We start from the raw sequence: 72089 nt of genomic DNA, 5'->3' as shown, positions 1-72089 counted from the left end.
ACATATTGTAGATAGGAAAGGTGCTGATAATCCTGTTGCTGATAATTTGTCTAGATTGGAAAATATTGCTTATGATCCTGTTCCTGTTAATGATAGTTTTCCAAATGAACAATTGGCTGTAATAAAGGTGAGCTCGCGAGATAGTCCTTGGTATGCTGATTATGCTAACTTTATTGTTTCCAAGTACTTGCCTCCGACCTTTTCAGCTCAGCAAAGGAGGAAATTCTTTTATGATTTGAGGCATTATTTCTGGGATGACCCACACTTATATAAAGAAGGAGTGGATGGTATTATGCGAAGATGTGCCCCCGAATATGAACAACAGGAGATATTGAGTAAATGTCATGGTAGTGCTTATGGAGGACATCACGCCGGAGAAAGAACCGCGCAAAAGGTTCTACAATCAGGTTTTTATTGGCCAACTCTCTTCAAGGATGCGAGAAAGTTTATTTTATCTTGTGATGAATGCCAAAGGGTTGGTAATATCTCCAGACGCAATGAAATGCCCATGAATTATACTCTTGTTATTGAACCGTTTGATTGTTGGGGATTTGACTTCATGGGACCTTTTCCGTCTTCGGAAGGTAACACTCATATACTTGTTGCTGTTGAGTATGTTACTAAATGGGTGGAAGCTATACCTACAAAAAGTGCTGATGGTGAGACCTCTTTAAGAATGCTTTTAGATATTATTTTTCCTAGATTTGGAGTACCTAGATATATTATGACTGATGGAGGTTCTCATTTTATTCATGGAGGTTTTAGAAAAACTCTTGCTAAGTATGGTATTAATCATAGGATTGCTTCCGCTTATCATCCTCAAACTAGTGGTCAAGTAGAATTATCAAATAGAGAGATTAAATCTATTTTGGGAAAGACTGTTAATAAAACTAGAAAGAATTGAGCTAGTAAATTGAAGGATGCACTTTGGGCTTATAGAACTGCTTATAAAAATCCCATGGGAATGTCACCTTATAAAATGGTTTATGGGAAAGCTTGTCATTTACCTTTAGAACTAGAGCACAAAGCTTATTGGGCTGTTAGAGAATTAAATAAAGATCCTAAACTTGCCGGTGATAAGAGGTTGTTGCAATTGAGTTCTCTAGATGAATGGAGAAGTGAAGCTTATGAAAATGCTAAACTCTTTAAAGAGAAAGTTAAAAAATGGCATGATAGGAGGATTATCAAAAGAGAATTTAATATTGGGGATAAAGTCCTATTGTATCGGTCTCGTCTCAGATTCTTTGCAGGGAAATTACTCTCGAAATGGGAAGGACCATATGTTGTCGAGGAGGTGTATCGTTCAGGAGCAATCAAAATTAGCTCTCTCCAAGGCAATGCTACGCAAGTGGTGAATGGACAAAGACTCAAGCATTATATCTCAGGTGATTCCTATAATGTTGATGTTGATATTATTCAAGTGGAAACACCGGAAGCTTTCATCAAAGGGCAAATTGACAGTCCGCCAGAACTCGACTTTGAATAGGTAACAGTACTGGTAATGAAAAGTACGCAATTTACTTTCCGAACAATATTTTTGCTGTTTTTGGAAAATATGAAAAATTACGAGTTCGAAACGGAGTGGAAAGGACGCACGAGGGGGCGCCACCATAGGCCGGCGCGGCCTGACCTGGGCCCGCGCCGACCTATGGTCTGGCCGCCTCGTCGCCCCTTTCCGACTCTGGTTCGATCTGGTGCTTTCCTTTTGTCGAGAAAATTTTTGCTATATAATCCCCCAGACCCCTGGAGGTCCGTATATCGTGTTCTCGACGTGTTTTGTTTCGAGCTGTTTCTGCCAGGATCTGTTTTCGGTCTAGAAGCACCATGGCCTCCAACAACAAGGGCAAGGGGCTTTCGGAGGAAGAAGTGAAGGAGGTGCCATCAAGACAAGAGCAGCAAGCCGGAGGGAGCAAGCAAATCTTGGTGGGATCTGTTGACACTCGACGTTCTTTTTCTCATAACCTGCAGGGACCTTTACCACCCGCTCTTAGCCTCGACTCCTTCCCCATGATGGAAGAAGTTCTACGGATTACCGATGAGTTTTGTGATCAATATCGGGCTCTAAGAAGAGAAGTGGAGATACTCCAGGAGGAGAATTGCCGTCTCCGAAGAATGATTGAATACCACTCGATTCGCATCACAAGGTCGTCATCGCCAACTTCAGATAACAATGAATCTCTTCGAATCTTAGTGCAGAATTGTCAAGCTGAGAAACTGAAGACGAAGGAGCTTATTAAGAAGCTCGGGAGGAGTTCATCACCACCATCGCCGCAGGAGTAATTCATCATCGGTATTGGCATCCCCTTGGTTTGTTCCAAGCTTGGGGGAGTGCCGCGGTATCACATTATCACTACCTTTTATTTTTATTATCGAGTAGTGTCATATCATGAGTAGGGAAGTTATCATATAAGATGGGTTGCATTTGGAAGTATCTCTCCTTTAGTTGGTTATCTATGTATCCCTTGGTGTGAGTTATCGTTATGGAATATTAATGAGAAGTCTTATCATTTACATATTGCACATCTTATTCTAGTTTGCAATCTCTATTATATGATTCACCTTGTTGTTAGTATTGGTATCACTTTGGGAGCATTGAATAAATCTATTTGGTTTTGGCAAACTTAGCATTGGTCAGTAGCAACAACACTTTGAGGTTTAAATAGAAAAGAGAAATACATGTAGTTGTTTCATTGTCTTTCTTTCTTGTTAGCTCATAGCGTATTATTCTGAAGTTAAAATTGTTTGTGCTTACAAGGAAGATGCATGATTGTTTCTATCACATGTATATTTGTTTGTTTCCCTCGACTCTTATGCTTTCTAATTAACCTTGCTAGCCAAAGACCTGTACTGAGAGGGAATACTTCTCGTGCATCCAAACCTTAACCCAAACCTATGCCATTTGTGTCCACCATACCTACCTACTACATGGTATTTTCTGCCATTCCAAGTAAATACTTCATGTGCTACCTTTAAACAATTCAAAACTTAGTATCTCTTATTTGTGTTAATGTTTCATAGCTCATGAGGAAGTAGGTGGTGTTTTATCTTTCAATCTTGTTGGGCAACTTCCACCAATGGACTAGTGGCTTCATCCGCTTATCCAATAATTTTGCAAAAAGAGATGGCAATGGGATTCCCAGTCCCAAATTAATTAAACTAAATAGACACTCCTCCATGGTATGTGATTGATGGACGGCACCCGAAGGATTCGGTTAGCCATGGCTTGTGTAAGCAAAGGTTGGGGGGAGTGTCATCATCATAATAAAACTAAAATAAAAAGGCACTCCTTCATGGTATGAGATTGTTGGCAGGCACCCGAGGATTCGGTTAGCCATGGTTTGTGAAAGAAAGGTTGGAAGGAGTGCCACACAAAATGAAAATAATATGGGAGCCGCTCTTAGGAGGTTGTCTGGCAAGGGGGTTAGAGTACCCGCTACCAGTCGTTGACAACAACAAACACCTCTCAAAATGTCACTTTTATTCTCTTTATATGATTGCAAAACTGAAAAAGCTCTAGCACATGATTTAATCCCTGCTTCCCTCTGCGAAGGGCCTGTCTTTTACTTTATGCTGAGTCAGTAAACCTATTTCCCTCCATCTCAAGCAAGCATTTGAGTAGTTGTGATCAAACCATTATATTGTGATTTGCTACATCATGTCTTTTATTCTTCCTTGTTTAGTACAAGTTTTATCTGAATGAATATAGCTTTGCAAGTTATCAATGATCATGAGAAGACCATTATGATTGAGTATGCAAGTTGTGCCTTATAAACTTTAACATAAGAGCGCTGCTCAATGAGATAAATATAATCTGTTAATTGTTCTCTGACCAAGAACGAAGTTTGCCATCACCAATTATGATTCCTTATGCACCTTTACTTGTGATTACCTTATACTTGTTTCAAGATGAGTTATAAGAGGTTGTTTACTATAATGTCCTGTGTGAATGAATATGATGCTTCTTGTCCGTATTTTATTTATCGACTCTTCACTCCATAAACATGTGGTCCTATCTATCGAGTTCAGTTTCGCTTGGGGACAAGCGAAGTCTAAGCTTGGGGGGAGTTGATACGTCCAATTTGCATCACTATTTTATATCATAATTTGCTGTTATTCATTGATATATTTCATATTGGGACACAATACTTATGTTATTTCATCTATTTTGCATGTTTCATCATTATTGGAGGATCAAGCACCGGAGCCAGGATTCTGCTGGAAAAAGCACCGTCAGAATGCAATATTTCGGAAGATCAACTATGGGAGGAAATTATACCAAAAATCCTATTTTTCAAGATGACGAAGGAAGCCAGAAGGAGGGGCCAGGAGGACCCAGGGTGGGCCCACACCCTAGGGCGGCGCGGCCCATGCCTTGGCCGCGCCGCCATGTGGTTTGGGGGGCCCACGACCCCTTTCGCCTCCTTTTCTTCGCGAAATCCTTCGTCCCGAAAACCTAAGCCACAGAGGGTACCTCGCGAAGAGTTACAGCCGCCTCTGCGGGGCGGAGAACACCAGAGAGAAAAGAGCTCTCCGGCGGGCAGGAATCCACCGGGGAAATTCCCTCCGGGAGGGGGAAATCGACGCCATCGTCACCGTCATCGAGCTGGACATCATCGCCATCACCATCATCATCATCTCCACCATCATCACCGCCGTCATCACCGCTGGACACCGTCACCGCCGTAGCAATTTGGGTTTGATCTTGATTGTTTGATAGGGGAAACTTTCCCGGTATCGATATCTACTTGTTGTTGATGCTATTGAGTGAAACCATTGAACCAAGTTTATGTTCAGATTGTTATTCATCATCATATCACCTCTGATCATGTTCCATATGATGTCTCGTGAGTAGTTCGTTTAGTTCTTGAGGACATGGGTGAAGTCTAAATGTTAGTAGTGAACTATGGTTGAGTAATATTCAATGGTGTGATATTTAAGTTGTGGTGTTATTCTTCTAGTGGTGTCATGTGAACGTCGACTACATGACACTTCACCATTTATGGGCCTAGGGGAATGCATCTTGTATTCGTTTGCTAATTGCGGGGTTGCCGGAGTGACAGAAACCTAAACCCCCGTTGGTATATCGATGCAGGAGGGATCGCAGGATCTCAGAGTTTAAGGCTGTGGTTAGATTTATTCTTAATTACTTTCTTGTAGTTGCGGATGCTTGCAAGGGGTATAATCACAAGTATGTATTAGTTCTAGGAAGGGCTGTACATTAGCATAGGTTCACCCACACAACACTTATCGTAACAATGAAGATTATTTAGCCGTATGTAGCGAAAGCACTAGACTAAAATCCCGTGTGTCCTCGAGAACGTTTGGTAATTATAAGTAAACAACCCGGCTTGTCCTTTGTGCTAAAAAGGATTGGGCCACTCGCTGCAATTGTTACTCTCGCACTTTACATACTCGTACTTTATTCAACTGTTACATCAAAACCCCCTGAATACTTGTCTGTGAGCATTTACAGTGAATCCTTCATCGAAACTGCTTGTCAACACCTTCTGCTCCTCGTTGGGATCGACATTCTTACTTATCGAAAATACTACGATACACCCCCTATACTTGTGGGTCATCACTCATGAAGTATTTACTTGGAATGGTAGAAAAATATCACTTAGTAGGTAGTTATGGTGGACAAAAATGGCATAGATTTTGGCTCAAGGTTTCGGATGCACGAGAAGCATTCCCTCTCAGTACAAGGCTTTGGCTAGCAAGGTTGTTTGAAGCAGACACAAGTATAAACCGGTACAACAAAACTTACATAAGAACATATCGCAAGCATTATAAGACTCTACACTGTCTTCCTTGTTGTTCAAACACTTTTACCAGAAAATATCTAGACCTTAAAGAGATCAATCATGCAAACCAAATTTCAACAAGCTCTTTGGTAGTTCTTCACAATAGGTTTAAACTACATGATGCAAGAGCTTAAACATGGTCTACTTGAGAGCTCAAAACAATTGCTAAGCATCAAATTATTCAAGACAATATACCAACTACCACATGAAGAATTTTCTATTTCCAACCAAAAAACAATAAGTGCAGCGGCTTTCAGCTTTTGCCATGAACATTAAAAATAAAACGAAGAACACCAGTATTCAAATGAAAAAGCGGAGTGTCTCTCTCTCCCATACAAGTATGTTAGGATCCGATTTATTCAGAGAATGAAAATAACAAAACAAAAATAAAAACACACAGACGCTCCAAATAAAGCACATAAGATGTGACCGAATAAAAATATAGTTTCACTAGAGGTGACCTGATAAGTTGTTGATGAAGAAGGGGATGCCCAAGGCATCCCCAAGCTTAGACGCTTGAGTCTTCTTGAAATATGCAGGGATGAACCACGGGGGCATCCCCAAGCTTAGACTTTTCACTCTTCTTGATCATATTATATCATCCTCCTCTCTTGATCCTTGAAAACTTCCTTCACACCAAACTCAAAGCAATCTCATTAGAGGGTTAGTGCAAATAATAAAAAAATTCACATGTTCAGCAAGGACACAATCATTACCAACACTTCTGGACATTACCCAAGGTTACTGAAATTTAATGGAGCAAAGAAATCCACTCAAACACAGTAAAAGAGGCAATCTGAAATAAAGGCAGAATCTGTCAAAACAGAACAGTCCGTAAAGACGAATTTTTTAGAGGCACTTAACATGCTCAGATGGAAAAGCTCCAGTTGAATGAAAGTTGCGTACATATCTGAGGATTACTCATGAATTTTTTCAAGATTTTTAGATGTTTCTACAGAGAGAAAAAACGCAAAACCGTGACAGCTAGAAATCTGTTTCTGCGCAGAAATCCAAATCAAGTATCAACTTTCTATCAAAGACTTTACTTGGCACAACAATGCAATAAAATAAAGATACAAATGTATTGCTACTGTAGTAACAAGCACCTTGACTCAAATATAAAACAAAAATTGCAGAAATAAAATAATGGGTTGTCTCCCATAAACGCTTTTCTTTAAAGCCTTTCAGCTAGACGCAGAAAGTGAAAATCAAGTAACATCAAGAGAAAAAGCATCAATATCATAATTTGTTCTAATAATAGAATCAAAAGTCATCTTCATTCTCTTTCTAGGGAAGTGTTCCATATCTTTCTTAAGAGGGAACTGATATTTAATATTTCCTTCTTTCATATCAATAATAGCACCAACGGTTCGAAGAAAGGGTCTTCCCAAAAAAATTGGACAAGATGCATTGCATTCAATATCAAAAACAAGAAAATCAACGGGGATAAGGTTATTGTTAACCATAATGTGAAAATTGTCAATTCTCCCCATAGGTTTCTTTATAGAATTATCAGCAAGATTAACATCCAAATAACAACATTCTAAAGGTGGCAAGTCAAGCATATCATAAAGTTTCTTAGGCATAACAGAAATACTTGCACCAAGATCACATAAAGCATTACAATCAAGATCATTGACCTTCATTTTAATGATGGGCTCCCAACCATCTTCCAACTTCTCCGGGATAGAAGCTTTAAGTTTTAATTCCTCTTCTCTAGCTTTAATGAGAGCATTTGTAATATGTTTTGTAAAGGCCAAGTTTACAGCACTAGCATTAGGACTTCTAGAAAGTTTTTGCAAGAACTTAATAACTTCAAAGATATGACAATTATCAAAATCAAAACCATTATGATCTAAAGCAATGGGACCATTGTCCCCAACACTTTGAAAAATTTCAGCACTTTTATCACAAATAGTTTCAACAGTTTTAGGCAATTTTGCACGCTTTGTAGTAGAAGTAGAAACATTGCCAACACCAATTATTTTACCATTGATAGTAGGAGGTTTAGCAACATGTGAATCATCAATATTACTAGTGGTGGTAATAGTCCAAACTCTAGCTATATTATTCTCTTTAGCAAGTTTTTCTTCTCTTTCCCACCTAGCATGCAATTCAGCCATCAATCTAATATTGTCATTAATTAGAACTTGGATAGCATTTGTTGTAGAAAATGACTTAGTATCTTTAACTTCATTAGGCATAACTTTCAGTTTTAAAAGATCAACATCAAGAGCAAGACTATCAACCTTAGAAGCAAGAACATCAATTTTACCAAACTTTTCCTTAACAGATTTGTTAAAAGCAGTTTGTGTACTAATAAATTCTTTAAGCATGACTTCAAGATCAGAGGGTACACTCCTACTATTGTTGTAAGAATTACCATAACTATTACCATTAGAAGTATATGGCCTATAGTTGTTGTTACCAAAATTATTCCTATAAGCATTGTTGTTGAAATTATTATTTTTAATGAAGTTCACATCAACACGCTCTTCTTGAGCAACCAATGAATGGAAAATTATTAGGATCAACATGAGATTTACCATTAACAAGAATAGACATAATAATATCGATCTTATCACTCAAGGAAGAAGTTTCTTCAACAGAATTTACCTTCTTACCTTGAGGAGTCCTTTCAGTGTGCCATTCAGAGTAGTTGATCATCATATCATCAAGAAGCTTTGTTGCAGCACCCAAAGTGATGGACATAAAAGTACCTCCAGCAGCTGAATCCAATAGGTTCGTTGAAGAAAAATTTAATCCTGCATAAAAGGTTTGGATGATCATCCAAGTGGTTAGTCCATGGGTAGGGCAATTATTTACCAAAGATTTCATTCTCTCCCATGCTTGGGCAACATGTTCATTATCCAATTGCTTAAAATTGATAATGCTACTTCTCAAAGATATAATTTTAGCAGGAGGATAATATCTTCCAATGAAAGCATCTTTACATTTATTCCATGAATTAATACTATTTTTAGGCAAAGATAGCAACCAATCTTTAGCTCTTCCTCTCAAGGAGAAAGGAAACAATTTCAGTTTTATAATATCCCCATCGCCATCTACATCCTTATACTTTTGCATTTCACAAAGTTCAACAAAATTATTAAGATGGGCAGCAGCATCATCAGTACTAACACCAGAAAATTGCTCTCTCATAACAAGATTTAGTAAAACAGGTTTAATTTCATAAAATTCTGGTGTAGAAGCAGGTGGAGCAATATGAGTGCATATGAAATCATCATTATTTGTGCTAGTGAAGTCACACAACTTAGTGTTCTCAGAAGTACTCATTTTAGCAATAATAAAAATAAATAAAGCTAGACCGAATTAAATAAAGTAAAACAAGTAACTAATTTTTGTGTGTTTTTGATATAAAGAAAGCAAACAAGACAGAAAATGAAATAAAGCAAGACAATAAACAAAGTAAAGAGATTGGGTGTGAGAGACTCCCCTTGCAGCGTGTCTTGATCTCCCCGGCAACGGCGCCAGAAAAGTAGCTGCTTGTGACGGTAAAGCACACGTCCGTTGGGAACCCCAAGAGGAAGGTATGATGAGTACAACAGCGAGTTTTCCCTTAGTAAGAAACCAAGGTTATCGAACCAGCAGGAGATGAAGACCACGTGAAGGTTGTTGGTGAAGGAGTGTAGTGCGGCGCAACACCAAGGATTCCGGTGCCAACGTGGAACCTGCACAACACAATCAAACTACTTTGCCCCAACTTAACAGTGAGGTTGTCAATCTCACCTGCTTGCTGAAAACAAAGGATAAAACGTATGATGTGGAAAATGATATTTGCTTGCAGAGAACAAAAGAGAACAATGATTGCAGTAGGTTATATTTCAGATGTAAAAGAATGGACCAGGGTCCACAGTTCACTAGTGGTGTCTCTCCAATAAGATAGATAACATGTTGGGTAAACAAATTACAGTTGGTCAATTGACAAATAGAGAGGGCATAACAATGCACATACATATCATGATGAGTACTATGAGATTTACTTAGGGCATTACGACAAAGAACATAAACCGCCATCCAACATGCATCTATGCCTAAAAAGTCCACCTTCGGGTTAGCATCCGCACCCCTTCTAGTATTAAGTTGCAAACAACAGACAATTGCATTAGGTACTGTGCGTAATGTAAACAATACAAATATCCTTAGACAAAGCATTGATGTTTTATCCCTAGTGGCAACAGCACATCCACAACCTTATAACTTTATGTCACTGTCCCAGATTCAATGGAGGCATGAACCCACTATCTAGCATAAATACCCCCTCTTGGAGTTACAAGTATCAACTTGGCCAGAGCCTCTACTAGCAACGGAGAGCATACAAGATCATAAACAACACATATATGATAGATCGATAATCAACTTGACATAGTATTCCATATTCATAGGATCCCAACAAAACTAACATGTAGCATTACAAATAGATGATCTTGATCATGATAGACAGCTCACAAGATCTAAACATGATGGCACAATAGGAGAAGACAACCATCTAGATACTGCTATGGACCCATAGTCCAAGGATGAACTACTCACGCATCAGTCCGGAGGCGGGCATGGTGATGTAGAGCCCTCCGGTGATGATTCCCCTCTCCGGAAGGGTGCCGGAGGAGGTCTTCTGAATCCCCCGAGATGGGATTGACGGCGGCGGCGTCTCAGGAACTTTTCTCGTATTTTGGCTCTCGGTCAAAGGAATAAATAGGCGGAGAGGCAGCGTCGGGGGAGCCAGGGGGCTCCCCCCCACATGTCAGCGCGGGGGGGGGGGGGGACTACCGCGCCGCCCTATGGTGTGCCCCCCTGCTGTCCTTCCTCGACTCTTCTTCGGATTTCTAGAAGACTCCGTGGAAAACATGGCCATGGGCTTTTGTTTCGTCCAATTCCGAGAATATTTGTAAACTAGCTTTTCTGAAATCAAAAACAGCAGAAAACAGGAACTGACACTGTGGCATCTTGTTAATAGGTTAGTCCCAGAAAATGCATAAAAACATTATAAAGTGTGAACAAAACATGTAGGTATTGTCATAAAACTAGCATGGAACATAAGAAATTATAGATACGTTGGAGACGTATCAACATGTTGCGCGTTTGCCTGCCTTTCTTCGTCGTGCCTCAGCGCGGCGGCTCATAGCCAGGCAAGAGGAGGAACATCAACCGACATCATCAAGCCGGTGCAGTGCTGCTTGATGCTGACTACTTCTACGACGACGTGACTCATTCGCCTAAGGAATTTCGGCGTCGGTTTAGGATGAACAAGGCGCTGTTTGTGAGGTGTTGACGGTGGTTCTTCACTTTGATTGTCGGTCGAGAATGGGGGGTGCACACCCCCCAGGCGGGTCGTTGGGCCGACCCAACATTCTCACTTCTTATTTTTTTGCTTGTTCGTTTTTTCTTTTTCGTTTCTTTTTGTTTTCTGTTGTTTGTTTTTTTAAAAAAACATTTTTTTCAATCTGAATATTTGTTAATTTTTTTTAAAATCAAATTAAAAGAAATCACTTTTTAAAAATCTAAACATTTTTTCAGATTTGAATATTTTTAAATTTGAACAAAAATGTATTTTTTTCTATGAACAATTTCCAAATTTGATTAATTTTTGAATCTGAACGATTTTCATATTTAGAAAATTTTTCAAATTTGAACAAATTTGATATTTGAACGGTTTTCAAATTTAAATATTTTTTTAATTTATTTTTTTTCTTAATTTGAACAATTTTTAAAAATTAAAATTTTCGAATCTGAAAAAATATAAATAAAACCGAAAACAAAAAAAGAAAAGAAAACAGAAAAAAAACCCAGAAAAGAATAAAAAGAAAAAACAAACTGCTACATCTAAACAGCCACAAATGGGCCTGGCCCATACCCGATCAGGGGGTGTGCGGTGGCCGGTAGCCACCGACCTGGTCGGTGTATAGGTTTTGCCATCGGGAATGGCAAGAAGTTTTGTTTTCCTTTTGTTTCGTCTCCTTCCAAGTTCCAAGTCCTCGTGCGTCTAGGCTCCATTTTCCTCTTCCTCCCCGTATCCAACTCAAATTGGTCTGCGGGTGATGATAATCCCCAGGAGGACAATCTCGGTTGGGAGCCCAGAGACCAAGCAGCGACCTCGCGGCGGCGCCGCCTTCCCGCCCCTCACTTTCTCCTCCGCCTCGGCCCTTCGGCTCCATGGTAAACCTCCACCGAGAAGAGGACATGGGCGACCTCCACCCTTTCCTCCGGCGTCCCATGCAGGTAGGGCGCCGCCCTTCCTCTCCCATGTCCTACCGCCCTGCTGGCCTCCCCTCTATCATGTCCCCCCATCTATGTGCTCTGTCTGCTCCATCTCGGTCTCACTTCCCTCAATCTTGTTGTTTGGAAAGGGTGGATGAAGTATAGATAGGTGTAGTTGCCGAGTTGGAGTTTCGTCCAGCGCTTCAACGGAATCCCGAGTTTTCTCCTCAACTCCGGCCACCACCACCACCCAGCCGTGAGGTGCGTCGCATACCTTCATAAACAGTCAACCTGCATAGTATTCAGATGCCTTTTACATTTAAAAATGAATAAATGAAATGTTGTGCTTCTGTAAATATACTTTTCTAAGATGAGTTTATCAGTATGAAGGTACTGGAGCCTGATAACTAGCCTTTGACACCATGATTAGGGCTTATTTTGCATCTCTAGTGATTATTTTGGGGTTAAATACCTGAGATATGGGGCGATATTTCTTCTATTACTCTGATCGAATTAGCAGTTTAAGTCATGTAGTTGAGTCAGTATTATATTCCTACATTCATAATTTGCCTATGACTTGTGTGACTGAATCCTAATAATCCATGCTTCACTGTGCTATATTTCTTCGACTAAATTTTAGATTGCCTCAATTTATTTGGTGAAAATTAGGCTTCATAGTCAATCTGTTTTGTGCGAAAGCAGTGTTATCTGATTATTGCACGGTTCTCTTCTGGTGTATATATAGATACTCATATGATTGTAAGTGCATAAGCGAGAAAGTTCATCCAACTTATGTTTTGTGTAAAATGTTATAGTTAGTTCGCCCTTCCTAACTACAAGTTCAGTACATACGTGCTCTTTGTGTCATCAACGGGAATGAAGCCGAGGTGGTCTCGGAGGGCACAACCCATCGTCGGTCTGTACCAGGGCCAAGGTCGTTGGCAGCCTCAATCCCGAGTTCCGACCACCCTCCCCCAGCGGCTGCAACAGACAAATGCCTCCTTACTGTCCAGAGTAGGTAAAGTTTGCTCCTTCTCTGTGATCTTTCCTCTCGTGTGAATCTTCTTCTGCAGAAGTACGTCATGAGGTTGTTCTGTCAAGAATTTGGGAGATATATTTGAGTTCTTAGGTGTTATGTGGTCCGAATCGTCGGATTAGCTAGTTGTATTCTTGCTGGTGTATTAGGAAGTTAAATTTCTGCGAATGTTCATATCCCAAGTCTAGTACTGGTGTATATTTGACTCCTTGCTGTTGTCGCACTGTCTGGGTTATTTTGTATTTGTACCATAAAATTAGTCCTTTAGTTCAATTAGTGTGGTGATTCATTGATTTTCAAACAAAGATTCTTTTCCAGGGACTGTTTGCTGTTTGCTGTCTGAAATTGTTGGCAATTGTTGAACAACTCAAATGAGAATAATACCGCAGAAACTTTCTGGTAGTTACTTCCAGCGAAAATGGAGGGTGATGTGCGCTTCACCACATCGTAAGTCCTTTACCTTCTAATAATTTTTGCCCATATATTTTGTTCATTGTGTTTTTTACATGTTGTCCTATGGTGTAAATACAGATTTTGTCGTTTGGTGTTGTGTTTGAGGACCAGTGCTCAGTGAAAGAATACTATGGCATAAGGTTTAGTTTTTGGTTGGAGGAGCGTGTTCAGCAGCATAGAGAGGTATTAATTTTCACATAAGCATTGGGTACGTTAATAGGGCATGCTTAATAGGTTTGTCCCAGAAAATGCATAAAAACATTATAAAATGTGAACAAAACATGTAGGTATTGTCATAAAATTAGCATGGAACATAAGAAATTATAGATACGTTGGAGACGTATCAAGCATCCCCAAGCTTAGTTCCTACTCGCCCTCGAGTAGGTAAACGATAAAAACAATAATTTCTGAAGTGACATGCTACCAACATAATCTTGATCAATACTATTGTAAAGCATATAAGATGAATGAAGTGACTCAAAGAAATGGTCAATAGTTTGCTAACAAAAAGATAATGACTAAACAACTGAATCATATAGCAAAAACTTTTCATGGATAGTACTTTCAAGACAAGCATCAAAAAGTCTTGCATAAGAGTTAACTCATAAAGCAATAGATTCTTAATAAAAGGTCCTGAAGCAACACAAAGGAAAATTTAAGTTTCAGCAATTGCTTTCAACTTTCAACATGTATATCTCATGGATAATTATCAACACAAAGTAATATGATGAGTGCAATAAGCAAGCATGTAAGAATCAATGCACACAGTTGACACAAGTGTTTGCTTCTAAGATAGAAAGAAGTAGGTAAACTGACTCAACATAAAGTAAGAGAAAGGCCCTTCGCAGAGGGAAGCAGGGATTAAATCATGTTCTAGAGCTTTTCAAGTTTTGAAATCATATAGAGAGCATAAAAATAAAGTTTGAGAGGTGTTTGTTGTTGTCAACGAATGGTAGTGGGCACTCTAATCCCCTTGTCAAACAAACTTTCAAAGATCGGCTCCCATGAAGGATGTTATCTCTACCAGCAAGGTAGATCATCCCTCTTCTCTTTTTGTTTACACATGCTTTTTAGTTTTATTTATAGATGACACTCCTCCCAACCTTTTGCTTTCACAATCCATGGCTAACCGAATCCTCGGGTGCCTTCCAACATTTCACATACCATGGAGGAGTGTCTATTACAAAATTAATTTGCTTACTGATAAATCAGGGCAAAACATGTGAAGAGAATTATTAATGAAAGTTAATTAATTGGGGCTGGGCATCCCGTTGCCAGCTCTTTTTGCAAAATTATTGGATAAGTGGATGATGCCACTAGTCCATTGGTGAAAGTCTGCCCAACAAGATTGAAAGATAAAACACCACATACTTCCTCATGAGCCATAAAACATTGACGCAAATAAGGAATAATAAAGTTTGAATTGTTTAAAGGTAGCTCATGAAGTATTTACTTGGAATGGTAGAAAAATACCACTTAGTAGGTAGTTATGGTGGACAAAAATGGCATAGGTTTTGGCTCAAGGTTTTGGATGCACGAGAAGCATTCCCTCTTAGTACAAGGCTTTGGCTAGCAAGGTTGTTTGAAGCAGACACAAGTATAAACCGGTACAACAAAACTTACATAAGAACATATTGCAAGCATTATAAGACTCTACACTGTCTTCCTTGTTGTTCAAACACTTTTACCAGAAAATATCTAGACCTTAAAGAGATCAATCATGCAAACCAAATTTCAACAAGCTCTTTGGTAGTTCTTCACTAAGAGGTCGTTTGGTATCCATCATTTGGGCCTGGAATTCTGGAATTCATTTTGGAATTCCATAGGTGGGCTGTTTGGTTGTCACAGAATTGGGTCATCATTTCATTTAGGAAATCCAGCAAAATGACACCATGGGTAAACCCAATTCCAAGCTGAGACCTGTCATTTGCAATTCTTGTGGAAGCCATTTACAAATTCAATATTGAATTATGTTGTCATTTACAATTCCTGTGACAACCAAACAAGTGTCCATTTCTGGAATTACAATGTAAATGAAATGAATGCATGTATTCATTTCAAAATGCTACAAATGAAATGAAAGCCTGGCTTCCAAACGACTCCTAATAGGTTTAAACTACATGATGCAAGAGCTTAAACATGATCTACTTGAGAGCTCAAAACAATTGCTAAGCATCAAATTATTCAATACAATATACCAACTACCACATGAAGAATTTTCTATTTCCAACCAAAAAACAATAAGTGCAGCGGCTTTCAGCTTTTGCCATGAACATTAAAAATAAAACGAAGAACACCAGTATTCAAATGAAAAAGCGGAGTGTCTCTCTCTCCCATACAAGTATGTTAGGATCCGATTTATTCAGAGAATGAAAATAACAAAACAAAAATAAAAACACACAGACGCTCCAAATAAAGCACATAAGATGTGACCGAATAAAAATATAGTTTCACTAGAGGTGACCTGATAAGTTGTTGATGAAGAAGGGGATGCCCAAGGCATCCCCAAGCTTAGACGCTTGAGTCTTCTTGAAATATGCAGGGATGAACCACGGGGGCATCCCCGAGCTTAGACTTTTCACTCTTCTTGATCATATTATATCATCCTCCTCTCTTGATCCTTGAAAACTTCCTTCACACCAAACTCAAAGCAATCTCATTAGAGGGTTAGTGCAAATAATAAAAAATTCACATGTTCAGCAAGGACACAATCATTCCCAACACTTCTGGACATTACCCAAGGTTACTGAAATTTAATGGAGCAAAGAAATCCACTCAAACACAGTAAAAGAGGCAATCTGAAATAAAGGCAGAATCTGTCAAAACAGAACAGTTCGTAAAGACGAATTTTTTAGAGGCACTTAACATGCTCAGATGGAAAAGCTCCAGTTGAATGAAAGTTGCGTACATATCTGAGGATTACTCATGAATTTTTTCAAGATTTTTAGATTTTTTTACAGAGAGAAAAAACGCAAAACCGTGACAGCTAGAAATCTGTTTCTGCGCAGAAATCCAAATCAAGTATCAACTTTCTATCAAAGACTTTACTTGGCACAACAATGCAATAAAATAAAGATACAAATGTATTGCTACTGTAGTAACAAGCACCTTGACTCAAATATAAAACAAAAATTGCAGAAATAAAATAATGGGTTGTCTCCCATAAACGCTTTTCTTTAAAGCCTTTCAGCTAGACGCAGAAAGTGAAAATCAAGTAACATCAAGAGAAGAAGCATCAATATCATAATTTGTTCTAATAATAGAATCAAAAGGCATCTTCATTCTCTTTCTAGGGAAGTGTTCCATATCTTTCTTAAGAGGGAACTGATATTTAATATTTCCTTCTTTCATATCAATAATAGCACCAACGGTTCGAAGAAAGGGTCTTCCCAAAAAAATTGGACAAGATGCATTGCATTCAATATCAAAAACAAGAAAATCAACGGGGATAAGGTTATTGTTAACCATAATGTGAAAATTGTCAATTCTCCCCATAGGTTTCTTTATAGAATTATCAGCAAGATTAACATCCAAATAACAACATTCTAAAGGTGGCAAGTCAAGCATATCATAAAGTTTCTTAGGCATAACAGAAATACTTGCACCAAGATCACATAAAGCATTACAATCAAGATCATTGACCTTCATTTTAATGATGGGCTCCCAACCATCTTCCAACTTCCCCGGGATAGAAGCTTTAAGTTTTAATTCCTCTTCTCTAGCTTTAATGAGAGCATTTGTAATATGTTTTGTAAAGGCCAAGTTTACAGCACTAGCATTAGGACTTCTAGAAAGTTTTTGCAAGAACTTAATAACTTCAAAGATATGACAATTATCAAAATCAAAACCATTATGATCTAAAGCAATGGGACCATTGTCCCCAACACTTTGAAAAATTTCAGCACTTTTATCACAAATAGTTTCAACAGTTTTAGGCAATTTTGCACGCTTTGTAGTAGAAGTAGAAACATTGCCAACACCAATTATTTTACCATTGATAGTAGGAGGTTTCGCAACATGTGAATCATCAACATTACTAGTGGTGGTAATAGTCCAAACTCTAGCTATATTATTCTCTTTAGCAAGTTTTTCTTCTCTTTCCCACCTAGCATGCAATTCAGCCATCAATCTAATATTGTCATTAATTAGAACTTGGATAGCATTTGTTGTAGAAAATGACTTAGTATCTTTAACTTCATTAGGCATAACTTTCAGTTTTAAAAGATCAACATCAAGAGCAAGACTATCAACCTTAGAAGCAAGAACATCAATTTTACCAAACTTTTCCTTAACAGATTTGTTAAAAGCAGTTTGTGTACTAATAAATTCTTTAAGCATGACTTCAAGATCAGAGGGTACACTCCTACTATTGTTGTAAGAATTACCATAACTATTACCATTAGAAGTATATGGCCTATAGTTGTTGTTACCAAAATTATTCCTATAAGCATTGTTGTTGAAATTATTATTTTTAATGAAGTTCACATCAACATGCTCTTCTTGAGCAACCAATGAATGGAAAATTATTAGGATCAACATGAGATTTACCATTAACAAGAATAGACATAATAATATCGATCTTATCACTCAAGGAAGAAGTTTCTTCAACAGAATTTACCTTCTTACCATGAGGAGTCCTTTCAGTGTGCCATTCAGAGTAGTTGATCATCATATCATCAAGAAGCTTTGTTGCAGCACCCAAAGTGATGGACATAAAAGTACCTCCAGCAGCTGAATCCAATAGGTTCGTTGAAGAAAAATTTAATCCTGCATAAAAGGTTTGGATGATCATCCAAGTGGTTAGTCCATGGGTAGGGCAATTATTTACCAAAGATTTCATTCTCTCCCATGCTTGGGCAACATGTTCATTATCCAATTGCTTAAAATTGATAATGCTACTTCTCAAAGATATAATTTTAGCAGGAGGATAATATCTTCCAATGAAAGCATCTTTACATTTAGTCCATGAATTAATACTATTTTTAGGCAAAGATAGCAACCAATCTTTAGCTCTTCCTCTCAAGGAGAAAGGAAACAATTTCAGTTTTATAATATCCCCATCCCCATCTACATCCTTATACTTTTGCATTTCACAAAGTTCAACAAAATTATTAAGATGGGCAGCAGCATCATCAGTACTAACACCAGAAAATTGCTCTCTCATAACAAGATTTAGTAAAATAGGTTTAATTTCATAAAATTCTGGTGTAGAAGCAGGTGGAGCAATATGAGTGCATATGAAATCATCATTATTTGTGCTAGTGAAGTCACACAACTTAGTGTTCTCAGAAGTACTCATTTTAGCAATAATAAAAATAAATAAAGCTAGATCGAATTAAATAAAGTAAAACAAGTAACTAATTTTTGTGTGTTTTTGATATAAAGAAAGCAAACAAGACAGAAAATGAAATAAAGCAAGACAATAAACAAAGTAAAGAGATTGGGTGTGAGAGACTCCCCTTGCAGCGTGTCTTGATCTCCCCGGCAACGGCGCCAGAAAAGTAGCTGCTTGTGACGGTAAAGCACACGTCCGTTGGGAACCCCAAGAGGAAGGTATGATGAGTACAACATTGAGTTTTCCCTTAGTAAGAAACCAAGGTTATCGAACCAGCAGGAGATGAAGACCACGTGAAGGTTGTTGGTGAAGGAGTGTAGTGCGGCGCAACACCAAGGATTCCGGTGCCAACGTGGAACCTGCACAACACAATCAAACTACTTTGCCCCAACTTAACAGTGAGGTTGTCAATCTCACCTGCTTGCTGAAAACAAAGGATAAAACGTATGATGTGGAAAATGATATTTGCTTGCAGAGAACAAAAGAGAATAATGATTGCAGTAGGTTGTATTTCAGATGTAAAAGAATGGACCGGGGTCCACAGTTCACTAGTGGTGTCTCTCCAATAAGATAGATAACATGTTGGGTAAACAAATTACAGTTGGTCAATTGACAAATAGAGAGGGCATAACAATGCACATACATATCATGATGAGTACTATGAGATTTACTTAGGGCATTACGACAAAGAACATAAACCGCCATCCAACATGCATCTATGCCTAAAAAGTCCACCTTCGGGTTAGCATCCGCACCCCTTCCAGTATTAAGTTGCAAACAACAGACAATTGCATTAAGTACTGTGCGTAATGTAAACAATACAAATATCCTTAGACAAAGCATTGATGTTTTATCCCTAGTGGCAACAGCACATCCACAACCTTATAACTTTATGTCACTGTCCCAGATTCAATGGAGGCATGAACCCACTATCTAGCATAAATACTCCCTCTTGGAGTTACAAGTATCAACTTGGCCAGAGCCTCTACTAGCAACGGAGAGCATACAAGATCATAAACAACACATATATGATAGATCGATAATCAACTTGACATAGTATTCCATATTCATAGGATCCCAACAAAACTAACATGTAGCATTACAAATAGATGATCTTGATCATGATAGACAGCTCACAAGATCTAAACATGATGGCACAATAGGAGAAGACAACCATCTAGATACTGCTATGGACCCATAGTCCAAGGATTAACTACTCACGCATCAGTCCGGAGGCGGGCATGATGATGTAGAGCCCTCCGGTGATGATTCCCCTCTCCGGAAGGGTGCCGGAGGAGGTCTTCTGAATCCCCCGAGATGGGATTGACGGCGGCGGCGTCTCAGGAACTTTTCTCGTATTTTGGCTCTCGGTCAAAGGAATAAATAGGCGGAGAGGCAGCGTCGGGGGAGCCAGGGGGCTCCCCCCCACATGTCGGCGCGGGGGGGGGGGGGGGGCACTACCGCGCCGCCCTATGGTGTGCCCCCCTGCTGTCCTTCCTCGACTCTTCTTCGGATTTCTAGAAGACTCCGTGGAAAACAGGGCCATGGGCTTTTGTTTCGTCCAATTCCGAGAATATTTGTAAACTAGCTTTTCTGAAAACAAAAACAGCAGAAAAAAGGAACTGACACTGTGGCATCTTGTTAATAGGTTAGTCCCAGAAAATGCATAAAAACATTATAAAGTGTGAATAAAACATGTAGGTATTGTCATAAAACTAGCATGGAACATAAGAAATTATAGATACGTTGGAGACGTATCAACATGTTGCGCGTTTGCCTGCCTTTCTTCGTCGTGCCTCAGCGCGGCGGCTCATAGCCAGGCAAGAGGAGGAACATCAACCGACATCATCAAGCCGGTGCAATGCTGCTTGATGCTGACTACTTCTACGACGACGTGACTCATTCGCCTAAGGAATTTCGGCGTCGGTTTAGGATGAACAAGGCGCTGTTTTTGAAGATTGTCTATGGCGTCAGGGAGTACGACAATTACTTCATGGCCAAGCAAGATTGCACGGGTTTGTGGGGCTTTACCTCAATTCAGAAGTGCACTTCTGCAATGCGCTGTCTTGCATACGAAGCTCCTCCAGATACAACCAATGACTACCTACGGATGGTATAGTCGACATGTACAGAGACTCTCTACAGTATTTGCCGAGCCGTCATAGCGTTGTTTGATAAAGACTATTTGAAATCACCAAGAGAAAATGATACAGCTCGGATCCTGCAAAAGAATGCAGCACGAGGGTTTCCTGGGATGCTCGGAAGCATTGACTGTATGCATTGGGGCTAGAAGAATTGCTATTTTGCTTGGAAGGGGATCTACAAGGGGCATACTGGTTAGTGCAGTGTTATTGTTGAGGCGGTGGCAGACCATGAGCTTTGGATTTGACATGCATTTTTTGGCATGGCAGGAACAAACAATGATATTAACGTGCTGCAGCGCTCTCCGGTGTTTGCCAGGCTAGCTGATGGACAAACTCATGCTATAAACTTTGAGGTAAACGGCCACACATACAACAATGGGTACTATCTAGCTGATGGTATCTATCCGAAGTATGCTACATTTATGAAGACAATTGCCTGTCCATCAAACGAGATGGAAGTCTATTTTGCAACATGCCAGGAAGCAGCACACACGGATGTTGAGCGTGCTTTTCGGGTGCTTCAGCAGCGTTTCGCCATTGTCATGTACCATGCTCTCACTTGGTCTGAGGCTCAGATGTGGGAGGTGATGAACGTCTGTGTGATCATGCACAACATGATCATTGAGAACAAGCGCGAGGCACCTATGAGGATGATCAACCATTTGATTATCAAGGGCCACTCGCTGAGGTAGAGCATGTACCCCAAGAATTTGCCGCTTTTCTTCATATGCACAATAAAATTCGAGATGCAGATGTCCATGCACAACTGAAGGCGGATCTAGCTGCGCATTTGTGGGCGAGGAGAGGAGCCACCAACAATGCATGATTTTATTTCTATTCGTTTGCATGTATGAATAATTTAAGTACTATTTGTTTGTTAGGTTGTATGAATAATGTAAGTACTATTTGTTTGATTGATTGTTTGAATAATTTAAGCACTATTTATTTGATTGATTGTATGAATAATTTAATTCTATTTGTGTGATTGTATGAATAAAATGTGATTGATATGTTGTTTCAAAATATTATTAAAAAATTGGGGGCCGCCATTTGGGAGGCGCCGGTGTGAGAACAACGTCCCCAAATGGAGGATGTACTGCCGGCGCCCCCCATACAACAGTGCCGACGCTCATGCCGGCGACTATTTGAGGGCCGCCGGTGGAGATGCTCTTAGTGGGTCATAAGATGTTTGAGGGAATCTCCCTTAAGATATGGGTGTGTGAGTATGCATGCTCTGCATATATATATATATATATATATATATATATGCATATATATATATATGATGATTTTAATGAGTCACAGGATGTTTAGAAAAATTGCAATATGATTTTCGAATGCAAGTATGCAACTAATTTTGTCATACTTCCGAATAATTAATTTTGCTCTCATGATTCAATCACTGTAAAAACTTAGGATTATACAGCAACATTTAACTCGATGAACACACATATATTATCTTAGAAGAGCTCTAAGGTCCCAGGGTCCCCAGGCCTTGTGGTTGCGCGCGGGCCCACCTACAGGGGTATTTGTGAGGTGTTGACGGTGGTTCTTCACTTTGATTGTCGGTCGGGAATGGGGGGTGCACACCCCCCAGGCGGGTCGTTGGGCCGGCCCAACATTCTCACTTCTTATTTTTTTGCTTGTTCGTTTTTTCTTTTTCGTTTCTTTTTGTTTTCTGTTGTTTGTTTTTTTTAAAACATTTTTTTCAATCTGAATATTTGTTAATTTTTTTTAAAATCAAATTAAAAGAAATCACTTTTTAAAAATCTAAACATTTTTTTAGATTTGAATATTTTTAAATTTGAACAAAAATGTATTTTTTTTCTATGAACAATTTCCAAATTTGAATAATTTTTGAATCTGAACGATTTTCATATTTAGAAATTTTTTCAAATTTGAACAAATTTGATATTTGAACAGTTTTCAAATTTAAATATTTTTTAATTTAATTTTTTTCTTAATTTGAACAATTTTTAAAAATTAAAATTTTCGAATCTGAAAAAATATAAATAAAACCGAAAACAAAAAAAGAAAAGAAAACAGAAAAAAAACCCAGAAAAGAATAAAAAGAAAAAACAAACTGCTACATCTAAACAGCCACAAATGGGCCTAGCCCATACCCGATCAGGGGGTGTGCGGTGGCCGGTAGCCACCGATCTGGTCGGTGTATAGGTTTTGCCATCGGGAATGGCAAGAAGTTTTGTTTTCCTTTTGTTTCGTCTCCTTCCAAGTTCCAAGTCCTCGTGCGTCTAGGCTCCATTTTCCTCTTCCTCCCCGTATCCAACTCAAATTGGTCTGCGGGTGATGATAATCCCCTGGAGGACAATCTCGGTTGGGAGCCCAGAGACCAAGCAGCGACCTCGCGGCGGCGCCGCCTTCCCGCCCCTCTCTTTCTCCTCCGCCTCGGCTCTTCGGCTCCACGGTAAACCTCCACCGAGAAGAGGACATGGGCGACCTCCACCCTTGCCTCCGGCGTCCCATGCAGGTAGGGCGCCGCCCTTCCTCTCCCATGTCCTACCGCCCTGCTGGCCTCCCCTCTATCATGTCCCCCCATCTATGTGCTCTGTCTGCTCCATCTCGGTCTCACTTCCCTCAATCTTGTTGTTTGAAAAGGGTGGATGAAGTATAGATAGGTGTAGTTGCCGAGTTGGAGTTTCGTCCAGCGCTTCAACGGAATCCCGAGTTTTCTCCTCAACTCCGGCCACCACCACCACCCAGCCGTGAGGTGCGTCGCATACCTTCATAAACAGTCAACCTGCATAGTATTCAGATGCCTTTTACATTTAAAAAATGAATAAATGAAATGTTGTGCTTCTGTAAATATACTTTTCTAAGATGAGTTTATCAGTATGAAGGTACTGGAGCCTGTTAACTAGCCTTTGACACCATGATTAGGGCTTATTTTGCATCTCTAGTGATTATTTTGGGGTTAAATACCTGAGATATGGGGCGATATTTCTTCTATTACTGTGATCGAATTAGCAGTTTAAGTCATGCAGTTGAGTCAGTATTATATTCCTACATTAATAATTTGCCTATGACTTGTGTGACTGAATCCTAATAATCCATGCTTCACTGTGCTATATTTCTTCGACTAAATGTTAGATTGCCTCAATTTATTTGGTGAAAATTAGGCTTCATAGTCAAGCTGTTTTGTGCGAAAGCAGTGTTATCTGATTATTGCACGGTTCTCTTCTGGTGTATATATAGATACTCATATGATTGTAAGTGCATAAACGAGAAAGTTCATCCAACTTATGTTTTGTGTAAAATGTTATAGTTAGTTCGCCCTTCCTGACTACAAGTTCAGTACATACGTGCTCTTTGTGTCATCAACGGGAATGAAGCCGAGGTGGTCTCGGAGGGCACAACCCATCGTCGGTCTGTACCAGGGCCAAGGTCGTTGGCAGCCTCAATCCCGAGTTCCGACCACCCTCCCCCAGCGGCTGCAACAGACAAATGCCTCCTTACTGTCCAGAGTAGGTAAAGTTTGCTCCTTCTCTGTGATCTTTTCTCTCGTGTGAATCTTCTTCTGCAGAAGTACGTCATGATGTTGTTCTGTCAAGAATTTGGGAGATATATTTGAGTTCTTAGGTGTTATGTGGTCCGAATCGTCGGATTAGCTAGTTGTATTCTTGCTGGTGTATTAGGAAGTTAAATTTCTGCGAATGTTCATATCCCAAGTCTAGTACTGGTGTATATTTGACTCCTTGCTGTTGTGGCACTGTCTGGGTTATTTTGTATTTGTACCATAAAATTAGTCCTTTAGTTCAATTAGTGTGGTGATTCATTGATTTTCAAACAAAGATTCTTTTCCAGGGACTGTTTGCTGTTTGCTGTCTGAAATTGTTGGCAATTGTTGAACAACTCAAATGAGAATAATACCGCAGAAACTTTCTGGTAGTTACTTCCAGCGAAAATGGAGGGTGATGTGAGCTTCACCACATCGTAAGTCCTTTACCTTCTAATAATTTTTGCCCATATATTTTGTTCATTGTGTTTTTTACATGTTGTCCTATGGTGTAAATACAGATTTTGTCGTTTGGTGTTGTGTTTGAGGACCAGTGCTCAGTGAAAGAATACTATGGCATAAGGTTTAGTTTTTGGTTGGAGGAGCGTGTTCAGCAGCATAGAGAGGTATTAATTTTCACATAAGCATTGGGTACGTTAATAGGGCATGCTTGTTTGCCATTATACTAGATGGTCCATGCGCGTCTTGTCGCGCCGATTTCCAATGCTTCGGTTAGATTATCGGGCCTGCGTTTTCCTCCATCGTTTTTTGTGCTTCGGTTTTAGTATTTGATCTTAACCGGATCCAACCAGCTCGTCCATAATTCGCGGGCATTCGCTTTTCTGGGTAAGTTGATTCTCGTTTTTTCTTTATGATGGATGCTTTTCTTATATATGGGCCTAAGTCAAAGAGTTCTTGACGTTTCCTCTCGAGAGTGATCTGCCCATGCATTTCAGAGGATCTCTAGTAGATACAGACCAATGCGAAACTTCAAAAAATGGATGCAATTAACAGAATCGAAATTTTACAGGGTGAAAATAGCAGCGATAGGAATTTTTTTTGAGTCCTATCCATTTCCTTCTTTTTCCCAAATCCATTCTTCCCTACACACCCCAAACGCAAGCAGAGCTACCAGCCACCCGCGTTCCATCTTCCACTCAGACCACCTCCCACACCGGGCGCCCACCCGGCATCCACTGCGCTGCCACCCCCCGCACCGGTTGACCGCTCGCCTGCCGCTCAGGCGTCCGGCCGCCTCCCGCCCGTCGCTCGTCCGCAGCTGACGGCCTCCCGCTCACCACTCGGCCATGCCATGAGCCACCCACCGCTCCCCGCGTGCCGCTTGGCCCTCCGCCTCTCCGCCACCTCCCGCACGAGCCAATACCGGCCGCCGCTCGGCAGTCCGCCTCCCGTCCTGAGCGGAGGTTGCCCGGCTTGGTCCGAGCTCGACCACGAGTGGATCCATTGCCCCATGCTCCACGCGTGGCCTCATCGTACTCTTGCTATGCAAGATTCTCCGGAGATTGGCCGAGGTTCACTAGGAACTTGCCGGCTTCAGCCACGGAAGGGAACCAACTACCTGAATTTTTTTCATGGCGCCAACAATGCACCAAGCTGAATAGCTTGGCCCAAAATTCGTGTGTAAGCAGCATTTGACAAATCGATGGGGTTTGCTGAAAGAAGAAAATAGGCTCCCACATTTTTGCCATATATTTACGGGACGTTATTTCGGCTCGGTACCGCACGCTGACGGTTATTTTCCAAGTTTCGACCAAATGTAGTATTTGCTATAAATGCTCTAAACCAGTTGATAGCCTGCAAAAGTGAGATATTATTAGGATCACGTAATCGTTGAAATTCAAATGGTGTGTTCGTGAGAGAGAGAATTTCAACATTCTTATCATTTCCATCAATTGCATCTAATTGTCAAGCAAAAGTGATAAGGCATAATATCTGCTCGCTGCAAATCAGATGTTATTGGGCGCGCAGAGCTACTTTCATTATTTAGTCTCTCTATTATGAGTTTTATATTATGCATCACTATAGATCTCATAAAAAAATATTATATGCATCATTACGGAAGATAAAATGGTACTCATTGTAAAGTGGTGTGTTTAGTATCTATCGTTTGCACTAATTCCTGAATACCTAGACGCATTGTCTGCAAATCTAAGGATCTACATTATCTTGCATGTGATTTGCCGAGTATAGTACTATATCAGTTGTTGCGTGAAAGAAAACACAGCAGGGAATGTTCACCCCTGTGTTCTGCAGTATCATTATTTACTGAAGAGCAAGTTACACTTATAACCTGCATTACTTAGTCCCTAGGAAGATGGGACCTGAGACTAAACTTATCCGACGAAACCTAGAACAATGTAGTACACAATTAACACGGGCAACGACGCCAATCTCTCAAATATGACCCTGCAAGATTCAGCAAAACGTACAGTTTCAGTCAGTGGAGCAAAACATATTCAGTAATCAAACCTACCCAACCAGACTTAGCTAAGCTACTTACACGGTGCTGAGAACATCGACATGCAGGTTGTACTCCTGGGCCAACACGAACGTGGTGATGGACTGAGGAAGCGCGGCATGTCGACGTACATCACCAGGTGAAGCAGAACATTATTAGTGCACTGAACATGTCACTGTGGTACATATCAGAGATAAAACCTGTAGAATCTGACATGTATGATGGCAAGACGCGGGACGTCTCTGCGGAGCCCAAAAGCGACAGCTCCGGCCGTGGTGGCTGCCCGTCCGGCGATGAACCTCAGCGCCACCGCCATGCCCAGCGCGTTCAGGCCGGCACCACAGACGATGATCTTCTCGTGCAGCGCCAACAGTCCTGCATATGCGACCAACCAATTCATAAATTGATTTACATGCCTCTTTGTTAACTCCTTTCTACCACACGGATTCTAGATCAGGATCCACAGCAGTTCTATATAATCCACGCCAGATTCATTACAGATTCGATTACAAGCTTTTCTCTCTACTCGGCCGAAGCCGCTACTCTCAAGCCAACCTCTCCCTGACGACCGCCGTCGCTATTTGAACCCCCTGGTTGCGTAGACCAGTCGTCAGTCTCTGAGCCGGGCTGGTACTCGTTTGGTCCTGGTGCTCTTGGGCCTTCCTCCTGGGCCGTTGACTGGGCCGACCAATGGTTCGCTAACAATCCCCTCCCCCTGAGAAACCGCTTGTCCCCAAGCGGGAGCCGCCGGAAAATGTTGTCGCAGAGCTTCAGAGTCTTCCCATGTCGCTAGCTCTTCCGACATACCGGACCATTGTACCAACACTTGTGATACTGTCGAGGCTCCTCTGCGACAGATTCTCCTCTGCAGCACCTTGAAGGGAACCTGCAAACAGGGATCAGCATCGGGGAGGTTTTGGTGTACCTGGACATGAGGGCCAATCACTTTCTTCAGCTGCGACACATGTATAACGGGGTGGATTTTGCTGTGTTCAGGAAGTTCCAGCCGATAAGCAACCTTGCCAACTCGAGCTAGCACCCGGAAGGGGCCATAATACTTGTATGCCAATTTCTGGTTAGAACGGAGCACCACAGAATTCTGAATGTATGGTTGCAGTTTCAGAAACACCATATCATCCACTGCAAATTCTCGGAAAATGCGCTGCTTGTCGGCTGATGCTTTCATCTTCTGTTGTACTCGCAAGAGTTGTTGTCGCAGTACTGCAGTAACCGCAGAACGCTCGTCAAGCCACTGCTGTAACTCTGTAACTTGACAAGCATCATCAGGCACAATCCCAAAGTGGCGTGGTGGGTGGTTATACAGAACCTCAAATGGCGTTTTGTTCAACGCCGAATGCCAATTAGTGTTATACCAGTACTCTGCCAATGATAGCCATTCGACCCATTTCTTAGGGCATACCTGGGCAAAGCAACGCAAGAAGGCCTCCAAGGACTGATTAACCCGTTCAGTTGCTCCGTCAGTCTGGGGATGGTAAGATGAACTGAGTCGCAGCTGGGTGCCCGTCAAACGAAATAATTCCTTCCAGAATTGACTAGTGAAAATAGGGTCGCGATCCGAAATAATGGACGCAGGCATACTGTGCAATTTGTAGATGTTGTCGAGAAATAGACGAGCAATACTAGCTGCAGAGTAAGGATGCGCAATTGGGATGAAATGAGCAAACCTTGAGAACTTGTCCACTACGACCATCACACCATCGTAACGTCCAGATTTAGGGAAACCACTGACAAAGTCCATGGATACCACTTCCCAGGCATGATTGGGTACAGGCAATGGTTGAAGCAAACCTGGATAACGAACTCGCTCTGGCTTGGCACGCTGGCAGGTTAAGCATTCTTGAACTAAGCGCTTAACAAATTGCTTCATCAAAGGCCATGTGAACAACTGCTTGATACGCCTGTATGTAACAGGGAAACCTGAATGACCTCCTGACGCGCTGGCATGCAATGCCAATGTGACACTAGTTTGTAAGGCTGGATTGAAACCTAGCCATATGCGCCCTTTCTTGCGAATGACTCCCTCCTTGAGTGTGTAACCATCTACACCTTCAGGTTTTAGTGCTAGTCGTTCCAGAAGCGCCTTTGCCATAGCATCCTTCTGATAACCCTCAACCAACTCTTCAATCCAGACTGGTCGAACAGATGAGATAGCTGCAAGGTGAGCGTGTTGATGTGGCCGGCGAGATAAAGCATCTGCCGCAGTATTATCACTCCCTTTCCTGTAAACAATAGTGTACTGCAGACCCAGCATCTTGGTCAACGCTTTATGCTGCCAAGGTGTGTGCAAGTGTTGATCATTGAGGTGAGCAAGACTTCTCTGATCAGTAACTATTTTGAATTCCCCACACTGAAGATATGGGCGCCATTGATCTATTGCCATCAGAATAGCTAAGTATTCCTTTTCATATGTCGAGAGTCCTTTTGTTCGTGGACCCAATGCTCTGCTCACAAAAGCAATGGGATGGCCTGCTTGCAAGAGGACAGCACCAATACCATTATCAGAGGCATCTGTTTCAACCACGAATTGCTTAGCAAAGTCAGGTAAGCTCAACACTGGAGCATTGATGAGAGCATGCTTAAGTGCTTGAAAGGATTGGTCTGTCTCGTTGGTCCAAACATACAAAACTCCTTTGCGCAACAAGTTGGTCAAAGGCTTGGCAATAACTCCATAGTTCTTCACAAATTTCCTATAATATCCTGATAAACCCAAAAAACTGCGAAGTTCCTTGACAGAGGTTGGGACAGGCCAATCTCTCACTGTTGCTATCTTGGATTGATCTGTAGAAACACCTGCCGCAGAAATAACATGCCCAAGATAAGCAATACTAGCCTGTGCAAACTCACATTTAGACATCTTCACTTGCCAACTATGCTCTTGGAGTCGCTGCAGTACCAATGCAATATGCTTCAAGTGATCGTCATAGCTTGAACTGTAAATCAGAATATCATCGAAAAAGACCAACACAAATTTGCGTAGGTAATCCTTCAATGTGTCATTCATCGCACTAAGGAAAGTAGCAGGCGCCCCTGTCAACCCAAAGGCCATGACAGTGAATTCAAATTGTCCATGATGAGTGGCAAATGCTGTTTTAAACTCTTCTCCTGGTGCCAGACGGATCTGATGATAACCAGCTCGCAAGTCTAACTTAGAAAACCAACATGCTCCAGCTAACTCATCCAGTAGCTCATCGATGATCGGTACTGGATATTTGCTCTTAATTGTTAGCGCATTGAGATGCCTGTAATCCACGACAATGCGCCATGAATTATCCTTCTTGCGCACAAGTATAATGGGAGAAGAGAAAGCACTTGTGCTGATCCGGATTACACCACTGGCTAGCATCTCCTGTATCTGTTTCTCGATTTCATCCTTGAGTTGAGGTGTGTATCGGTAAGCTCTCTTGTTGACTGGTTGAGCTCCTGGCACAAGAGGAATAGAATGATCACACAGGCGCCTGGGAGGTAAGCCGACAGGTTCAGCAAAGACTGTCTGGAATTTCTGTAGAATGGACTGTACTTCCTCTGGTAGCTGTACAGTACTCTCGGGAGAATCATGTAATAAGAACAACTCCACAATGGTGCAAGCAAACTGCCCCGGCTGCTGACTCTGTAAGGTCACATGTTCCCCATTGTGATCAAAGGACATCCAACGCTCATCCCAATCCACATTCATAGGGCTGTGTGTGGCTAGCCAATCAAGACCTAATATTCCATCATACGTGCCAAGCTTCAGGAATTTGAAATTAGCATGGAATTCATGTCCATCACAGATCCACGGACAGTTCATGATCCCTTGTGCACTCTGCATCTGGGCTCCATCAGCTACTTTAACCCTCAGTACATTCTTCAGAGGAGTAACATCAGACATCTGCGCTGCAAATTTGTCGTTGATGAAGGAGTGGGTACTGCCAGAATCCACCAATAATGTCACCGTCTGCCCTTGTATGACACCAGATAACTGGAATGTGAGGGCGCCTGGGTCCTTGATTACTGTCACCGGCTGAATCAAATGGAATTCAGCAGAAGAATTGGTAGATGACTCTTGTTCTTCATCAGACGAGTCAGGTTGAAAGAGGTCAATGACTTCTTGTAGCACATGCAATTGAACCGTGCCGCTGCAGCGATGATCCCTGCTCCAGCGTTCTCCACAGGTATAGCAAAGCCCTCGAGCACGCCTATAATTGCGCAGTGCTGACCATTTACTGTCAGTGGAATTACCCTGTGACTGCTGCCCTTGCTTCTGTTTAGTGTCAGATGCTGAACTGGACGACAATTCATTGGAGAAAGGACCTGTTGGAGGAGCAGGTAATGGTAATGGTCGCCTTGACGAAGGTAACGACAGTGGAGGCGGTGGAGCCTGGAGCATCATTTGTTGTCGATGAGGATGCTGGTACTGCCTCGGTTGATCACCCACCTCTTCCTGCAACAGAGCGAGAGAATAGGCAGTATCGAGATCTTTGGGCCGCTGAATAGCTACAGCAGCTCGCACAGTATGCTTTAAACCATCAACGAATCTAGTAACATAGTGCATGGAGTCTAAATTTGGTTCATAAGCTGTCAATTGGTCTATGAGTTCAGAAAAACTTTCTATATAAGCTGACACTGTACTGATTTGGTGTATATGGTATAACTGTCGTAACATGGACTGATGTTGATCTCGACCAAAACGAACCACCAGCCATGAACAAAACTCTTCCCAACTAGCTGTTGCTATTTTGCGTTGCACTGACTGCAGCCAACGCGCAGCAGCTCCCTCAAACTTCATGGTAGCCACGGGAATCCACATCGATCGATGCGTCCCGTACATAGCAAAATAATCCTCGCAGCGTTGCTGCCACAATTTGGGACACTCGCCATCGAATTTTGGGAAATCAACCTTGGGTAGAGAACGGTGTTGTGTGTGCGACTCGGTGTCTCGGTGATGGGAGGAGGAACTATCGGTACGACGGAAACCATGGAATGCAGCATCAGGAGAGAAAGTAGGATGGCGACTGCCTTGCGCACCTCTGACCGGAGGAGGCACATAAACACCGCTGGTGTCATGGGCCTTCCCCCGGAGTAGTTTGTCGTCGCCGAGCCCATCCGGGCAAGCTTCGCCGTCTCGCGGCGTGAGAGGTGGCGTGGAAGCGGAAGCCGACGCCGCCATGGGCTTGGGGTCGCCGCCTTCCATGCGCGCGTGGATCGCACCGATCTCGTCACGGATCTCGCTCAGCGCCGCCATGGTGATGCCATGGAGATCTAGCGCCTCCCGCTTGTGATCCGCAAGCGCTGCCGCCGCCTCGGCCTTCTGCTCGTTGACGAGCTTGACCATGGTGTCGAAGATCTGCTGCTTGGTGAAGCTCTCCACCTCCATGGCGATTTGTCTGGTGTACTGGCGGGTGCGGTGGTGGGTGGGTGGGGGAAAAATTTGCTCCAGATCGGAACGGCTCTGATACCAGATTGTTAACTCCTTTCTACCACACGGATTCTAGATCAGGATCCACAGCAGTTCTATATAATCCACGCCAGATTCATTACAGATTCGATTACAAGCTTTTCTCTCTACTCGGCCGAAGCCGCTACTCTCAAGCCAACCTCTCCCTGACGACCGCCGTCGCTATTTGAACCCCCTGGTTGCGTAGACCAGTCGTCATTCTCTGAGCCGGGCTGGTACTCGTTTGGTCCTGGTGCTCTTGGGCCTTCCTCCTGGGCCGTTGACTGGGCCGACCAATGGTTCGCTAACACTCTTGTCAATTTCCCAAGACTGTTCTACGTAGCTAAATCTAAGCTCAGCCATTCTGAACATGGCGAGTCCAACTCCGGTCCGGGACATGATCAGCACGGAGCCCTCGATGATGCTTGGCGTCTGACGGGCGACGCTGGCATCAGCGCTGTATTGCCGAACGCCGTCGAGGAAGAAAGAAAGGTCGCTGCTATTCTGCTGACGGCTGGCCTGCGGCCTGCTAGCCAATCAACAAGAATTCAGTTAGAGGAGTGGTGGGCGCTCCGTTCGTGGTGGGCGGCGTACGGCGGCGGCGCTCCCGCTCGAGCTCCTTTGTTCTGGTCCGCCGCATGGGAGGCACGAGCGATTTGGGAATTCCTTTGGTTGATCCGATCTGCATTTTTGCCAAAGGGTACAAAAAACGGCCGGTCACCGCTGCCACCCAAAGCCGCACGCGCCGCCACAGAGCCGACAGAGAAGGAACAGAACGCCTCGCCGACCACACCTGCCGCCGATCAAAGCAAGGAGGAGAGACGGAAGCCCTGGTCAAAAGAAGGCGAAACTGACTTTCGCGATCCTAGCCAGCGCGACAGCGCTTCGCGAGGACACGTACGCGGGCCAGGAAAAGATGGTGCGGGGCCCATGAAAACGACCGGCAGAGCGACGAGCAACGCCCGCAACCCTGGGAGCTTAGTGCTCTTTATGGATGAAACATGCGTATACCCATGCCTTATTTCAGTTCTTCAAAAATCCTGAAGAGAAAATCCATGGCAAGGAACTTGAATAAACAGATTTATAGGATTAACCTAAGGTGATTGCTTTGAAAAAATTATGTAAAACAATTGGATTATATATTTGATCATATGAATTAACTTATTACTCAAGAGAGTTGGGATACTGAAATTAAACGTATTAGGAAGAGCCGGCCATTTAAAGCATCTTCTGAAAGCTGAGTTGAAAAAGATACTTATGTCGGATTACTTTATCTACCAAGGTTTTGCTTACTTCTTCAATGTAAATAGTTCATATAATCCATGTGCATCTTTTTTTTGAAGTAATATTGATGTATGGTTCAGTAAGCAATATTCACACATCTTTCTTCTTTTCTTTTTACTAGAGTTTCTTACTTTATGGTTCGTGGGAAATGAGAAATTGTCAAGCTTTTTGTATCTTTGTGTACACCTATATTTGGGCAAATCATCTATATTTGGGGATTCAACAGTCCTTTAAGAAAACAAAACACCTTGAGCTAGAACGGTGAAACCTGATGGTCCATGAATTGTGATGTGTAAATCTATGCCAAATATATATATGATCGTGCTATATATAATCGGTGTGTATCAATGTATCTCAACAAATTTTTCCAACTGCATGTGAACTTATTAAGTAATATGGGTTGCTGTGAAACCTGATGGTCCATGAATTGTGATGTGTAAATCTATGCCAAATATATATATGATCGTGCTATACATAATCGGTGTATATCAATGTATCCCAACAAGTTTTTCCAACTGCATGTGAACTTATTAAGTAATATGGGTTGCGTGCCCTGAAATATGTTAGTTGCTTTCTCCACGTACTATAGTTTGTTTCGCTCTCTCAATGCATAGTTATCGCTTGAAATAACATTGGCCTTGTACAAGTTCTAATTCTGCAAAACTTTCTTAAGAATTCATGGAGTTGGATAAGACTTCTGCATATATTGCGTGCTACATGACGTGTTCTGGTCATGAATACATAATTATTTATGGTATAATAGTAACATCTGAAATATCAAGTAGCTATGTCCATATATCACTGGCTTGAAAAGTACAGGTTGTTATGTGCATAGCTTTAGATACAAGTGTAGGCTAGATTTTCTGTACATTCACTTCAGGCTTTCGTGTGATGCTGGATAGAGGTGTTTCATATTCTTTCCTCCATTGCAGATTTGCTGTTATATGCATCAAGTGAGTATTCCACTATTGATACAGTTAGTTTTCTCAAGTATCTTTCAGAGTCTGAACTAGGATGAGGTGGTGTATTAGTGCCAGGTCAGAGTATTTGTAGTGTCATACGGTGGATCCCACTAGATCCACCTAGGTTGATGCCCGATCTTTCACAGCGAGAACACGGAGTAGTAAATCCTCCCAACAACGTGATGAACGCAGCCTGAAGAAGAGGGAACGAATCCAGCAAGCAACAAATCGATGAACGATACGCCTCAAACCTTGAGCTAGATAATCCTTGATTAACACAAGAACCTTCGCAGCGGATAATATAGATAAACGGCAGCGCCGTACCCCCGGAGTGATGATACACGTGAACACACACAATGGGGTAAACCCTAAACTTTAGTCTAAACTTGTTCTATCCTAACCCTAGCCGCACCTCCACCTTATATGAGGGGTGGGGTGGCCGGCCAGCCCTTATTGGGCCTAACCTAATTCGACTTGGACATGCCCAAGTCAAATAGACACAACTTAAAACCTTAATTTGGCCCATCACATGACCTGGCTACATTATTATTTCGTAATAACAAGACTATGATAAAATACTGGTACAACCTTAGACCTAATTATCATATCAATGGCTGTGTACCAGGCCTGGATATCCATATCATCTCTCCCCTTCTGCAAGAAGCGTTATCCCAAACGCGTGAGGGTCTTCTGGAAAAAGGTGACGTGATATGAACATGACACGTCCTCGCCGTCCTCAAGTCTTGCTTGCCTTCCACCACACATCCTCCCTCGCGGCCTGCTTGACTTGACACAACACTTGGCGCCTCCTTTCTTCTCCACATAAGCTTGGACTTCGGCGCCAATACCTTCTTCTTGCGAGGTTTTGATGGACCCCTGTGTCGCTGAACATGACCCTGCACAAGATGTGTAATGCATGGGCCACATAAATGTCTCACACGTCCATCCTTGCCTCGATGCAGCCGCGGTGTCGCGGAAAACTGGACTGCAGAACTCCTAACACGGTAGTGCCGCTGCCCACTGTCTCCACTGACGCGCTCGCCTCCCACTACTCTCACGCGCATCTGCGCCATATGTACTGAATCACCATCAACACGAACATCATCAGTCTGCATACTAGCATCAACACAAACTGGAACTGTAGCATATGCTGCAACATCCACATCAACAACAAGTGTAACTTCATCCGGCTTGTCACCAACAAGAACTGGCTTGTCATCTACATGCATGGCTGAAACATCAACAACATCAATGGTCGGAACATCATGCACCTCTTGCTGCACTTTCTTGTGCAACTTCTCCTTACGCACCACTAACTTCACATCGGACTTGATATGATCATCACCCAAAGGCTTCAAAGTCCGTTGTTTGCCACCATGCATAAAAGAATATGTATTTGCTCTCCCAGCATGTGTCACATTGTGATCATACTGCCAAGGACGCCCAAGTAGCAATCCACACACTTCCAATGGCAACACATCGCACTCTATCTCATCAACATAATCATCAACTGTAAATGGTACACGCACCTTGTGAGTAATCTTTAGCATACCACAACTATTCAACCAATCAATACGTTTAGGTTCAGGAAGACGCCATGTAGACAACCCCAATGCTGCCACCATCGCCTTGCTAATGCCATTAGTACAGCTACCACCATAAATCATCAACTTGCAAGCCTTGCCCTTGATAATGCACTGAGTCTGAAACAAACTCCACCGCTGACCCTTGCCAACTGTCTTGCAAGCATCATCTTGTACCTTCTTGAGTTGCATATTCAGCCCGCTCAATGGTACTTTGTCCTCAACAGTAGCGCTCTTGGTATCAGAGCCAGGTTTCCTCTCCTCGGAAGATATCACCTCGCCCTTAGTGACTGTTTTTAGTGGAACAATCTCCTGAATAGGAACTATTGTCAACACCCGGATTTTTAAGTCCGGATGCCTATTATGTCATACATCGCAATCCCAGGAATATTGTTGTTGCGAGGCATAATAGTTAAGTATCACAGTCATCATTCATTACAAACCATAATGTCTTACAAATTGGAATCACATGATCCATATTACACGAATAGTTGATCTATTGATCAACGAACAAACACAAGTTCATAGCGGAAGCGTAAAGATACAAGGACTCTCTAGTCCACAGGCCAACGCTTGACGTTAGAAGCTCCTAGTTGTGGTAGACGTCCTGCTGATTGGCATCCTCGTACTGCTGCTCGGCTTCATAGTCTGGCCATTTGAATAGCCAGGGACAAAGCCGTGAGTACTTTAAGTACTCGCAATCTAATACTAATGTAAGTACTAACATTGCCATTGAGAGTGTTCTAAGCTCTAAGTGACATAGGCATACCCAATGGGCCTGCCGAAGATGGTACCCGGGGTTTGCTAAAGGCCCATGACCCGAAGAATAAGAAGATTCGGAAGCCCAAGATATTGTTAAGGAAAGCTAGAGTTGTAATAGGAGTCATTGTTTGTAATCTTGCGGGATGGGTTAGAAACCCTCCCGGACTCTGTAAACTTGTGTATCACGAATCCCTCGGCTCCGCCTCCTATATAAGGGGGAGTCGAGGGACAAAGAAAGGATCGAATCATTGCCTGCAAACCCTAGTTTTCATAATCGTCGAGTACTTTTCGGCTGAAACCTTCGAGATCTACTTACCCTCTACTTCCAACTAAACCCTAGCCTACAATTCATAGGCATTGACAAGTTGATACCTTGTCAATTGGCGCCGTCTGTGGGAACTAGAGGCGTAAGGAGCTGATCTCGATGGCACGCTCAAGATCTTCGACATCGTCAACCGCAAGCAACACAATGGATCGAGGTAAACAGATCGCTGTTGGTCTTGTCGATTTTGTTCCTCACCCACCCTCCCGTTTGGATGCATATGCGTATCTGGCGGAGCCCATGGAGATGACGTTCGGAAGGTTTCACTTTCGCGTCGAGAAGGAAGGGTCGTATCGTGTCGAGATTCCGATTTCGTCGGGATCGTCGATGGTCGATTCCGATTTTTCAAACTATGCATCGTCAACCGAGTCAGGAGAAGAAGAAACCTCGGCGACACGCTACGTCAGCACCAGAGCAAGAGAGAAACTCGCCAAGATCTTCAACGACATGTCGTTTGAGTCATCTGCGGACTCATATATAAGCGATGGCTCAAGCGATGTCGACAGTTACGACTTCATCGACAAATCTCTCACAGTGGGCAAGGTCTTCATCAATCTCAACGATGATGTCACCAAACCCAACGTAGATCTGAGTACAAAGTATCATCAGATTTACGCCATTGAAGATCAAGAGGAGACATCCGAGGCTTTCGACAGTCTGGGAAATCCATACGTCGATCCCTCCAATCTGCGACAAGGCACAGGGAAACAAATACGTCGGGCCAGAGCCGCGAGATAGAGTTCAACTTTCACAAGCAGCGTGGGACAGAGCCGCGAGAGCTATGAACGGCACAGAACCAATGGCTACCACAGCCACACCAGAGGAATTGCAAGCATATCAATATAGGCTCGCACGCGCTGCCAGGGAATTGGAAAAACAGACAGCTGAGTTGAACAGGAGAAAGGAGGCAGCTTCTGCATCCAGCAGGAGAAGGGCAGATCTAAGTCGACAATCTAGAACTACGGGTGATAGCCACAGGGAGGCACGGAACAGAGCGAGATCAAGGCTGCAACACATACCCGAAGCAGAAAGAGAGCACTTGGTCCAAAACCTCGACATGTCTTTTATGTCGATAGATACAAGAGGAAACATCATCCCTAAGACACCAGAGGCTGGGTATATGGCGACACATGCTTTTATCCTTGCATCTAAACCACCTCCAGGTGATCCAAGGGAAACACTGTACAATATGGCGGTAGCAGGAGTTGGAGCTATGGGGACAGCGTTTGTATCAACGCCTCCCGAAGGAGCGGCAAGGCAAAATAGTCCACGACCTGCAGCAGCAACAGCGGCAGCACCTGAAGGGCCAAGTGGAGCAAGAGACACAGCAGCACAAGCAAGAGTCGACAGAGCGCGGCAGAGCAGAAGGGATCATCGGCAATCTCCGGAGCTGACCGACGAAGATATGTGTGGCTTGCCATGCTTTACGAGGAGAGTCCGAAAAACTCGAGTCCCCTCAGGATTCAAGTTACCCGATAATTTCAAGAAGTTCGACGGCCTTCAAGATCCAGAGGATTGGCTAGTCGACTATTTGGAGACGGTGAAGCTCACAGGAGGAACCAGGGCAACAGCCATGCAAAGCATCCAGGTACATTTGAGTGGAGCCGCACGATCTTGGATAAAGAAACTCGCTCCAGGATCCATCGACAGCTGGGAAAGTTTCGAGGATGTGTTCGTCAAGAACTTCAGATCCACGTGCAAAAAACCCGCGTCGTTAGAGGAGTTGAGAGCGTGTCGACAAAAGCCAGATGAGCCAATGAGAAAGTACATCCAGAGGTGGAATATCATCAAAAACTCGGCAGAAAATATATCTGACGAGAGAGCAATAGATGCGTTTGTCGCAGGAGTCAGGCGTGGAGATTTCGTCGAGGACTTGGGAAGGACCAATCCAAAGACAGTATCCGCGTTAATGGAGATAGCAAATAAATGGGCAGATGGAGAAGACGCTGTCCACAACAAACGACACAGGTCGCCAGAGGAGGACCGCGGTCGAAACTATCAACCGAGGCGAAGATTTCCTCGGACGTACCAGAACTACGACGCTCCAGGACAAATTTCGGCAGGTTTTCGGACAAATACAGGAGGAAGCAACAGAGATGATTACCAGAGAAGCAGTGAACAGCGAGGTGATAACAGGGATGATTCACGCAACAGGCAAAATAGCGGGCCTAGGTTCCCAAGACCTTTCGTGTCCCCTGAAGAGATGATGAACGGACCGTGCCAGATGCACTTTTTTCTCGACAGCAACGGCAAAAGACAGTCAGGGCACTTACAGAAGGACTGTCGAAATTTTCAAGTAATGTTACGGTATGCAGAGAACGCTAATGCGCGGGCAGCACAGAGAAATCCTCGAGAACCCAGAAGCGAGATTCACTTGCCGCCTCCTCCCGCGATTACAGAAGACAATCGGCATCAGCTCAGAATAGCGGCAGCACCTGCACCACCACCTTATGTTGATCCTAACTCCAATGGAGCAGTGTCGATGATTCAGAAGGGAAGGCCGTCCAATAGAGCTCAGAAAGTAATCTCACGACAGGTGTTTATGGCAGAGAAAATGCCTCCACCAACAGTTGAGTACCTTAATTGGTCAGGACAAGATATCGGCTTCACAATAGCAGATCATCCGCAGCAAGTTCCTCGACCAGGGCAGTCAGCACTTATTTTGCCCGGCGATTATCGCGGGATTTGATGTCTCTCGAGTGTTCATAGACGGCGGCAGCAGCTTAAACCTTATGTATGCAGATACATTGAGGAAGATGAACATATCCTTAGCAAACTTGAAACCAACAGACACAAGGTTCCACGGCATCACACCGGAGAAACCAAGTTATCCATTGGGAAAGATCAATCTCGACGTTCAGTTTGGGACCCGAGAAAATTATAGAATCGAGAGGCTCGAGTTTGAAGTCATGGATTTCCAGTCGCAATATCACGCTCTGTTGGGACGACCAGCATATGCTAGATTTATGGCAGTGCCACATTATACATACTTGTTATGGAGGATGCCTGGACCAAAGGGACCAATCACAGTCAAAGGAAGCTTCGCCTTAGCCGATAAGTGCGACAAGGATTTCCACCGGTTGTCAGAAACTTTCGGGATGCAAGCTGAGTACTTGGCGTCAAAAAGCATGACTGATTACGACGTACTGCCAGACGTTGGAAGGCCAAACAAAGAATCAACTTTCAGTACCGAGAAAAATTCAAAAGAGGTGCAGATTCACCCGACAGACCCAAAAAAGACGACATCTATCGCAAACGACATGGATATCGCATAGGAAAGCGCGCTCGTCGAGTTCCTCCGTGAGCACTGGAAAATCTTCGCATGGTGTCCAGCTGACATGCCAGGAGTACCCAGGGAACTTGCCGAGCACCACCTAAACTTGGATCCACTAGCGAGACCAATCAAACAACCTTTGCGGCGTTTTTCGGAACCAAACCGCAAAGCCATGCTGTCAGAAATCAATCGACTACAAGAAGCTGGATTTATCAAAGAGATATTCACAGAAGCCACATGGGTAGCAAATCCCGTGCTGGTGCCGAAGAAAAACACTAAGGTCCTTCGCATGTGCGTCGACTTTACGTGTCTCAATAAACATTGTCCAAAGGATCACTTTCCCCTCCCGAGGATCGATCAAATTATCGACTCCACGGCTGGATGTGAACGTCTTTCCTTCCTGGATGCATACTCTGGTTATAACCAGATCAGATTGAAAGAAGAAGATGAAGTAAAGACTGCGTTTATTACACCTTACGGCGTGTTTTGCTACAGAACAATGCCCTTCGGTCTAAAAAATGCGGGAGCAACATATCAGAGGATGATGCAGAAGTGTTTGGCGACACAGATTGGGAAGAACGTGCAAGTATACATCGATGATGTCGTCATAACATCAAAAAAGGGGGCAACACTGATCGAGGATCTCAAGGAAACCTTCGACAACCTTGATAAGTTCTGCCTCAAACTGAACCCGACGAAGTGTTCTTTCGGCGTCCCAGCAGGAGAACTTCTGGGGTCCCTAGTCTCAGCAAGAGGGATTGAAGCAAATCCCGATAAAATACAAGCTATCGTAACAATGAGGAAGCCAACAAAGTTGAAAGAAATACAACAGCTAACTGGGCGAGTCGCAGCTTTGAGCAGATTCGTCGCGAGGTTGGGAGAAAAAGCGCTGCCGTTCTACGCTTTGATAAAACAAGGAGATAAATTTCAGTGGAACGAAGAAGCCGACAGAGCTTTCGAGGATTTGAAGCGCACAATTTCGACACCACCAATTTTGGTGGCGCCAAAAGAAAGGGAACCCCTCCTGCTGTATATCGCAGCCACGCCCCAAGTGGTGAGCACGGTGCTAGTTGTCGAAAGGGAAGAAGAAGGAAAGCTCCACGGCGTGCAGAGGCCAGTATACTTCGTTAGCGAAGTTTTATCGCCCTCAAAACAAAGGTATCCGCAGTACCAAAAGATAGCATATGGAGTGTTCACGACAGCACGAAAATTGCGCCACTATTTTTCGGCACATCCGATCATAGTGGTCAATGAAGCTCCTTTGTCAAATATATTGAACAACCCAGAAGCTACGGGTCGTGTCTCCCTTTGGGGAATAGAACTTTCCCCTCGGGACATCACGTATGAAAAAAGAAAAGCAATAAAGTCGCAAGTTCTGCCGGACTTCATCGCAGAGTGGATGGAATTGTAAAACACAGGACCCCCAGACTTATCGAGAACCTGGACCATGAACTTTGATGGGTCCAAGAGACTAGAAGGGGCTGGCGCAGGAGTAGTACTCATATCACCTGAAGGCGACAAGTTGGAGTACATCCTTCGGATGACGTTCCCTAACGCATCTAACAATGAAGCAGAATATGAGGCTCTCATACACGGGATGAAGATGGCGAAAGCCTGCGGTGCAACTCGACTAAAAATCTTTGGCGACTCACAGTTGGTGGCACAACAAGTTATGAACCAATGTGACGCAGTCAATGATAGCATGATGGCATACAAGGAGGTGTACAACGAGCTCGAGAAGTTGTTCGATGGATGCGAAGTAAATCATATTAGTAGATTGAGCAACGACGAAGCCGACGTTCTTGCAAACATCGGGTCGCAATGCCTTGCAGTCCCGCCAGGTGTATTCTGGGAAGAGATAACAGAGAGATCCACTAAGTCGACAAAATCAAAAAAGAAGGAGAAGAAACCCTCGGGGGCTACCAAGGAAAAGCAAGAGGACGAAGAAGAAGATCAAGACCTGGTCATGGTGATACAGATACCATGGATGCAGCCGTACATATCACACATCCTGAGGAAAGAAATACCCGACGATCCAGTTGAGGCAAGGCGAGTAATTCGACGCTCCAAAGCTTTCACGGTGGTCAAGGGAGAATTGTATAAGCGAAGTATTTCAGGCGTCTTGCAAAGGTGCGTCACACCCGAAGAAGGAAGAATAATTCTGAAGGATGTACACGAAGGAATATGTGGCCACCACGCAAGTAGTCGAGCTATCGCAGCCAAGGTTTTTCGGGCAGGATTCTACTGGTTGACAGCAATCGAGGACGCCAAGGACATAGTAAGAACCTTCGATGCGTGTCAAAGGTTTGCCGCAAAACCTCACTCTCCAGCAGCAGAGCTAGCACCAATACCATTGTCATGGCCCTTTGCTCAATGGGGACTTGATATGGTGGGCAAGTTACACAAATCCTGGCCAGGAGGAAAGGAGTACATGTTAGTAGCTGTCGACAAATTTACAAAGTGGATAGAAGCGAAGCCGATAAATTCACCAGACGGAGCATCCGCAGTAAAATTCGTAAAAGGCCTCGTCTTCAGATTTGGAGTGCCCCACAGCATCGTCACAGACAACGGCAGTAACTTCACATCCCATGAATTCAAAGATTATTGCGAAGAGGTGGGTATCAAGCTGAACTTTGCGTCAGTTGCACATCCTCAAACCAATGGGCAAGTCGAGAAAGCCAATGGCATCATCTGCAATGGCATCAAGAAGCGCTTGTTAGGACCACTGGAAAAAGCTCGACATACCTGGCCAGAAGAACTACCAAGCGTGTTGTGGAGCATCCGAACAACACCAAACACAAAGAACGCAGAAACTCCGTTTTTCCTGGTTCATGGAGCAGAGGCAGTACTACCAATCGAGATAGAGCACAACTCTCCACGTGTCGCTGAATATGATGAAGAAACGTCGAGAAGAGCGCTAGAAGACGACGTCGACGCACTTGATGAAGCTCGAGATGAAGTATTATCTCGGGTAACCAAATATCAACAGGACTTGAAGAATTACCACAGTCGACGTTTGCGGCCAAGATCTTTTCAGGTGGGAGACCTAGTTCTTCGGCTCACGCAAAAAAGTCACGAAAAACTCGAGTCACCATGGCTTGGCCCTTACATTGTCACGGAAGTGATCGGAGGAGGAGCATACAGGATAAAGGACAAGAAGACAGGGGTGGAGGAGCCAAACCCCTGGAACGTGGCGCAACTTAGGCGGTTCTACGCCTAGAGTCGAAATATAGTCCTTGTAAAACTTCAATGTACTGAAACGCCCGCGAGTTTTCAGACGCACTCTTTTCCTTTTTCGGGGCACCGAGTGGGGCCGGAGAAGGTTTTTAATGAGGCGGGCTCGCGGTGCTGCAATATAATAAAGATAGTGACAATATAACTTTTCTTCTTTATCGACATGATCAAAGTCTTTGCTCCGACGAATTTCAATATAGTTCATCGACAAAAGAAAAGCCTTGCCTTGGTATTCAAATACCTCGTGAGTCAATAAAAATACAAAATAGTACTCAATAAAAAGCTCGGGGGCTCATATTCGCCATAAATATATAAATGCCTTGGTTCAAAACCTCGGAAATATACAAATACAGTAAAGAGTCACCGAAACACTCGGGGGCTAGACAAACAGAGAAATATAATGATTGCTTTACAATATAGTCATGGATTACAAAGAAGAAACATCTACAAGAGGAAAATAACTAGTCTTGATTCAATATGTCATCAAGAGTAACTCTGTTTTCTTCAGGAGCAGCACCAAGAAAATCGGCATAATGGCCATCGGCAAAAAAGTCGGCGTCCATCCGAAGAAGGTCCTCAATCATTTCTTCGGCTATAGGCGTAACCTTCGTGTTAATCCTGTCAACACCAACTCTTCGACGTTTTACTTTCTGATGAACTTTCGCGACAACTTGGGTAAGGTCAAGATTCGAGTGGCAGATCTGGAGCATGATAAGAGCAAATCTGGCGCCAGCTACCAGTTGCGCTTTGACAAAATCATGGATGCTGCGAGCATCCTTGAACCTTTCCATCAATTCAGGAAGAGTTTTTGGTTGGACGTTCCGAGGAAACATGGAGTTGTAAACCATGGACAAGGTCTTGGTACAGAAGTCAAGGAAATCGCGAGTTTGAGAGGTGCGATCTTGGAATCTGACAATTTGGCGGGTCCTCTCTGGGGTAGCCCAAAACAAAGAACCATGGTCGAGGGAAAGATTAACAAGGAGGTTTGTCCTAGCATTTACCCTCTCTTCCTCAGCAGCAGCATCAGTAAAGGCACCTGTCAAAACAAAGAAGTGGAAACCTTTAAGAAACAATAGCATGAAGATGAAAGATATCAGCGGATGAAACATGCATACCCGACATATCTGCACTGGCTTCATTCATTAATTCGAGCATGAAATTTTCTCGAGTAGTCGCCTTTTCAGCCTCGGAAGCAGCAATTTCCTTAGCAGCCACGGCCTCGTGAGCTTGCTGAAGAGCAACTTTTTCGGCCTCAGATGACTTACGAGATTGTTCCATCATCACAAGTGTTTGCTTCTTCGCATACTGAAGTTGCTGCCGAAGTTCATCCAGTTCTTGCGACAAGGTATCGTCGACAGGAGCAGTATCAGCAAAAGCTCCCCTCGCGCGAGAAGAAGAAGGCGAAACATTGGAAGGAGCGGAAGATGGAGTATAGTTATCAAATATCAACTGAAATTTAAACAAGACAACATCAAACAACAAGCAAAGATAGAGTTTTTCATTAATCTCTTGGAATAATTACAAGGGCATTACAGTGGAGCTAAGGAAATACGTGTCGCCAAATGACTACTTTGGCGACAAGAGCAAAAGAAACAGAAAGAAAAACAGAGGCATGCAACTAGACCTCCGGCCTTGACGAGCTAGGAGTCGACGATGGCTTAATCCCGAGATAGGCCAAGATCTTCTTTGTGTTGGGCTTGGCCGCCTTAATCAGCGACTTCCACCTTGACTGCTCTATTTGCTCGGTGTCGCCAACTTTCATCCAGTCAATAGTCTGTCGACTGTCAGCAACCAACGCGACAGTGTTCTCAACGGCAACCTTCATATTTTCTTGGCGCATCTTCAGTCCAAGGTCTTCCGGTGTATTGAACATCTTGGCAAGGTTGAGGAAAGTCGCAGGCTCCTCTTTCTTCGGGAAGAAGTAGGGGAACAATGCCGACAACACTGCGCTAGCATTCGACACACCTTCACGAATCTCTGACCCATGAAGCTCCAGATAGGAAAGTGCGTCAAGGACAGGGTCATTGACAGGATTCGTCAGATCAAAATCCTGGTTTGTTTGGGCTGTCAAGGAAACAAAGCATTAGTGAAAAGACAAGAAACAACGATTCTCATAAAAATAGAAGGGATCAGCAAACTTACTGAAAGTGCGGCGACTCTGAGTTTTCAGGCGCTTGAGGATTCCTTCTTCACGAGAAGCTTGCGCAGCTTTGTGCTCATCTAAGGCAGCTGTAGCATCCTCAAGTTTTTTCTGCAATTCCTCGACACCAGCAGCTTTCGCCTTGGCTTCATCAGCTTCGGCCTTGGCTTTGCTAGCAGCGAGGTCGGCTTTCTTGCGAGCCGCCTCACTTTGCTCAAGTTTTCGAGCAAGTGCGTCGGCGCGTTCGTTGGCCTCTGCAAGTTTCTCTGTCGAGATATGGAAAAGAGAGAGAAGAAAGATCGAAAATCGCGACAAGCAACAGGAGTAAAAAATCAAGGAAAAACAGCAAGTATAAAAGTCGTTACCTTCGGCTCTATTAGCATATTCACGGTACCCAATAAATTGGGAACCGATGCGGAGAAGATCCTTGATCATAGGCTGTTCAACGTGAACACAGCAAGAGAAACATCGGCATGAAAAAGAGAAAAGGTGTGGAAAAACAAAATAAGGAAAATATAGATGTCGACAAGCTTACATCATCTAGGAGCAGAGTCGACGAACTGCCCAACTGAGGGGCAGGTTCAACAATCTTTTCAACCCTTGTCCTTTTTGGTGAAGGAACAAGGGGGCTTGATGGTGGAGTAGTGGTGACGACGTTTTGTTGAGGAGGCGACGTTTCTTCTCCTTCAACTAGCGTGTCTGAGGCAAGTACAGTACGTGACGTGCTTGTCCGAGGAGCCACGTCGGTAGTTGGCACTTCTTCTTCCTCATCACTGTTGATCAAAAAATCGGCAGCATAAAAAGCAAGACAAGATAAATATTTCGAGTACAAAAATAGGGAGAAATAAAGACGACTTACGAGCTGACGAGGGATTCAACATAAGGATCGTAAGCTGCCTTCGGATGAGAAGGAACAACTTCTTCAGCCTTAGAGGTGCCAGAATCCTCGGCATCATTCCTTTTCCTTTTGTTCCTTGGAGAAACAGCAGGAGGAAGGGATTGCGTCGATTCACTGGCTTCAGACTCAATTTCTTTGTCACGAGAAGCCGCAGATTTGTGAGAACCCGCGACTTCACTTTCAGGAACAGAAGAACCTTGAGTATCTTCGGCAACGATGGCTTGTTCTTCGACTTCTCCACCCTCAGGAAGAGGAGGAAGGGAAGTCATAGTAGGATGGTTCTGTAAAAAATAGTGACAAAAGGGAAATTAAAGAGATGACAATACAATGAGATGCAGAGAAAGTGCGGAACAGGATAAAAACTCGGGAAGACAAAATACCTCGGGGAGTGGATTGGTGGAGCTGTACGGTTCCACGCGACAAGAGGAAGGAACTGGGTCCTTGCCTAGGCGAGAAAGTCTTCGAACCAACTTCTCCAAGTCCTTGGTGGAAAGATCACCGGAGATTCTGTTGGCGTCATTTTTACCAGAGTACGTCCAAAGGGGATTTTTGCGAGCCTGAAGAGGCTGCACTCTAATCCTAAGGAAGTAGGCAGTGATTTGAACACCAGACAGCTCCTTGCCTCGAGTGTTTTGAAGCTGACGAATGCGAGACATGAGTGCCTCTGTCGCCTTTTTCTCTTCCTCAGAAGCTTCGGCATCCCAGGAGCGGCGGCGCTGAATTCTGGCACTTCCGTCGAAAGGAATTATGTTGTGCTCAACGGAGTTGGCGCTTTCTTCGTGAATGTAGAGCCACTTTTTGCGCCATCCTTGGACAGAATCAGGAAACTTGACGTCGAAATAGTCGACATCGATTTAACACAGATAACAACGCCACCTATGTTATAAGTGACGTTGTGGGAGCCATTGCGGCGGAGGCAGAAAATGCGTTTCCACAGAGCCCAATTGGGAGGGATTCCGAGGAAACATTCGCAAAGCGTGATGAAAATAGAAATGTGAAGGATGGAATTGGGGGTCAACTGGTGCAGTTGAATCCCATAAACGAAAAGAAGGCCGCGGAGGAAATCGTGGATTGGGGTCGAAAGGCCGCGGATTAGATGATCAACAAAACTAACCCGGTACTCCATTGGAGGATTGGGGTAGCTTTCTTCGCTAGGAAAGCGGATGGCGTCCTCCTTCTTCATGAGGCCAAGCCTCTTCAGCATGTTGGTGTCTTGGTTGGAGATTTTGGATCTCTCCCACTCAAGATCCTCGGCGGCCATCTTGGATTCCGAGTCTTGTGGCGAGTCGACGCGCGCGCGCGGTGGCATCAACGGCAATGGGCAGAGCAATGTATGTGCGTGCGGAAGATCGGAGAGAGTTGGGCGCAGGGGAAGTTTTGCGAAGAGGAACAGGTGAGCGGCGCAAGCGAGGGGATGAACGGAGGTTGAAGAAAGGTTTATATAAGAATCGGGTGAAGCAGTGTGCCGTTGGATGAAGAAATCGTGTGGTGAGAATGGATCTTCTAGATACAAGGGCAAAAAGGTATTTTTACTGAGATAGGCGTTACCGTACGTGCGCCAGAAAAAGCGGAGGACGTGTGTCCCCCACTTGCACGACGTGTCAACGTGGTAGAAGCAATGGACCCACAGGGCAGAAAAATCACGACTATTCGAGAAGGATGAAGTAAATTTGATTAAGGGAAGCATGTCGACAAGAAAAATAAAAGAAGAGTGGCGACAGAAAGAATTATTCAATACTTCGGGAGCCTTTGATCAAATACAAGTTTTTGCCTAAATGCTCGGGGGCTACTTCGGAAAAAAGTAAAATTTCGAGTATGACAATATAGAAATTGCGGGAGCCTACAACCAAGCACAAGTCCTTGGCTGTAGCCTCGGGGGCTACTCCCATCGGGAGCGCTGTTCGCGCACCCGAGAGATACAAAAAAGAAGAAGAAAGAGATCATATTGGGAAGTAATGAAAATATAGCGACAAGGTGGACTAAAATGTTGAGCCTACAACCAAGCACAAGTTCTTGGTTGTAGCCTCGGGGGCTACTCCCATCGGGAACGCTGTTCGCGTGCCCGATGAAATTAACAAAGGAAAAATAGAAAAGCAAAAGAGTATATTTCGAGTTATAATTAACTCTACATATACTCCCATCGGGAGAGCAATATAAGTCATATTTGACTCGATAAAATGTGCCATTCCAACAGCCGGAAAAGCACTCGACAATATATTCTCAGAACGCCGAAGTTGCGATCAATTTCTGAATGCCGCAAATTTGCGAAGGTAAGACCCCAGATCCGTTCTGCTGGGCGTGGCATCGCCAAAGACTGCGCTCTGCTACTTTTATCCGTATCAACAGATACGAAGAAAAATCCTAACGGACGCGTTAGGTACCCGATAAATTCGACTGGGACTCGACAGAATGGTAAGACCTTAAGCGGCACCTGTCGAAGTTTACACCAGTATCCCGAGATCATGTCCAGGGACGTGATTTTGAAGTAGGTTTTTGCGGATTGCCACTAGAGCAGTTAACTAGTACCTGATCCGTCAGATGAACTAGCCCCAACTACCATTATCCCTGTACAATATAGAAATTTATATGCAAAGATATGTGCGAAAACTCAGAGTTGTCAAATAAATATAAAGCTGGAGATTTTCCTTGACTCTGCAATTCAAGCAAAATCTCGGGGGCTACTGACATAGGCATACCCAATGGGCCTGCCGAAGATGGTACCCGGGGTTTGCTAAAGGCCCATGACCCGAAGAATAAGAAGATTCGGAAGCCCAAGATATTGTTAAGGAAAGCTAGAGTTGTAATAGGAGTCATTGTTTGTAATCTTGCGGGATGGGTTAGAAACCCTCCCGGACTCTGTAAACTTGTGTATCACGAATCCCTCGGCTCCGCCTCCTATATAAGGGGGAGTCGAGGGACAAAGAAAGGATCGAATCATTGCCTGCAAACCCTAGTTTTCATAATCGTCGAGTACTTTTCGGCTGAAACCTTCGAGATCTACTTACCCTCTACTTCCAACTAAACCCTAGCCTACAATTCATAGGCATTGACAAGTTGATACCTTGTCACTAAGGTTCTTTGCGTAAAGCCAATTTTAGTTTAGAAACATTTTAGTAAACAACTCCTCATGTGCTAACTAACTTAAGTGGGAACATTAGTGTCATTCCCACAACTCTGTTGTGATTCAAATTCAAAGTCACCGTTCAAGTTCAAGTTCAAATTCACCAATCACAAAAATATAAATTCTGATGACGGAAACAGTATGGCCTTTCCAATTGTCCATATCCGCGTACGCGGCTATTCGAATAGGTTTACACTCTGTAGAGGTTGCACACTTGTGCCACAACATTTGATTACATCGGATAAACCCCGAATGATCGTAACTCAGTACGCGGATCATCAACCGTTAACCTTTCACTTACACACCCTAGTATAGGCACCTCTCCCCATGAGCTTGGCCTCCCGGTGATAACCAACTGCTATCCCGGGAACAGCACAGGGCTTGGCCGTACAATTCACCTCAATTCACGTCATATCACTTTCAACGGAGGCAACCTCGGCATAACCCCTATGACGCTTGTTCAGAGGGAACCCATACTAAGACACATAAATTTTCAGCTAAGCCTTACCCATAATCAGGTATTGTGGGGGTACTCAGAAATTGGAATGATATCGCATCCAACTCAATCATCAGTTTTTAGCCATTTCATCAAGTCAAATTCATGTCATATTCACCTTCAAAATCTTTCAGTGGAAATGATTCATCATTCCAAGGTTTTCAACATCATCATTTCATAAATACATGTTCCCATCTAGAGTAGTCATTTTTAATTTAGCACTAGCATCTAGGTATGAGGGGTGCTAAGTACTTTGCTTTGCTTCTAGGCTGACTTTGATACTCTTGTACTAATCCAATACTAACCAAGTGAATCATGAATCAAAAAGTACTTTGATAAACAAAAATAAGTAAAGCTTGTAAAGTAAAAGTTGGAAATTAGGATCTTGACATAAAGTAAATGGGTAATGCCTTGCTCATGGTGAGCTTTGCACTTTGCAAGAGTATTATCTTGCCTTGGTTGGGGAATTGGTCAAAGTGGTCTTCTTCTCCTTGGAAATAGACCTCCTCCTCCTCTTGATACTCCTCGGTACTAGCGTCTAAAATACGAATACAGGGTACACAATAATCATACCAAACTTATTTACTAAACTAGGCACACTCATGATTCACACACTTAAACTAGCATCACACATTACTATTGAGTTGGTGGATGTGCTTTTTCTTATTATTTAGGAAAAATAATTTCCTCTCATATTAATTTAGCTATTACTTTTAATTACTTAGAGAAATAATTTTCTCTCATTATCTTATTAAGATTTAATTTCTCTCCTGAATAATATGTGACCTAGGTTGACCAAAGTCAACCTCTTCACACTTATCATTTAAGAAAATGATTTAAATGAGGTGAGCACCTCATCTAAAGGTATAAACGATGCCCCCATAGGGGGCTTCACAGAGTTTAACGCTTCTCATCCGTTAGATCTTTTCTAATGTTGGATCTGAGTCGTCTATTTTTTTCACAACATTGTATAAAAGGATGGTGAAAACCTAGCCGCCATCTCCAGCCCCCAATCCCGTCCGGCGCCGTCCTCCCCAATCCCCTCGTCCTGCTCTCCTCCTCCCCGCCCCCCCCCCCAGATCTCCATCTCTCTCTCCATGGTGTTGAACTGGAGGTGCACGGGAAGCCATCACTGTTGAGGTTCATGCCCAGCCGGCACAAGCTGACGCGTTGTCAGGAGGAGCCGTGGAGCAAGGGCCGCCGCCTACCCGTGAAGACGCCAAACCAAGGTGAGCTGCTTCATATCCTTGTGGCGGTCAACGACAAACTTGGCACGGACAGCCACAAAGATCTCATGGCTAAAACGTGCCACCAATCCGCCCTCGTCGCCAACCTCCTCTCCCGTGCTCTCCCGGGGCGTTGGCCAGCAGGTCAGCAGAGGAGAATTCTTCCTTCCTCGGCTAGACCTAAAGGTTCCTCTCTCTCTCTCTCTCTCTCTCTCTCTTTCTCTCTCTCTCTCTCTCTCTCTCTCTCTCTCTCTCTCTCTCTCAATATCCATCCCCGCCACATCCATTGTGCTGAAGCATGACATCAATAGGCTAGGTGTTTCTCTAGACCATTGTCCTGAACTAAGTAATGAATTGGCTCTAAGGAACACCTTGTTTTCTCTTGCATTCGACTCATGTAAAGAACAGATTGTGATGTTAAATTCTTGCATTTTTTCTGGTCAAATTTCGTTGGAATTAATCTATTTGTAATAGATCCATTTTTGTTGGAAATTTTGGTCCTGAGAAGAAGATTTCTTTTTATTACAGGTTACGTAGGTGGTTTGCTTTGTAACAGATTGGAGGAGCTGAGATGGTGGAGCTTCAAGGGGAGCGCGCAGTCGCAGCCTCCAGTTGGAGCGTCAGCGGCTGCTCCACCAGGAAGAGCTGTATCACCATCCCCACACTTCTCACATCTACGTGGTTGTGAGTGCATTTACCTAAGATTGAGGTTCCTCTCCCCCTACTGCTCCACCGGGAGGAGCACTGTCTTCGTCGCCGGACGCTTGTCCTGGCGTCGACGTGGCTATGTCTACATTTGATTCTTTTTCTCTGTGCTTAATAAAGGAGATAAATGGATGTGTCTACATAGCGGCAATGCGGAGCTGAAACTGTTGTAAGAAGCATTCACTAGTAGGAAAAGCCTCATCAGTGGCGCACGAAAATTCGATTCTGTGGCGCATGGAGGGTGCGCCACAGAAACGTCGCCACAAAAATAAGCTTTCTGTGGCGCATCTTGCCGTGCGCCACAGAATTAAGGTTTCTGTGGCGCACTTGTTGTTAGGTGCGCCACAGAAAAGGGTGCGCCACAGAATTGGTTCTAAGTGCGCCACAGAATTTGCTTGTATTATACACGATTTTGTGCTGCCTGCTATACATATGCAGTTTATACACAGCAATACAGATACACAATACAGATACACAGGTTATATACAGCAACATTCAGATATAATATAAATATCATGTACATTGCACAGATATAACATAGACATCATCATCACATTACTTAGAGCCCGATCGAGATACATATATAGTGGCAAGTGTCAAATGTTTTGCATACAACTCTTAATTCATACAAAATTCACAATTTCGAGATACAAAGTAGTCTTCATCCGGTTCCTCCTTTGCTCCGTCATCTCTACCCACCAGGCTCGCTTGCATCGGGGTCCTTCATCCAGTTCCTACTATGATGAAAATGGAAGAAAGTGAGACCAACAAGTCCGATGCACAAGAGAAATGGAATAAATGCCTCATACATTGTTGGTCAACACAAATATTAACATTCAGGGACGGTGTAAGTGACCAAGTCCGATGCACAAGAGATTGATATTTGTGCTATCTTACCAGACTCACTTACGCCGCCCCCGAGTGTACGGTGACCAAACATTTTAATCATCGGCATTTTGAAAATCTCAAAGCAAATGGAATGACAAAATGGAATAAGTGCCTCATACATTGTTGGTCAACACAAATATTAACATTTAGGGATGGCGTCAGTGAGGCCAAGTCCGATGCACAAGAGATTGATATTTGTGCTATCTTACCAGGCTCACTTACGCCACCCCCAAGTGTACGGTGACCAAACATTTTAATCATCGGCATTTTGAAAATCTCAAAGCAAATGGAATGACAAAATGGAATAAGTGCCTCATACATTGTTGGTCAATACAAATATTAACATTTAGAGATGGCGTCAGTGAGGCCAAGTCCGATGCACAAGAGATTGATATTTGTGCTATCTTACCAGGCTCACTTACGCCACCCCCAAGTGTACGGTGACCAAACATTTTAATCATCGGCATTTTGAAAATCTCAAAGCAAATGGAATGACAAAATGGAATAAGTGCCTCATACATTGTTGGTCAACACAAATATTAACATTTAGGGATGGTGTAAGCGAGGCCAGGTAGGATGCACAAGAGATTGATATTTGTGCTATCTTACCAGGCTCACTTACGCCACCCCCAAGTGTACGGTGACAAAACATTTTAATCATCGGCATTTTGAAAATCTCAAAGCAAATGGAATGACAAAATAGAATATGTGCCTCATACATTGTTGGTCAACACAAATACTATGGTCAGAAACCATAGTTGCAGTATACACCGCCGTATACTTTGCAGAAGGGCCCCCTTTCCCCGGTCGGCGTTCCGTCAACGGGTGCTTGACGACACAACAACGCCGATCTGCATCTCCGGCGCAGAACCACGCCAGTCCCTCGCTGTCCAGTGAACGAGTCCTTGATGCAAAGACCGTGCCGGCCTGCCCAGCATTATGCCGGGCCGTGTTGCCGCGCTTCAAGCCGTGTGTCCCGCGCCTGCAGAGAGTGCAGGGCGCGTGATCGACACGGCCTGAAGCGCGACAACAGGGGTCGGCATGATGCTAGGGAGGCTGGCACCGTCTTGGCATTAAGGACTCGTTCACGTACTGGACGGCGAGAGAAGAAAAGTGGTGCTGCGCCGGAGAGGCATGTCGGCTTAGTTGTCTCGTCAAGGACTCGTTCACGGAACGGTGGCCAGGGAAAGGGGGGCTCGTCTACAAAGTATATTGCGGCGTATAGGTGACCAAACATTCTAATCATCGGCACTAAAATGGAAGAAAGAGCCAAGTGGTATCTCAACTAGATATCATATGCCTCATACTTTGTTGGTCGAAAGAAATATTAACATTCCGGGATGGGGTCAGTGAGGCCAGGTAGGATGCACAAGAGATTGATATTTGTGCCATCGCACCAGGCTCACTGGCCCCACCCCAGAGTGTACAAGTGACCAAACAATTTAATCATCGGCACTAAAATGGAAGAAAGGCCAATGCAATTAAGAAGTAGCTAGTATATATGAACTAAATGGAATGCCTCATACTTTGTTGGTCGAAACAAATATTAACATCCAGGGATGGAGTAAGTGAGGCCAGGTAGGATGCACAAGATATTGATATTTGTGCCATCACACCAAGCCTCACTTGCTCCACCCCCGAGTGTACGAGTGATCGACCAACCATCTAATCATCGACAAGTAAATCACTTGGGGTAATGTTAAAATGTTTGTCTCCATATTTGGGAGACATTTTTAATATTGAGTCTAGCTAATGGAAATCAAGAACTAGTCTTGATCTCCAAATGGTGATTAGAGGGAATTTATTCATCTTAAGCAACATTAGGGACAAATGGGATCATGCAAGGGACTTGGGTCATTTGGATCATAAGGCATCAATTAAGGAGGCAACCAGGGACAAAGGGAAACATTTGATGATCCATTATCATAGGCAACAAAGCAGCAACTTTTTCCCCTCTAATCTAGCTAGAGTCCTTAAAAGAAATCCATCATAAGCATGGTCAAATACACATATATAGCATGGGGCAGATGCTCCAAAGGGATTATATATTCATCACTTGGTAATTTGGAGAGCAAACAAGCAGTAGCCATATCACTCAATCCAATAATATAGTAATTTGGATCATAAGGCATCAATTAAGGAGGCAACCAGGGGACAAAGGGAAACATTTTATGATCCATTATCATAGGCAACAAAGCAGCAACTTTTTCCCCTCTAATCTAGCTAGAGTCCTTAAAAGAAATCCATCATAAGCATGGTCAAATACACATATATAGCATGGGGCAGATGCTCCAAAGGGATTATATATTCATCACTTGGTAATTTGGAGAGCAAACAAGCAGTAGCCATATCACTCAATCCAATAATATAGTAATTTGGATCATAAGGCATCAATTAAGGAGGCAACCAGGGGACAAAGGGAAACATTTTAAGGCCAAAATGGGTAGAATACCCAGTTTGTATCATCATCTGGCTACTAAGCCATTTGGTGGAAGCAAACTGAAGATCAGCCAGAAGGAAATCACCAAGGGAACATTGGTATGTCAGTATGGTGACACTACCAGAGAAATCCAACATGGATTAATCCCTAACTAGCCATCCAAACTCACCTAGCACCACACAGCTAGTTATACCATCAGAATATAGACATTTAAATGTCTATTTTGTTTTCAACAGCAAAAGCTACTGGTAATCTAGTCATGGATCAACCAGATAGCATGAGAGAGTCACAACAACAGCCACAGTAAAGGGGAGCCACCCTTGGACAACATAAAGGCTGTCAGGGCTACCTCAAACCCATAGGAACATTCACTAAGCCACTGCATCATAACCCAATAGGGCTCAGCATGAGCTAGGGTACCCAATCAATGATTGGCAACCCTCTAGCTACATCCAGTCCATCCATGAGATCATTACTGCTCAGCAGTTCATCTCATTTATCTAATCAATCAAGTTAAACTAACCAGATAAATGAAATGCATAATTAACAGTGCACCAGACTATTGCAAATGATCCAGAGGATACCACAGTAGCATACCATAGTAGCATTTCATGCATTTAAATAAACCAGTAGCATCAAAACCAACCAAATGTCCAACTAGCAAGCAATACCAAGTGAGCAAGTCTTCATTACCTTGTACAGGTTCAGACAAGGATTTATAGAACAAGTACAGAGAGGCAGAGGCAGAGGCATAGACAATTTCTATAAGCATATAGAACACTCCAATTTCTATAAGCATAGACAATTTCATTGTCACATCTTTCTATAAGCATCACTAGCAGCAGCAGCAATGCATATGAACACCATATACAGGTACGGTTCAGAACAATTTCATTGTCACATTGTACAGGTTCAGAACAACATATAGAACACTCCAATAAGCATCACTAGCAGCAGCAGCAATGCATATGAACACCATATGAAGCAAAACGATTAGGGGCAATGCATCCAGAGCAACAGCAGCAATACATCCAGAGCGAGCATTTCGTCGAGCACGTTGTGCTCGCGCGGGGGAGGAAGAGGGAGGGGAGGGGAGGGAGCTCACCGACGATTTGGAGAGTCGTGGAGGAGCTCACCGACGACGACGGCAGGGGTGGAGGCGGCGGCGGCTCCTCCACCTTGACGCGGCGGCGGCTCCTCCACCTTGACGCCGTGCCGGCCCCTCCTCCTCCATGCCGCAGCGGCTTGTGCTGCTGGTGGCGGGGATGGGTGGAGCGTGGCGGCATCCGGCCCTCGCGGAGGAAGGCGGCGGCGGCGGCGACAGCGACGGCAGCGCTCGCCATGGAAGGCGGCGGCGCGGGGAGAGAGGGGAGAGAGGGGAGAGGAACTGTGTGGCGAGGGAGGGGTACGGCCTTGATATAGACACGTTATTTCTGTGGCGCACCGAGACAAGTGCGCCACAGAAAACAGTATTTCTGTGGCGCACCGAGGCCAGTGCGCCACAGAACACGTTATTTCTGTGGCGCACCAGGTGCAGTGCGCCGTAGAAAAGGTAAGACCAATGGTTGGGCGTGACAGGATGTGGGCCCCACCAAGTTTTTGTGGCGCAGCGTTTCGTAGTGCGCCACAAAATTAAGCTATTTCTGTGGCGCACCCAGAATGGTGCGCCACAAAACAATATTCTGTGGCGCATTTTTAGTGGTGCGCCACAAAACTAAGCTTTGCCTATAAGGGTTTTCCTACTAGTGATTATTTTCCACTGTGTGTGCCTGCTTTCCTGACATTAGTTTATATTTGATTGGCCTCAGCAATGGGTCTAAAAATGGATACAACAGTTCATAATTAATGACATAAATTGTATGAATTCAATGACTAGCAAGATCTATTTTATTTTCTTACTATATTCATGATGCGGCAACATTTTGTACTGTTTGGAAACACTTTGTACTGGTGTTGGTAGCTTGTGACTTTAACAACAGAGGATTTATAAACCCACATGTCATTCATTGTGCCTTTGGAAACAGTATTGTCAAAATAATACTTCTATCTATAAGTGCGGTATGTGGTCTCGATCATGTTACAGGTTGGTTATAGTTTTAAAGTTACTGCATTTTTTGAGGGTGAATTGCATTGCACTGTTAAATGACACTATATCACTGTATTAAATAGATTGGCTACAGTGCAATCTAAAACTTCTATTGGAGTTTAGGAGGGTTTTAGGTTGATTTATCTCTGATGGGTTTTCCTTTTCCGGTGTTCGTTTATAGCCATTTCAAGCCATAGTTTTGTAACAATATAAGAGGTGTATGAAAGTATTTATTGGATGGTTTATTTCTTTGATTTTCTCTGTAAAGGAGTTCTAAGGAGTTCTGGAGTTCGTTGGCAAGGTAACATGTACATTTTCCTATCCAGATGTCCAAGAAAGGATCAAATGTTGTGAAATAGATCTGTATTATTATTGTATAAAGTGATTCATAAATATTGATAGTTCTAGATCTCTTTTCTTTCATGGGCTTATCTATTTTAAGCTTACACGGAAAATCTGCAATGTTGCTACATAAGTCTTTTCCTATGTTTGTTGAGGTATCCTACCGGAAAGGGGCGGCCCTATGTTGCCCTATAAGTCTTTCATGTGTCCGTCTTCTCTTTGCATGTTTCTGCTTCCTCCTATTGTTGCCCTATAAGTCTTTCATGTGCCCGTCTTCTCTTTGCATGTTTCTGCCTCATTAGATGTTGTATTTTAGCCTGTAGTAGAAAACACCATATAAAACTTGGGGATTTTTTTATTGACGTTACTACTACTGCTAAAGAGGCTTAGTTGTCCACCCAAGAAAGGCGATTAGGCAAAATTAGTGAGTGCGGTTCACAGTGAATTTACTAGAGCACTAATCGGCATATCTATATAATGTATTGGTTTCACTAGCTATGCATGGATTCCTATATGTGTGTGTTTTACTGGACGTTTTGATATTTTGAGGGATGTCGGCGAACAGTTCTGATCGTGCTGGAAGGGCAATTACACCTAGAACGTGTGCAGAATATTGTCTCTTGAGTAACCAATTATGTTGCTATTTCATAATTTATTCAGCTTGGATGGATCCGCACGATTCTAGACGCAGCCTAACCTCCCCCACCCCCAACCTGTAGCCCCGCCGCCGCCGGCGAACCTTCACGGTAGGTCCTCCCTCTCTCTCCCCCCCCCCCTCCGCCGGCGCCATGTCCTCCCACGACAGCAGCGACGCCCTCCGCCGCCGGAGCGACCGGTGGCTGTCCTCCGACGACGGCAGCTCCTCCAACCGCGATTCGCGCAGCTACAGCGACGTGGCCCGCACGCCGCCGCCGCCGCCACCACCTTCCCCACGGGCGGCCTCCCCGGCTCCACGACCGGCGGCGCCTCAGCGCGCGCCTGCCTCCACCCGCCTCGGCCCCCGCTCGGAGGTCCATCGCGTCGTCGATGCGGCACCTCGCGGTGCGGACGCGGAGGGTTGGGAGCAGCCGCGGCGCAGGAACCACCAGCGCCGCTACCCTCGAAGGGACGCCGGAGCGCGGCAGGTGTGCCGTAGCCCCTCGCCTGAGGTCGAAGCGGGCCTTTGCTTCCGCTGCCTGGAGCCTGGGCATGCGGTGCGCGACTGCATCAACGAGCTCCGCTGCCGCCGCTGCCTCCTCTCCGGCCACGGCTCGAGGAACTGCACGCCGGAGCAGCGTGAGCACGACCGCGCCCGCGCCCGGCTCCCTCCCCCACAGCGCGCCCCGGCCCTGCTCGCCCGTGTGCTACCGCTACCACCCCCTCCACCACCGCAGCCCACTGCGCGCGCCCTGGTGACCGTGCCCGCCCCGGTGGCCACTCCGGTGCCCGCACCGACTCAAGCGGAGCCTGTGCGCGTCATCATGCCGTGCACCGCTGAGATGGAGGAGGCGGAGGTGGTCTTGCGCCGCGCCATGGTTGCAACTATCACCGGCACAAGGCCCACGGTCACCGCCGGCGAGGTGACAGACCTGCTCTGCGCGACATTCGCCCTCCAAGCCAACGACTTCTCCGTCCATCTCCATCACCCTGAGGATTTCCTCATCATCTTCGGGTCGCAGCATGACCGGAACCGCATCTCCGGCGACCACTACCTCAGCAGCCCCAGATTCTCTCTCAACCTGCGCCCCTGGTGCAAGCTCGCCCACGCCGGCTGCGACAGGCTCGATCAACGCGTCGAGCTCCAGTTCCGCGGCATCCCTGCGCAAGCGTGGCACTTGACGACGGCTGAGTTCTTGCTGCGTGGCAGCTGCTGGGTGGAAAGTCTCCACGCCAACACTCGCACCCGCTCCGACATGGCCACGTTTCGCTTGACGGCGCACACCCGGAACCCCGCCTCCATTCGCCGGCACGCCGTGCTTGAGATCGTGGATATCGTTCCGGCAAGCTCCATGTCCCAGGCGCCCACAATCAGGACCCTCACCTATCCCATCTCCATCAACGTGGCTGCTGATGCACACTCGGCGCCGGCCGCGCACCTTGCGGATGGCCCAGATGGTGGCAACGACGACGCCGGCAGCGGCCGTGGTGATGACGACAACAGGCGCCCCCATGCTCGGCGCCGCGGCCGTGGCCGCAAGCGACGGCGGGCGGACGGCGACGCCAGTCGGCCACCGGGGAGGGCGGACGGCGTGGCCGTTGACTCTCTCCCATGGGCAACTCAGAGACGAGGACGGCGCGCCGATGGCGTGGCTTGTGACGCGCAATGGCCTGGCCCTCCGCCACCGCGCACCGGTGCCGCCTCCGGCGTATGGACGATGCAGCCATGGCCAAGTCAAAGCGGGTCACGCCGACCAGCTCGCCAGCGCAAAAGCAACCGCTGCTTTTGGCGAAAGAAGGTGGCAGCCCCTGCCAACACTGCTGCTGCCCCTGACCCTGCCATGACCAGTACACCCTTGGGCCCGGATACAGCTGCACATGGGACAGATGGCACGACCTCTATGGCCGCCTCCCCGACCAGCGCTGCTCCCACGCTGCCACAGATCGCAGATAGCGCCAATCCCACTGCGCCCACGCCTTGTCGGGACCTAGAAGAGATGCAGACCGCCCCATCTTTTGATGTGAGCGAGGTACCAGACTCCCAAATTGGAGCGGTTGCAGCACCCAAGGCTGATCCCCTGTCGGGCAACTCCTGTGTCCCGCCTGCTGGTGATTTGGACGCTTCTGTGGACCAAACGCCCCAGTCCACCGACGGAGGGCGGGAAGAAACTGCCACGCAGCCACCATCCGAATTTGCGTCGCCCGCCGCAACGTCACCGCCCCTTGCTTCGCTCGTAGAGGAGACCCAGGCCCAATGCAGCCCAGCCCACCCCCTGGCTAACGGCCCAGATGCAGCAGAAGCCACCACCACACCGGGCAAGTTCAAGTCCCCACCTGTGGTGATGCGCCGCCGCCAGCTCCTGGACTTTGGGCGAGTTCCTCACCGCTGCCACCGGCAAGCTCCTGGACTTTGGGCGAGTTCCTCACCGCTGCCACCGGCAAGCTGAGCGCTGCCCTACCTACCCCCGGAAAGCGACCTCGCCGCCCCCTTGTCTTCTCTCCAAGACGAGGCCGATCAGCATCCAGGCGCACGACGGCAGCCTCGAGCACTGCCGTGCCACCCACAGCAGAAAGACGCGCCCATGTCCAGGTCCTGCGCACCTTGGGACTGCTCGACCTCAACGAGAAGATCACGGAGGAAACTATGAGAGCCAACGACAAGGTCTTTGCGATGCCAATACCGCTAGATATCCTGCGCGCCATTGCCGCCATTGTCGACAGGGAGGTTCCAGCGGATCCCGCAGTGCCTCCTTGCACAGTGCTGCCCGGCTGCCCGCTGCAGATGTAGCTGCTTGCTACACTCGACGTCGATCCCGTTCCCCATGTTAGAAAACCTTAAGATTGTCATCTGGAACATGCGCGGGCTGAATTCCAAGGCACGCCGTATCGCCATCCGTGCCCTGCTCGCGACCACAAACGTCTCCATTGTATGCTTTCAAGAGACTAAGATCGATTTGTTCTACTCGGGCCTGATCCTGGAAACACTTGGCGCTGAATTTGACGACTTCACGTATCTCCCTGCTGATGGAACCCGTGGCGGCATCCTCCTTGCGTGGCAGAGTAGGACGGTGTCCATCACCGACCCCATCTTCACCACCAACACCCTCTCTGCCAAGGTCACCACTTCCGGCACCATGCCCTGGTGGATCACCATAGTCTACGGACCGCAGGAGAACGCCGACAAGATCGAGTTCCTCCAGGAACTGCGTGACCTCCGCCCCCTATGCCCCGGCCCATGGATGTTGTGTGGCGATTTTAACCTGATATATCGGGACGAGGACAAGAACAATGATCGTTTGGACAGGCGCATGATGGGGAGATTCCGGCGTTGCATCAACGACCTAGCGCTGAAAGAGGTGTACCTTAATGGCCGCCGCTATACGTGGACTAATGGGCAAGATCCGCCCACCCTGGTGCTGCTTGACCGCGTCCTATGCACTGCTGATTGGGAGGAACTTGTTGGTGAGTGCAGCCTAAGCTGCCTGGCGTCCGTCGTCTCTGATCACAGCCCTCTTCTGCTGGATTGCTCTCCTTCGCCACCGACGCACCGCCGGTTCCACTTTGAGGAGTTCTGGCTGCGCCTCGATGGCTTCCAGGAAACAGTGGCAGAGGCTTGGGGCTCGGTCCAGAGCGTCGACCCCTTTGAGCGTATGATGCTGAGACTACAGGCCACTGCGAGGAAATTGACTAGCTGGGCTGCCAAGTCGATCGGGAACGTGCGCCACAAGCTGGCAATCTGCGGTGAGCTCATACTCCGGTTTGACAAGGCCAGGGAGGGCCGTACGCTGACGCCACACGAATCGTGGCTGCACAAAGCTCTCAAGCTTTCCCACCTTGGCCTTGCGTCGCTCGATCGCACGATCGCACGCCAGCGGGCCCGTATCGCTAACCTAAAGGATGGAGACGCCAATACTGCGTTCTTCCACCAGCAGTGCTCATACCGCCGGCAGAAGAATAGGATACGCCGTATCACGGTTGGCAACCGCGTGCTCGACCAACCTGCCGAGATGGCTGAGGCGGCTTTCTCGCACTTCGACGACCTGCTTGGCACGGAGTTTGTTCGAGATTGCACCCTAAACCTCGACCAGCTGATCACGCCGTCTGCTGATCTAGCCGAGCTCGATGAGCCATTCTCCGAGGACGAGATCTGGGCTGCGATCAAGCGCTTACCCGCACGCAAAGCACCTGGGCCTGACGGATTCACCGCCGAATTTCTGCGCGCATGCTGGCCCGTGGTCAAACAAGACGTGCTCGCCGTCTTCCACCGGTTCGATGATCTACGCGGACGAGGATTCCATAGGATCAACCAAGCGCTGCTCACCCTGCTACCTAAACGCCCAGATGCCCAGACGCTTGGCGACTACCGTCCCATCAGTCTCGTGCACTTCATTGGCAAAGTCGTCGCGAAGGTGCTATCGCTAAGGCTTGCCCCGAAGCTCAACAACCTAGTGAGCAAGAACCAGAACGCTTTCATCGGTGGCCGCAGCCTACACGACAATTTCGTGCTTGTCCGACAGTCCATGCGCCTGTTACATCAGCTACGTGAGCCGAGAGTCATGCTGAAGCTCGATCTCGCCAAAGCCTTTGACACGCTATCCTGGGCGTTCCTCTTCGAGGTGCTCCGGCGGTATGGTTTCGGCGACAAATTCATGGACTGGATTGCGATCCTGCTCTCCTCCGCAAGCACGCGTGTCCTGCTAAATGGCTGCCCTGGGCCACCGATCTGGCACCGCCGAGGGCTGCGGCAAGGGGACCCCTTGTCGCCGCAGCTCTTCGTGTTGGCTGTGGACGCCCTTGGGAGGCTGGTCACGCACGCGGCCACTATCGGAATTCTACAAGCTCTCCACCCGACCAAGACCATCCCAGTGGCATCCCTCTATGCCGACGATGTGGTCATGTTCTGCCACCCCACCGTCGCCGACGCCAATGCCGTCAAGTCAATCTTGCGGCTGTTTGGCAGAGCCTCCGGCCTACAAGTCAACTACGACAAGAGCGCAGCGACATTGCTGAACTGCGAGGAGGATGCGGCCACGGTGATCACCACGACTCTGGCCTGCCAGTTAGCGAATTTGCCCTTGACCTACCTGGGCATCCCACTGACTTTGCGGCGTCCTACCAGGGCCCAGTTCCTGCCCCTGGTGGCCAAGACCGCGACTAAACTTCCAACTTGGCAGTCCAGGCTCATGGACAGATCGGGGCGGCTCACGCTCGTCAAAGCCGTTCTGGCTGCAATCCCCCTGCACCAGATCCTGGTTCTACAGCCGCCAAAGTGCATCCTCAAGATGCTGGAGAAGATACAGCGTGGATTTCTTTGGGAGGGAAGAGCTGAGGCTAGCGGTGGACACTGCCACGTCAATTGGCGCACTGTAAGCCGGCCAATCTCACTTGGAGGCCTCGGCGTCCATGATCTGGAGAGGGCTGGGCTAGCGCTGCGTCTACGTTGGCTGTGGGTAAGTAGAACCGACCAAGACAGAGCCTGGAGCGGCCTGGACTTGCAATTCACCCAGCAGGAGCGCTGCTTGTTCTTCGCCTCCTCCCACATGATCGCCGGCGACGGACAGACCGGCAGGTTCTGGGAGGACCGCTGGATCGACGGCCGCTCCGTCAGTCAAATCGCACCGGAACTGTATGCCTGCATCCCCAAGAGACGCCGGAAGGGCACGTCGATCGCCGACGGACTACTCGCGCACCGCTGGGCTCGTGACATCCATGTTGTCATCGGCATCCGTGAGATCGGCCTCGATGACGGAGCGGCGTCCTACCAGGGCCCAGTTCACCAGGGTTTACCCGGTTAGCCAATTTTTAGATTCTCAAAATTCCAAATGGAAATACAAAAGCAGGAAGATTTTAGTTTTTTCTATAAATTATGGATTTTATATTTTTTTAATTTTTTAAAACCTAAAATTAATAATTTCATTCTGCATAAACATTACTATCATTTTTACCCAATTTTTAGATTTTTAAAATTTTAGATTTTAGGTTTGGCAAAAAAAATATTTAATTAATTAATAAAATTAAAAATAATACAAATTAAAAAGTTAATGTTTATTTATTTATTCAATATTATTATTACATCATTACTTTTGTTTATTAAAAGAATTATTTGAAATTCAAACAATAAAGAAATGTGACATCGATCAACATGTTAATAGGATTGATATGATACTACTATCACATACATGCCCGCGAAGCACTTGGATGCGGAACGGAATGGAACTCGGAAGTTAAGCGTGCTAGAGGTGGAGTAGTGGGAGGATGGGTGACTGAGCGGGAAGTTTGACCACGAGTAAGTAATTTGACTAGAGATAAGTGTAGTTAGAGATAAGTGTAGATAGAGACTAAGCTATGCAAATAACTGAAATAAGAGAAATTATAAAAAAAAAAAGAAAAAAAAACGGAGTGAAAAAAATTAGAAATCCAAATGAATTAAAAAAATTTAACGAAATAGCCTTTAGTCCCGGTTGGGGACACCAACCGCGACTAAAGATCCTTCGCCCAGGCGCACGGTAGCCGCCCACGTGGACGGGCCTTTAGTCGCGGTTCGTAAGCAATCGCGACTAAAGGAGGGGCCTTTAGTCGCGCTTAATTGGTCGCGGTTGCGCAACCGCGACTAATGGCAGTTGCGAACCGCGACTAAAGGCCATTTTTCTACCAGTGAAGTTCAGAACAACAAAAATCCAATGGCATAGGTGGCCAAGATTCCCAACCGATTCACATTGTTTTTTTTTTGTTGTTGTTTTGATATCGCTCGATAACCGATTCACATTGTTAGTTGCTATATATAATATATTCTCTCCTTTACCCTGGCTGTATATTACTCTATTTATAATTTCATACAGTTCACTATGTTATATATAAGATCTAAAAAAAATATTATAACTTTTACACCTATACACGAATTTCACGGGATCGTGCGCCAAGGCGCACTTTAAAATCTAGTACCATTTAATCCTAGCATGGTAAAGATTTAATATCACCAACAATTCATATGAGACCTAAATGACCAGAGTCTCTACCTCATTTTGAATTGGTGGTGACAAGATTTAAATGAGAGAAACACTCCCATATGATTTCTTAATAGTTTTGGACAATATCTTTGACTAAAAATAGCCATAAAGTCCTTTAATTAAACTAGGCCATGATCATTCAAAGTAAGCATGGCATATTTTTGGAGAAACAATTAGTATAAGTGTAATTTGATTTATAGGAGTTGGAATTAACTTAAAAGCATTTATGGTTGATTTTTAATAATTATTCTAAGGCAAAAGTCCCTGCCTTGTTTATTTTCTCACTTTAATTCTATAACAGATCTAGGGTTCAATCCAGTGGCATCGTGTAGATAATTTCCTAAGCTTTCCAAATATATAAAATTTGTAAAATTTGGCCAAGTAGATTTGTCCCTATTAAATTTTAAAGTTAACATCAGATTGCATATTTTTCTCTATTTGAAATTTTGAATTTAAAACGTGGGCTGGCGGGAGAATAAACGGGCTGTGCCAAACGAGAGGGAAATGGGCCGGCCCAGTATCTCTACGGGACAGCTGGCAAGGCGGGGGCCACCTGTCATTGGGGCGTGGCCAGCGAAACGGTACGGGATTTATCAGCCGCGCGATTAGAACGCGATCGCACGGTCGAGGTGCGTCGTCGTCGCCGGCGAGAGATGGACTTACTGGCGGCGGCGGTAGGGGGTCGGCGAGCTCGTCGGAGCTCCGGCGGTCGTCGGAGGTGTGCGCGGCTACGTTGTCGATGAAGGGGAAGCCGATGGTAGCAGTGGCGTCGCCTGGGGCAGCCTCCTTCTCCGGCGAACTCCGTGTACTGGCGGCGGCGATGAGCTTGCGATTCTAGCTGTGCGGTGGCTAATAATTGAGAGGTCGAGGAGAAGCTGGGAGATGAGAGGAAGAGATTGGTGTGCTCAATTTGAGCGAAGGGGTCCTCCTTTTATAGGAGAGGGAGGTGGCCGTGGAGCGAAGGGGTCGTCGCCGTTCCAAGGTCGCGAAGGGGCAAAGAGTGGGCGCGTCTGGTAGCTGCTGTACTGGTGAAGATGACGCGCTTGATCGTGGCGCGGCAGGGGCTCTGTGGAGATGGTGCGCTTGATGGGAAGGATCAGTACCGCGGCGGGTGATCGGAGTCGTGGTCGTCGACTGCGGTGTTCCCGCGGGCAAGTGGCCGTGTCCAGGCGCTTCAGGGTGTCGTCGTGCGTCGACTGGCGCTGAGAGGGAGGCCCGAGGTGATGCGAGGGCGCGGGCGTCGTCACGGTCTGGCGCGTCCAGAGTTGGCGCCAGGCGCGCTCTGGCGAGGCATGGGCGTGGTCTGGGTGTCACTGGGCACGCATGTTCTGGCGTCTCCGAGGCAGGGCTTCGTCGAGTCATGGTCTGGGCAGGGTCAGGTGAGTGAGGGGAAGAGAAATGGCATGGTGGTGCAGGCCAGAAGTGACCAGAGAGAGGGGTGGCCATTGAGTGGCATGCCATGCCACGGCATGGCATGTTCTGGTCCATTTGGTCAAGCATTGGTGAGAGCAAGTGGAGGTACTGGTGTTGTGAAGTGAGAGGAGGTTCCAGGGGTGCAGTGGAGGCTCAGGTTGGACCAAGTCCTCTCCAAAAATCCAGCATGGGCAACATTGTATACCCTGCCAGCAAGGTGTTTGATGAAATGCCCGAAAGAAAATTATTTTTGAATTTTGCAAATCTTTTGGGTGGGTTGTAATCATATATTAAATGGAGTATTTTGGTGGTGGTGGTGATCAAAATGGAATTGAAATGCAAAAAACTCATTTTGCATATGATCTTAATTTTGTTTCAATGTCTCCACTTGGCTTGCTTCTAATTTGAAATTGAGGCAGAGTTTGGGTTTGGGGTTTTGAGCAAAATTGTTGTCCTTGATGTGGTCTTGGAAGATGTGCAAAGAGTTGGGCAAGTGTAGAAGTGAAATCTCAAAAATCAGGGGCTCAAAGTGGGTATCATGATGAAATTGTCACATATGACCATAATCAGATGTGAGCACAAATTTGATTCAAATTTGATTTGAATTGAGTTTGATTGTTTCCAAAGGTGTTAATAAGTGTTTAGTATCCATTTACAAGCAATGGTGCAAACCAAAATGGTCTAGATTAAAGATTTGTAAAAATGGCATAAGCCATATGTGTGTGTGGAATTGATTTTTATAATTTCTTTTCTATTTTCCTTTTCTTTGACTTTGGATGATCAAGTGATCATGGTTAGGGTTTTAGAGTAAGAGTAAACACATAAGCAAGCATTATGGCAAAATCACACTCAATTAATTTACAAGGTGAGCTATATGCATAGTCCTATATGATGAGAAAAAAGTTTTTGTTGACTCTAATTTTTGGATTCTTGGAAACTCTCTCTTGTTTCTTTTATTGAAAACTTGGGATGTTACAACTATGCACATGTCCACTTCCTCTATTGCATGTACAACTCTGGACGGCTGCTCACTCTCCTCCATATATGGTAACACGAAACCATTACGAAGAAAAGTTTTGTAATCCTCCCAAGTATAAGCAAATTCACCTCTGTCAACCGCATCATGCCAGCAATGGTCTAATGCCTCGTCCACACGCCGTTGAGCAAGATAAAATGCATAAGATCCATTGAACTTCCTACTGTATGTGCGACATCGAGCAAAACCCAACTCCATGTTCCTCTCCCAATCTTCATACTCCTGAACTATCGCAAGACGGTGTAGATACCAACGAAGACTGGATGGCGGACGCTCTTCTCCCTTCAAGATGTCCAGATAGTCATTGAAAACCTTACTAGATTTCTTCGGAAGAGTACACCTCATGCCCAGAACATCGCCCGAAAACGCAGCAACAACATCAACATCAATAGCCGACAGCGCCGGAGATGAAACAGTAGCAGCAGCAGACTGTCCAGCCCAGCGCCCGGTTGGACCGGCCTGGGAACCGGATGAACCGGTCCAGGGCCTGGTTGGACCGGCCTGGGCGCCGGTTGGTCCGGTCCAGGACCCGGTCTGGCCGGCCAGGACGCCGGCTAGGGTGGCCAACTCCCCTGGATTTGGCCCGGCTGGCACCGGCCTGGGGTCCGGTCTGGACCGGGTGGGCCGGCCTGGGGCCAAGTTTGGCCGGGTCTGGGACCGGTCCGGCCGGTCATGGGTCCGGTTGACCTGTCCGGAAACCGGATCTGGTCGTGAATCTGCGTCTTCTTCCCGATTCCAACCTCAATTTTTCGCGATTTTGACCTCCGAAACAACCATGGATGATCTGCAAACTACACCACAACAGCTCCAAACTTCCTCCAACCAACCTCCTTCGACCGAGAGCCAAACTCCTCCGATCTAGAGCCAAACTTCTCCGATGCAAACCGATCTAGATGCGATCGATTAACAAAACCTCGCCGTGAGCAACCCAGAAAACTGATACCACATGATACGGTTACATTATTATTTCCTAATAACAAGACTATGATAAAATACTGGTACAGCCTTAGACCTAATTATCATATCAATGGCTATCCTAGTGTACCAGGCCTGGATATCCATATCATCTAATTAGTCAAATAGACACAACTTAAAAGCCTAATTTGACCCACCACGTGACCTGGCTACATTATTATTTCCCAATAACAAGACTATAATAAAATACTGGTACAGCCTTGGACCTAATTATCATATCAATGGCTGTCCTAGTGTACCAGGCCTGGATATCCATATCATAGTGGAATCCCAGCATCGTTGGGTACTGAATATGAGAAGTGGGAGATGATCAAGGCTCTAGGTAAAACATAGTTGTATCATAAAATTCTATACTTTTACTTCTGGATGATGCAATTACGGTTTATTTTTCTGCTAAACATAAAATTTTAACGAGACATTTGGGAAGAGGGGATCAGTTAAATACATAAGCAACAACATGGAATTTATTTTCGAGCCGTATTGTAGACATTGTAAAAAGGGGATTTTTTTGTTATATCAGTGTGATGCGTGATCCAGATAAGATAGTGCCTATAATGTATCTTGGATTAGTCTCTTATATTGCTTTTTAAATTCCAAGTCATCTCGCGCTGAGCCTTTTGCCGTGTTCCCTCCTTTTGTGTGATTACAAATTTCCGCTAACTGATTGCAAATCTAAATGATCATATTATACTACCCAAGTTATTTTTGAAACTTCTGTTTGAAAAAACGGACGCATGCTTAGCCGAGTTGTCTTCAAAGTGAATGCCACATACTCTACTCTTTGCCGTTTAATTAGCATTGTATTCGAGTGACGCATGATGCATAGCTGCTATACTTTTGTAAAGATCACTCCTCAAGCCTAAAGGAATTATCAAGTTCCTTTGTGAACATGAGCATGTAATAGTTGATGATATTAACTACGAGATGCTGATGCAGTTGAAACAAATGCTTGCAGTGTTTACATAGCGAGTCTTACCAGCAACTGCGCCAGGAAGGAGCGCATACGACAGTTAACAATGCTAGCTGCAAGACCTGCGTGTGAGCGCACGATAGTCTGTTTGCGGTGAGCACATAACAATCTCCTCCAGTAAGACAACACAATGCATCTGAAGCATGATGGACTGCTCGACCAGCATATGGTTCTTCAGCAGAACACCGGTCTTTGCCAAAACCAACTCAATTTGCTCCATCAGCACGCTGCTCTCCTCATCACAGCCACCATGTTCCCATCATGTTGTGCTGGTTCTCCCCAAGTTACTCTGCGTAGCTAGTTTGATTATTACATTATTCTTACTTCCTCATCCTTGGTAAAGATAGCACCAGTCAAATGTTCAGACTCTTACTACAGAAAATCTCAAAATATTTGTTGTCTTTTCCAATGAAGTTACACTTGAATTATATAAAATAAATATGTATATCACTTAATTAGAACGTAAGGTAATCCTTCTTTAATATTGTCCACCTCCATTCTTTTCTAAATTTAAGTACTTGGATGCCGTGCCACCTTAAGTATTATTGTATATATCATACTGTATATTCGATCTTAAAGCTACTGGACTACTTCAATAGCGAAAGAAGTTGTTATTATTTTACCAATAACTCAGCTTTTGTATCCTTTCCGATTTGGTCATCACTATTTTACTCAACTTTTATGTATCCTTGTGGTTGTCATTTGAACTTGTACAAAACTGTTCCGACAGTAAATATGTTACTGTCCAAGTTGCATGTCAACGCAAATTAACAATAGTGTATGCTTGAAGAGACAAAAAAACGGTTGGATAGATGTATTTATTACTCCATATGATTAAGAGGAAATGTGAGTTACAACATAGGTTCTGCCCTCTGAACTTTTTTTTTTGAGAAGGCATCTAGCTTCCTTGAATTGATGCTCCTGTTCATCAAGGCATTGGTTATTCACCAGTTTATAGATGTATTATTATGATAAGACTTAATATATTAATTTGCGTTCTACCAGCTTTTTCTGCATCCACCATTTTAGATTGATTGCGTACCTTACTTTCCTAATTTACGGAGTTTCGTTGGTCATTACATAAGTTGTACAACCAGTGTACGGTTGCACACTGTGATAAACTATCATCTTTTCATTGTGTTTTTGCTAATTGTAACAAAATGCTTATCGTCACATATTTTATTTCCTTATTCTAGAAACTGACTGCTAATGCAGAAACAACATCAAGCATGTTATCATTAATATTGGAACCATCAGAATCTTGGTGAGCAGCAGGAGAAGGTATTATTTTTATATGAGTTCATCGGCTATTGTATTTTGTAGGTTGAGTTCTCACAATCTGCATGCTACCATTAATGCAAATAGCAAAAAGCATGTACATTACTAATTGAGTTCTAGGGTTTGAGATGTAATATTCTTAGTGCTGTGTAACTTCAAATAGATTGGACATTACTGTGAGGGGGGGCATGACTTCGATTTGCATCTGCATGGCATGTAGCTGTAATCCATTAATTTGTCTTTCAAGTTAGTAAGGGTTATTGAGTAAAGAAGTAGTACCAAGAAGTTCTTCATCTAGAAGATATATATGTCGCTGTACCAAAGGGTTTTTAATTGGAGAAGTTATTATGGGTAATTGCGCATGTTATATAATGTTGTATAGTTAAAAGTTTACTCTCTGACATTCTTATTATCGGTAATGTGCTCCCGTCACGCATCTTCCTCTCTATATTTCTTTTTCATTGCACACTAGTGGAGAAGAGGCCTTTGGTCCCAAGCAAATGTCCCAGTGCTGAACCAAACCGGGTCCAATGGGGGCATTGGTCCCGGTTCGTTTCTGCCCAGGACGACCCCACCCGCTGGCGCCTGTCCTG

The 72089-nt window shown here is 44.8% G+C and overlaps 1 long non-coding RNA gene across 1 annotated transcript; it reads left to right on the top strand.

The window, feature by feature from the left end:
* Nucleotides 1–22924: 22924 nt before the first annotated feature.
* Nucleotides 22925–34757, top strand: LOC127320842 (uncharacterized). The gene is made up of 6 exons (XR_007863582.2): nt 22925–23479; nt 23608–23719; nt 24275–24477; nt 24814–24942; nt 25027–25131; nt 34694–34757. It is a non-coding gene; the product is annotated as an uncharacterized lncRNA (long non-coding RNA).
* The last annotated feature ends 37332 nt before the right edge of the window (nt 34758–72089 follow it).

The sequence above is a fragment of the Lolium perenne genome, chromosome 5, assembly GCF_019359855.2.
Source record: "Lolium perenne isolate Kyuss_39 chromosome 5, Kyuss_2.0, whole genome shotgun sequence".
Classification (NCBI taxonomy): domain Eukaryota; kingdom Viridiplantae; phylum Streptophyta; class Magnoliopsida; order Poales; family Poaceae; genus Lolium; species Lolium perenne.
Note: the sequence above shows the minus strand (reverse complement) of the source record. Positions and strands in the feature narration are given on the sequence as shown.